The sequence below is a fragment of the Sus scrofa genome, chromosome 18, assembly GCF_000003025.6.
Source record: "Sus scrofa isolate TJ Tabasco breed Duroc chromosome 18, Sscrofa11.1, whole genome shotgun sequence".
Classification (NCBI taxonomy): Eukaryota; Metazoa; Chordata; class Mammalia; order Artiodactyla; family Suidae; genus Sus; species Sus scrofa.
Window position 1 is genome coordinate 18,600,111 of NC_010460.4, and position 63,648 is coordinate 18,663,758.

Sequence of the window (63,648 nt, forward strand, 5' to 3'; positions counted from 1 at the left end):
TCCTGCATCGCCTTGTCTCATCCTTCACAGTTCCTGACAAGAACTGTGATGCTTGATGGAGGTGAACATTGGTGACGCAAAGGTCAGTTCTGAACATTTAGCTGCATGGATGGACCACAGATAGGAGGCAAGCCCAAGAATTCCATGCTTCCCCTCAAGCAAGCTACACAAACAAGTTACAACCTTTTACCATAAAAACCAGGGATGCACAAGTTTATCCCATTCAGCAAGGAAGACTGAAGAAGGCAATGTTACACAGCCCAGGGACCTCACCCTGACAGCTCATACCAAGCTCTGCACAAAATCAACGCCAGGCCTCAACTAGTGTTTGCAGCCCTAGTTTCATGAACTAGCTCCCACTTCATATATTCTATACCTTGCTCATTAATCTACCTCCAATGGACCTGGCCATGATTTTCCTCCTCATCCTACCAAGTCCTTGCCTTATTCCTTTGTCTCTTTTTTTTTTTTTTTTTTCTTTTTTTTGCTATTTCTTGGGCCACTCCCAAGGCATATGGAGGTTCCCAGGCTAGGGGTCTAATCAGAGCTGTAGCCTTCGGCCTACGCCAGAGCCACAGCAACGCGGGATCTGAGCCACGTCTGCAACCTACGCCACAGCTCACGGCAACGCCGGATTGTTAACTCACTGAGCAAGGGCAGGGACCGAACCCGCAACCTCGTGGTTCCTAGTCGGATTCGTTAACCATTGGGCCACGACGGGAACTCCCTTATTCCTTTGATTTAATGTATTTTTCTCCTTGGCTTTGGCTGTCCTCCCAGCTGTGTGTGGTCTTTGTTTTGAAGTTAATGTATTTACAAATTACCGTAGTCAATCCCCTCATATTTATAGCCCCTGGTTTAACTCTATCTGTGATTCCTTCCTCTAAAGGGTAGCTATCTCCCTGCCCCCAACTCTGATCTATTCTAACCCAATGGATGTGGCCATGGATGGAAAGTAGCAGTCTTAGAGTTCCCTTGTGGCTCAGCAGGTTAAGGACCTGGCATTATCAAAGATGTGGCTCACGTCACTGCTGAGGCACAGGTTGGATCCCTGGCCCAGGAACTTCCACATGTTATGGGTACAGCCAAAAAAAAAAAAAAAAAAAAAAAAAAAAAAAAAAAAAAAAAAAGCAGCAGTCTTTGACATAAATGACTTTTCAGATAATAATTCATTGGTTATATGTTAGATCCATAAGCAAAACATTTGGGGCGTGGTCTTTGCTCTGTTATCTGGAAAAGAGTCATTGTCCTCCTTTGCTGATGAAGTTATATCAGCTCAGATATCCTTGGGGCATGGGAGGTGATGACTGACTTACTCTGAAATTAGAATCTTCCACCTTCAGAGACTAATGGCTAAGATCACAGTTTAAGAGCCCAAACTCTGAAGTCAGATGACTTGCAGTACTGCCCCTGCAACTTACTACTTTTGAGCTTGTTGTTTTTTGGTATTTGGGTTTTGGTGCTATTTAAATAAACAAGATAACAAGCATCTCGATCATATCAAATTAGAAATATCAGAATCATTCACTAAATTTTAGCTATTGGTCCCTGCCCTGTTTTCTCCACCTTGGCTTTTCTCAGCAACTCCCTTTTGCATTCATGAATCCCTTTTCATATTGATTCAACTGCATTATTTATCTGTCAGGTTGTCTAGCACTGTGCTGAATCATAGAGATACAAAGATAAGTCATGGACTCTACCTTTGAGTGGATAAAATATACATATATATTTATATATATACAGCGGAGAGACTTGCATTAAAATGTTAAGGGTGCTGAGATAGAGAATGTTTCAAGGTATATCAAAGCATAAGGGAGGATACTGCAAGTTCTGTGAGGACAAGGTGGAGGAGGGTATCAAGAAGTAAATGAATATAAATGTAAATATAAATGCACTTAAAATAGATAACCAACAAGGACCTAGAGTATAACACAGGGAACTCTATTCAATATTTTATAACATCCTATAAGGGAAAATAATCTGAAAAGGAATATATATATATAACTGAATCACTGTGCTGTACATCTGAAACTAACACAACATTGTAAATCAAATAAACTTCAATTTTAAAAAAATTTTAATTAAAAAAATTTAGTAATTATTTTACTATTGAAAAAAAGTAAAAGAAGCCTTCATGGAAAATGTTGATGCCTGGAGTTCCCGTCATGGCGCAGCAGAAACAAATCCGACTAGGAACCATGAGGTTGTAGGTTTGATCCCTGGCCTCGCTCAGTGGGTTAACGATCCGGGCGTTGCCGTGAGCTGTGGTGTAGGTCGAAGACACAGAGACACAGCTCGGATCTGGCGTTGCTGTGGCTGTGGCGTAGGCTCCAATTAGAACCCTAGCCGGGGAACCTCCATATACCGCAGGTACAACCCTCAAAAAGACAAAAGACAAAAAAAAAAAAAAGAAAGGAAATGTTGATGCTTGATTTGAATCTTGAAGTTGTCCTGCTTTTCACTTGGAACCTCAGACCTGTTCTAATCATAAGGAAATCTGAGTAAGACAGTCTCCACAAATAAGTTCGGAAATGTCACCCATGTCCTGGATTCTAGCGGCCTAGTTCCTGGGCTGGGGCTCCCACATTGTCTCCTAGGTCTCTGTTGCCATTCATTAAGGAACTTGAAATTATCAGGAGTAACTCCTGAGCCCAAAGTCATAGCTCCGTGATATCTCTCCCCAAGCCCCATAAAAGGCTCAGTTCTTAGCATTAAGCTGCAGTCTTTATCAAAGTTGTATCCAAGTCCTCCCCAGGACTTAAGCCTGTCTTTGAACTCTGGCCCAGTGACCAGAGTCCCTGACTCTTATCTTGTCCTTCCCAGCCCTCTTTTCTGGGATCTGAGCTTTGTTTTATATCCCAATTGGGGTTTTGCCATCCTTCAGAATGGGCACCCATCTACCTAGGCCTGCTTAAATTCCCCACCGCTGGGGTCCCCACTTAACTGGAAAACCCAGGCCCAACTAAGTCTGTGTTGTAACTAACCTTTATTTTGCTTTTTAGGGCCACGCCTGCAGCATATGGAGGTTCCCAGGCTAGAGGTCGAATTGGAGCTACAGTTGCCAGCCTACAACCACAGCCACAGGAACAAGGGATCCAAGCCATGTCTGTGACCTACACCATAGCTCACAGCAACACCGGATCCTTAACCCACTGAGCAGGCCCAGGGATCCAATTCGCAACCTAATCGATACTAGTCAGGTCGTTACTGCTAAGCCACAACAGGAACTCCCTATGGCTAACTTTCAATAAAGAGTCTTTCTCTGACAAATTTTTGTCAGGCTCCTCTGAGCCCTCTTCTCCAAGAGATCTCAGTCTTGGTGCCCATCCTGTCTCTGGCTGCCCAGCCCAGTTTTAACAACAATCCTGCTAAGTTTAGTGAGAATCCCCCACCCTGACATTGACATGGGATCAAGTTCCTCGTCCTCCATCTTTGATGTAGAAGTTCTTGGTCTGTCTGTAACAAGAATCCTACTAAGTCAGTTTAGCAGAAATTCCCCTACCCTTAATGGCCTTCTTAGTAATTTTCCAGCCACTGCTCACTACCCTCCGTTACCCTACTACTTGTCCTTGTTCGTATTTGGAGCTGAGCTTGCTTTCTCTCCTCAACTGCATTAGATGGGACTGTTACAATAGCCTTAAATAAAGTCTTCCATGCCATTTTCATGTATCAGAATAATTGTTTAACACTTGTCATGCTCTTTGGACAATAACCACAGACAGCCCATGGCCCAGCTGCCCTTCTGGTCTACTCCAGGAGTCAGGTCTCATTCCAGCTCCTCCTCACCAGCCCCAAGCAGACACATGTGCATCAATACAGCTCAGGTGGAGCTACCTGAAAATATGGATCTGGAGAATATGGGCCAGCTGTATTCCAACCAACATTCCCTAATTCATTCAGTCAATCAGATAATCAAAACATATGACTAAATTTAAATGGTTTCTAAACATAAATATATTTTCAAAGAGCTTCCTTATTTGTATTACAGACAAACAAAATACATATGCTCAAGGCATAAAATATTTGACTTGTGCTCTTTTGAATAAAAAATCATAGTGGATGCAGATCTTTGATGTTCCAATGATGCCATAAACAAATTCACCAGTCTTTTTTTTGGACAAAGAATTATCTGAAATTTTACCTCTTGGATTCCAAGTATGTCCTCATTGTTAGTGGAGAGACTTTATTGTAAAAGTCTCCTCACCTAGAACTCTGGCGATTTTTCATGTTTTATTCATCTCTTTCATTTGGCTTCCAGTAGGGTAAGGACTTGATAAAATTCAAAATTTACTGAACTTTGTGTTTATATCAGGTCCGGAATTTTCCTCTTGTATATCTCCCTTCATTGGGATTGTTACTGAAGTGTTTTGAAGGAAATGGCGGGTCAACCATTCGTTGGTTCTCATGGCTTTGCAGTGAAGGCAGGGCCTTTCTCTGACTTGGTAACCTCCCATATTCCTTTGCCTCTGAGCTATTTTTCTCTTTTTAATACTGGCTGGAGATGGGTGATGTTCACTTTCACTCTCTTTCCATGAGGAGGCTCCTGAGTTAGATTCTTCACTGTCACACTCAGTAGTATCACTGTCATGCTGGGTCTGATTCACCTGGCCGAATTCAGAATGGCGCCTTGCTCGTCTTTGTTCAAGATAGGCATTGACCAAGGCCACTTCTGAGTCAGTTACAGCGGTGAGTTGGCTCTGCTTTGGTTTTTTCATCATTTGCAAAGAATCCCAGGCACCATCTTTGCTTTGCCGCTTGTAGGAAGTATCTCTGCTTGCTAACAAAAATGAAACAAATCCACAGGTTAGGCACATTGTTGGTTACTGTAACTTCATCTTACCTAAGGAAGCCTATGGTGTGGATTCACTTTTTGCTGCCATTTGCCAAGCCACCACTTTCCTCTACTCATTTGCAAATGTTGGTGGCTGACTTCATTTTCCAATACCATACCAAAACTCCCAAACACCAAAAGGGTCAAAGAGATGCTGACATATTACTTTTGAAGTTTTGTGGACTCCTGATAGACCCCTTTTCAAGGGAAAATGTCTTCAAACTTTCCCAGAGAAGGACTTTTTTACCTTTGCCTTGACATCCTAAAGATTCAAGTGTACATGTGAATGTGCTTTGGATAGCAGAAAACTAAAAAGGATCTTCTCTTTATACACTGGGTTTATACACTCTGGTATGTTAGAGTTGGTTTATACTAGTCAGCTTGCAAGAACAGATAAACTTTCAGGAATTTTGCAAGGTGGCTGTTAAACACAGCCATTAGTAAAAATTAAATTGTACAGCTTACCACTAAATCAATATGCTACAAGTAAGTGTAATAAATACTCAAAACTCTTCACTTCCTAAATTATTTTACTACATTTTATTATGAGGTATGTTCTTGAAGCTACTATTTATGTCTGCTATCTCTGGATACTGGAAATACTATGTAATCATGTGTTACTGTGCGTTTTGTCCCAACTTCCATGTTCAGTGACATCATGTTGGTAACCTGAAATTAGTTTTGCAAGGGTTAAAAACTATTGGGTTTTTTTTTTTTTTTTTTTGGCAATAAGTAAAAGAAGTCAATAAATAGCTTACATGAAACTCCAAAAAAAAAAAAAAAAAAATCAGCAAGCACCAAGAATCAGATTTTCATTTATAGTTTTGTTGACTGTTTAGACTTAAAGTAATGGAGAACATGTTACTGACATAGATTACATTTAAAGGTGTCATGCCAACAGTCATTCTTTTGGGTGAATAGCGACCAAAAATGAGGAAATATTCTTCCAGAGTATTCTAAAACAATTATCCAACTCAGCAAAGAAATCATTCACATCATTAACAACCAAGTTAGGTTCCAACACCCATCTTCCCGTTTCTTTCATCTTACTCCTTAACTTAAAGGAAAATTCATATTGGAATTATACTTGTTCATAGGTTGAACAAGGAATTATACTTGTTCATAGCCAACTATAGGTTGGCTGAGGATGAAAGGGTCTGGCAAAAATCAAGGAAAGTATTTTGTGAGAATCACTGTTTATATGGAATTTACCATAAAGTGTATTTCTGTACTTTATTATTTATTTGTAAATTGTGTGATATATATCCTTTATATTAGTTAAAAAAAAACTTTAAATGGAATACACACACATTTTTGGAGAGCCAGTTGCGAAATATTATTCAGATTCAGCACAACACTGCTTATAGGTGACTGAAAAAGATGTCATAAACAGTTCAGAGTCCTGTGGTAACATTAACAATAAGTGTGTGAGGGAGTTCCCGTCGTGGCGCAGTGGTTAACGAATCCGACTAGGAACCATGAGCTTGCGGGTTTGATCCCTGCCCTTGCTCAGTGGGTTAACGATCCGGCGTTGCCGTGAGCTGTGGTGTAGGTTGCAGACGCGGCTCGGATCCCGCGTTGCTGTGCCTCTGGCATAGGCCGGTGGCTACAGCTCCGATTCAACCCCTGGCCTGGGAACCTCCATATGCCGCGGGAGCGGCCCAAGAAATAGCAACAACAACAACAACAAAAGACAAAAAGACAAAAAAAAAAAAAAAAAAAAAAAAAACAATAAGTGTGTGTGAAAAGCAAGCTGTCTGACAGGAGAGTGCTAAGGAATGAAAAGAGAGCTTGAGCTGTCTACCGATCAGTAATTTACAGCCTCTAGTAGCTAAGCTGTCCTTCTGCACAAAGCAAGGTGCTCCTCCAATGAGCCACCGCAGGTCTGGGGAGGCTCTATGACACTCTTGGCTGTTTACTTCTCGTTTGCTCTCCACACAGCACATATTTCTCTCATCGTAGTCCAATACCAAACACACACTGGCTCTCACCTTTACCTAGTGAAGTGCTTGTCCCATTGTCTTCATCCTTTTTCTTCTCAGACATCTGTTTCAGAAATACAAATTAGTAAGAGTGATCTCAATTGATTGTTTATTGGTTGTTTTCACTCATATTGACTTGTTAAGAAACAATTCTCAACTAAAAATAGGGATAATGATGAAGATTCAATAAACCAATGTGTGTAAAAACATTTGGCACAGACTTGGGGCTCAATAAATGCTGGTAAAAAGCAAAAAAAAAGAAGAAGAAGAAAAGAAAAAGAAAGAAACACTATTGCCTTAGACCCTTTGACAATGTCTATTTTTCTTTCTTTGGCCGTACCAGTGGCATTAAATTCCCAGGCCAGGGATTTAACCCATGCCACAGCAGTGACCCAAGCCACAGCAGTAGCAATGCTGGACCCTTAACCTGCTGAGCTACCGGGGGTCTAATTTTGTTTCATTATTTATTTATTTATTTATTTATTTGTGTTTTCCAGGGCCTTACCCACAGCCTATGGAAGTTCCCACACCAGGGGGCTAACATGAGCTGCAGCGACCAGCCTACGCCACAGCCACAGCAATTCAGGATCCAAGACACATCTGCAACCTACACCACAGCTCTAGGCAAAGCCAGATCCCTGATGCCCTGGAGGGAGCAGATTCATTCCCCCTGTGCCACAGTGGGAACTCCCAGGGGTCTAATTCTTAAACCATCAGTGCAGGAGTTCCCTGGTGGTGCAGTGGATTAGGGATCTGGCATTGTCACTGATGTGGCATGGGTTTGTTCCCTGGCCTTGGAACTTCCACATGCCACATGCACAGTCAATTCAGTTCAATAAATACTTACTGAGTTCCTATGATAATGATCCTACTTCCAATGCCCATTAAGAAGACCATGCTTGAGTAGCAGGATCTACCAAAATGTTCTGAATCAAGCAAAATGGAACAAAGACTTGAGAGAAAAAAATATTGATGAGAAGCTATAGGTTATAGCATTTTTCCCTGTACTCACTGAAATTATAGAGAAATATCATTTAAATGTCATTTTAAAACAGATGTGATAGTGCTAGGATTGATTCAAAATTACTTTTTAAAGGACATTTTATCAGGTCATGTTATGACAATGCTTTAAGATCTTTATATGAATTCATAGGCTTCCTATGTCCTAAATCTTTCAGAAACATTCCTCCAAAATGCAACCATAATATGTTACCTGTGAATATGGCAGCCAGAAGAAATGGATTTATTTGAATAGTTTAAATTTCAAATATTCTGCCCAACAGTCCATAAATATAGTTATCCCATTTTTTAGATCAGTGTATCACTTTTTTAATTTTTTTATTTTATTTTATTTTATTTTATTTTTGGCTGTGCCCATAGTATGTAAAAGTTCCCGGGCCAGAGATCAAACCCACGCCACAGCAGCAACCCTGCCTGCTGCAGTGACAAAACCAGATCCTTAAACCTCTGCACCACAAGAGAACTCCCACTTTCTGATGCTAAAAATGATTTTGCCAAAAGATACAAATACAAAGCAACTCTTTCACAATGTATCAGATACTTTAGAAATACTCATAACACTTTTGGCACATAGTAATTCTGGGAATCTATCACCAGGAAATAAACTCCAAAAGAGAGAAAGTTTTGTGTATAGAAATAATCATCCCATGAGGCACCACCTCACACAAGTTAGAGTGGCCATCATTAACAAGTCAACAAGTCACAAATGCTGGAGAGGATGTGGAGAAAAGGAACCTTCCTTCACTGCTGGTGGGAATGTCAGCTTGTACAACCACTATGGAAAACAGTATGGAAATACCTCAGAAAACTAAATATAAAACTACCATATGACCCAGCAATCCCACTCCTGGGCATCTATCTGGACAAAACTTTCATTAGAAAAGGATACATGCCACTCATAAGTTCATCGCAGCACTATTCATAATAGCCAAGACATGGAAACAACCTAAGTGCCCATCCACGGATGAATGCATTATGCGGTGCATACATACAATGGAATACTACTCAAGCCATTAAAAAGGACAAAATAATGCCATTTGCAGCAACATGGATGGAACCAGAGATCTCATAATGAATGAAGTAACTCAGAAAGAAAAAAACAGACACCATATGATATCACTTATATGTGGAGTCTAAAATATGGAACATGATCTATCTACAAAACAGAAAAGATCATGGACATGGAGTACAGACTTGTGTTTGCCAGCAGGGAGAGGGAGGGAGTGGAATGGGTTGGGAGTCCTGGGTTAGTAGATGAAAACTGTTGCGTTTGGAGTGGATGGACAATGGGATTCTGCTGTATAGCACAGGGAATTATATATCTAATCACTGTAATGGAACATGATGGAGGATAATGTGAGAAAAAGAATGTATACATATGTATGACTGGGTCACTTTGCTGTACAGAAGAAATTGACGGAACAATGTAAATCAAGTATAATAAAAAGTTTAAGGAAGTTCCTGTCATGGCTCAGCAGTAACAAATCCAACTAGTATCCATGAGGACATGGGTTCGATCCCTGGCCTCGCTCAATGGGTTAAGGATCCGGTGTTGCCATGAGCTGTGGTGTAGACTGCAGACAAGGCTCAGATTCCACGTTGCTGAGGCAGTGGTATAGGCCAGCAACTATAGCTCTGATTTGACCCCTGGCCTGGGAACTTCCATATGCTGTGGGTGTGGCCCTAAAAAGACAAAAAATAAAAATAATAATTAAAATTAAAAATGAAAAAGAAATAATCATCCCAGTGTAATAAAGATAATATAAATACAAAATTCAAAAGCAGACAATAGTCAAATAAATAATGGTACAAACACAAAATATATGTTGTAAAAATTATTATAAAGTATGTCACAAGATGAGGAAAATAAATGCTATAATATTAACAGTCAAGATGGAAATTTGTATATGCAATATGATCAAAGTTAGCTAAAAATATGAAAAGAAAAAAAGACTAAGGAATGTACACAGTGTCAGCAATAGTTGGCTTTGAGTGATGAAACTGATTTTTTTTCCCTTCTAATTCTTCAAATTATCAAATGAATTTATGTAGAAAGTCTAACTGCCTTTGGGTTGAAAAGTACCATACATGGGTATTCATAACTGCAATCTAAGATCTCTGGCCCACTCCTTTCTTAATAACTGATCTCCACACTGATAGGCAAGTTTCTTTAACTCTGGATTTCTTTGCTTTTTAGGTTCCTGAAATCGTTCTCTGAAAACTTTAAGAGTGGGATCCTCTTCCAAGATAACTTTTTTAAACTGTCTTTTGGGGCACCTTATTTTAAATTTAATATGTATAGCAATGATTTTTAAAAGATTAGAAGTTTATAAACCTAAAAAGTGAATAGTAGGTTTTTTTCCTACATAATTTGGAGTGGTTTTTATTTTATTTTTTCTGCTTTCCTATAATGTCCACATTTTCTATAAGGGGTACTTTTGTAATTGAGGGGGAGAAGTATCTTAAAACACTTATTAGGTTTATTTATTTTTCATAGAAAGCTTCCATATTTGACTTGATGTCAAATCAAAATATAATCACAAATCAAAAGAAAGATTTTACATCAAGTTAAGTGGAATCATATGAACTGTGGTTCCCAAAAGCATTTTATTAACTGTCTTTGTGTGTGACTCAGTTGAATGAAAACAGCAGTACTGCCTGCTCTGAAGGGCAGGGTAGGAGAGATCTTGGCTATGGCTCTGCCTTTCTGCCACTAAGCAACTTCGTGATTTTACCAAGCCACTTAACACCTCCTAAACTCAGTTTCCATATATGAAAAAATGGAGCTTGGACTGGTATTGTTTGAAAAAATTCCAGCCCTTGCAGTCTGAATAAATACTAAGCAAACACATAAACTAAATATAGCAAATATATTTTTCTCTGAAAGCAAAAGGGCAAAGGCATCTTAAAAAGTGGCAAATCCAGAGATCAGTGTGCTTCATGTTTGAGGATAATTACCACCACATTTCCATCACACTTTCACCATTACTTCAAGGTTTGTAAATAGAAGCTCATAGTTTAGCAGAGAAAATGAAGTTCAAAGTAAAGGAAAAATTCCATTCTTTTTGACTAGCTCTCATGTGGTTCTCAGATTTCAAATCTGGGACCTTTCAGAAGAAGCAGTTGAGTAGATTATAGCTGCCATAAGGGTACAAAGTGAAAGGCGAAACCTCTAAGATAATTAAGGTTTTAATCAGCACTGAATAGATATAATTCAACATTTCAACTACACTGTGAAGCAAACAATTGATTGTGTCAGGAAACCTGGATCTATTCTCTCTGTCATAACCATTCACGTGATATTGGACAAGTCACTTAATTTCTTTGGGCTTTATCAGCAAAAAAACGGGGGGATGGAGAGGGGGAATACTGCTATCTTACTCGCCTACAGATAGGCCAGTCCATATGCTCTTTAAGGTCCTTGAAGCTCAAGGTTCTATGACTCTGAAGAGCTGATGCAAGCAAGGGAGCAGAGAAATAGCTTAGACTTTTTAGTGGTCTTCATGATGAAATTGCCAAGAATCAATTTCAATTTTTTTGTTAATTTTCTAAAGTAGATTTTCTTGCCAGGCTAGACAAATTCAATGTACTTAGCTAGGGAGTCTAAGACGGGTATACTATCACTATTCTAAATAGCCTTTTGGCAATACATCTACCTTAAATATTTAGACTTTAGATGAAACTTCTTAGGGGGAGGAGGTGATGAGGGGAAGAGTCTTGATTATTATAATGGAATCCAGCTGGCAAAGACATAACACACCTCCTTCTCTCCATCCAGAGCTGATACAGCACTCAGCCTAGCTGACCGTTGCCAGCCCAGTGCTCTGGATGTAATGCTAAGTGGCAGTGGTTTTATTAATCATCAGCCTGGTATTAATAGCCAGCAAGGATTCCATGTCAGCAGTTTATAAGATCTTGGTTACTTGTAATATGTTGGAGCATCACAGCCCTCATTAAGTGGGCTATCTCATTCCTTTGAGGATAGCATTTTCTTCTGCCAGTAGGTGGTCTAGAGTGGTAACTTTAGCTCTGTTTAGTTCTGTTTCTTATTCTACGCAGAGAATGTATCGCCTCATTCTAAAAACCCCAAATCCTACAACTTGTATCCTTATAAATACAACAATTCTGTATCTTGATTAGAATTTGATGGCTACAAAAGGAATTTGGAGGTCATTAACCAGTAGGAAGTTTACCCCACCATTACACAGCATATGGGCAAACTGCAAACAACCTAAAAGGTTTCCAAATTGCAGATTTGTTATGTTGCAACCGCAAGACAAAACTATACCATCATTAAGAGTGCTGTTGTGTGAATATAATTTGAAGAAATATTACAATATAATATTAAGCTTAAAAAAGCGAGACATTAAAATATGTACAATATTTGCTGTAAATCTTAAGTGAATACTGTAAATCAACTACACCCCAATATTTTTTTAAAAAAAGAGGAACCAAAAAAAAATAATAACCATCCAAAAATATATATATACAATATAATGCCAATCACCTAAGATCAAAGATAGAGACATCTCTAGAGAGATAGACTGTAATACAGAAAAAGAAAAAAAAAAAACAGAAGAACATATTCCAAATGTTAACAGCATTTATCTCTAGGAAATAGAATTACAGTAGTCTAAATTTTCTTCTTCATCCTTTTCTGCATTCTTGGATTCCTTAGACTGTAACTGCATTATTTTTAAAACTAGGAAACAAACTTTTCAAAAGTAGTTTCTTCCAAGTAAAGTGAATTTATTTCATGGAATATCCCTTAGTATAAACACATTATTTACTTCTTGAGAGAGTGTGTGTGTGTGTGTGTGTGTCTTTTTGCCATTTCTTGGGCCACTCCCACAGCATATGGAGGTTCCCAGGCTAGGGGTCTAATCGGAGCTGTAGCTGCCAGCCTATGCCAGAGCCACAGCAACGTGGGATCCGAGCCGCGTCTGCGACCTACACCACAGTTCACGGCAACGCCGGATCCTTAACCCACTGAGCAAGACCAAGGATCAAACCTGCAACCTCATGGTTCCTAGTCAGATTCGTTAACCACTGAGCCACGACGGAAACTCCTAAACATATTATTTAAATGAAAAAGGATATCCTACCCAGAGAGAAGCCCGAGAGAAGAACATCAGGACCAATATAATGACAAAATACCAAAGCAGGAAGTTCCCTATTGCCCCACAAGAGTCATCCTTCCGGCATTCATAATCCTGATTTGGAATAGTAAAACTTATAGGTATGGGGGGAGGGTCCACCTCCCAAAATAAAGAAAAAAGATCTCCCATGATGTCTTGTTGCTTTGAAAATAAAACATGCTCAAAGGGATGAAGATGACTGAGAAGTACTTCACTCCATGTGTATGACAACTTCCTTGGCAACCTATTATGACATACACTTCAGTAACTGAGACGGGAGCTGACAAACATTTCTTAGATTTCTATGTTTTGGGAAGATTTATCTAAATTACTTCTATGAATGTTTAAGGTACCTTCCTCATACCTCAATATGGCACATTCTGACTTAGTCTTTTTTTTGTCCTTTTATATACTGTATTTTCTTTAAATACAGTATTTCAATGTCTATAAAATCTAAGTCTCTGAGATATCCATTCATTTATTCTTTGATATAATCAGTGTAAATTAACACAGACAGTTCCAAAGTGTTATAGACCAAATTGTGTTCCACAAAATGTATATATTGAAGCACAAAGACCCATTTGACAATAGCTGGAGATGGGGCCTTAAAGAGGTAATGAAGGTTAAATGAACTGATAAGGATGGGGCCCTAATCCAATAGGACTAGTGTCCTTATGAGAAGAGAAAGAGACATCAGGGAGGTGCCATGTGAGGACACAGAATGAAGGAGGTCATTTGCAAGCCAAAGAGACAAGGCTCAGGAGAAACCAATCCTGCTGGCACCTTGATCTTAGACTTCCAAACTTCACAACTGTGAAAAAATTAATTTCTGTTGTTTAAGGCATCCAGTCTGTGGTATTTTGCTATGGCAACCCTAGTAAACTAATACAGAATGTCAACAATATATCTAATTTAGGCAGTGTTCCTTTTTAAGCCTTGAATAAATGCATAGAACAGAGATGTGTCTGTTGCGAATTACATCAAATACATACAATTTCTTCTTAGGGAAGAGCCAACATGGGTTGGGGAGGAACCTGGTATTCTAATTTTCACGGTACTGTAACAATTTTCAAGTTAGCTCATCTTTACAACTAGAGCAAAACATCATTGTTGCTAAGATACTCTAAAAATTATTTTTAGAAATCCACTTAAAAATCGGTTTTAAGATCTTTAAGAGCATAGCATACCTGCAGATTTTCGTTAATATGCTGTACCAGGAGGAAACTTCTTTTTCTTTTATTGGAGCTTACTTAGGAGCATTTCAGGAAAAATTTTGGCAGTTGGGACCTATATGATGCAACAATCTACTAGCTTATTATGACAGAGAGTGATGTTTTTATTAGAAGCATACTTCTCTGCATCGCCAAGAGTAAGTTCCCGGACGTTGCCCGTCTGCTTTAGGCCCGCTTTGTCTCCTTCAGGAAGTTCTCTTGGATTCAGGGCTGGGCCCCTCACGTCTCCTTGGGGTTCACCGCGCCCCACCTCACCTGCCTTTCTTAGTGCACATGTCCTCCCCGCCAGGCTGAGCTTCTTCAGTGAGTAACCACCGAAGCTTTTACTTTTACATTCCCGCGTGTGGTTCAGCGGCACACAGTAGGCGTTTGTATTTCTTCAATAAAACCAAACTGAACTCCCTGATGAAACTTTTCCTCAGAATTAGTTCTTCTAAATAATATGCAAGAAAAGTAAAAGTTTGGGGGTTTAAAAAAAAAACCTCAAAACCACCAACTTTTAACAAAAACACATTTTGGCTTTTCTTGTTGCACCCTCATTACAAGGATATTTAAGAATTTACATCGGATCAGAACACTTAATTTTTTTTTTTTTTTTTTTTTTTTTTTTTTTAGCATAGAGGTGTGAGAAATGCTTTGTCATTGCTGGTGGTGTATGGACACATTATCCAATACTCTGCATCCTACAATTAGCCACCCAGCTTAATCAAATCTGCTTTAAAATGTGAGTCCACAAATGCTGTAAGGAAGCTAAAACTATATTAATCTATAGAAATTCCGCTTGTTATAGTTACTACTTTTTACTGCGGGTTTAGAACCTGGTCTGAGTTTTTGCTGCTCAGTTTTCTCCCGGCACCTGAGTGGGAGCCACAAATCCGGGAGCTGTTTCCCTGGTAACGCTGTTAGCCCCGTCCCTCCTCCCCCCCAAACTCTTCTCTTCTCGCGAGAAGAAACAGTTCCGTTCTTCCGGTATCTGCAGTTCCACAAGCTGGTAGCCTTCACCTTAGCACTGGCTTCGCGCATGTGCAGTAGGGAGTGGCGCGAGTCCACTGCTTCCGGCCGGAGAACACGGTGCGTTTTCAGGGTCATCTTTGTGCTTCCTGGATTTAGAGTCCACGCGGGTCGTGGGAGTTCCGCGCCTGCGGACCTGGCGAGGGTTGAACCAAAAGGGACTGTGGCCGGATCTCCCACTACCTGTAGTGGAAAGAAGCTGTAGGGGGTGCGAAAGTTCCTACTGTGAGAGCCAGGGAGGGTAGCTCCCCACACTGGGGCGTTTTGACTCTGGGACAGGGAGGAGGGGAGGGTGCTGCTCCATGTAGCGGGAACTAGTGTTACACTTGTCTGCAGGAGATGAAGCCTAGCAAAGTGAAGGAAATGTAAATCCCAGTGTGGACCAAAACTGTACACTCTCCCCCACCACCCTTACCCCCTTAACATCTTGGGTACTCGCCCTTCCAAAACTTAAATCCTGATAGTTTATCAGCAACACAAAAACGGAGATCTCTGGCGTGTGCAGAGTTTTGTTTTTTTTTTTTAAATCGTAGGCAGTTAATGGCTTATATCTTACTTGGAATATTTTATCTCGTAATTTGGTATTTTGAATTTCTTAACAGCTTTTGGCCTAGTCTTTGTGACATATTCCAAAAACACAACACAGTGTAATTGCAAAGATAACCATTAACCCTTATGTTACAAAATACTTTCATTTATTGGAAATGTTAAATTATTCTCTGAAGCGACCAGCCAGTTCTCTGTTGATTACAGTGTGGTGCCAGTGAAGCTGTAATTTAGGGTTCCCTTTTCTTATACTAATATTAAAATGTAAAAAAAGTTTAGAACTTTGAAAGCTGAAAGTTATGTGCAATTTTTAGTTACCGTTATAGTGGACACAAGTTTGATTTCTTAAATGGAGAAGTAGTTTCTTTTAATTAATTTTCATGCTTTTTGATTTTGAACAGATGCAAGGGGAGCCAAACCCTAGTGCTTCCCTTATTGACAGAACCATCAAGATGAGAAAAGAAACAGAAGCTAGGAAAGTGGTTTTAGCCTGGGGACTCCTAAATGTATCTATGGCTGGAATGATATATACTGAAATGTAAGTTAATTAACAAAAAAAGGAGGGGAGTGAAAATTTAAATAAGAGACCAATGGTTGGTTCCACAGGTTTTGTGTTTATTTTGATTTGTGGTGTGTTTCTGTTTTTGTTTTTTTAAGTATTGAAAAGGCTTTTAATTTTTTCAGGACTGGAAAATTGATTAGCTCATATTATAATGTGACATACTGGCCCCTGTGGTATATTGGTAAGTAATTAATTTTCACTGCACTTTAGAGTTACTTCCAATGAAAAACAGTGTTCATGTTTAATTCAAGTTAGTATTCATTCCTTCATTCAACAAATATCTGCTATGTTCCCAAAACTGGGAATACATCAGAAAGTGAATACGGTCCCTGCCCTCATGGAAGAAATATTCCAAAGTTTAATACACACATTAATCTAAAGTCTTTAGGGAAGTGATGTGGAAAGTGGAGAGCAAGAGTTTTGGAATCTGCATCCCTGTGTTAGATTCATGGCTTCAGTAGCTAGCTGTGTGCTATTGGCAAAAGTCATTTGACTTCTCTACAACTGTTGGTTGATCTTTAAAGTGAAGGTGAAAATATTCATTGTAAAGATTACATACAACTCACTAGTAAGTGCCCTACACATAGTAGAAATTAATTAATTAATTTACTTGTTTTTGTTTTTCTAGGGCTGTTTCCACGGCATATGGAGGTTCCCAGGCTATGGGTCTAATCCAAGCTGTAGCTGCTGGGCTACGCCAGGGCCAGAGCAACGCCAGATCAGAGCTGAGTCTGAGACCCACACCACAGCTCACAGCAACGCCGGATCCTTAACCCACTGAGCGAGGCTAGGGATTGAACCCATAACCTCTTGGTTCCTAGTTGAATTCGTTAACCACTGAGCCACGATGGGAACTCCTAGACATTAATTTTACTGTTACGAGGAATAAGATAGTTTTCAATTTTATTATTGTTAATTTGCTGAAGTATGAATGGTTTTATTTCCCCCCTTTAAATGTTCCACCTCCCTTATAAAAAAATTGTTCTCTTCCAGAGCTTGCCCTTGCATCTCTCTTCAGCCTAAACGCTTTATTTGACTTTTGGAGATATTTCAAATATACTGTGGCACCAACAAGTCTGGTTGTCAGCCCTGGACAGCAAACACTTTTAGGGCTGAAAACAGCTGGTAAGTGTTTTATATCTTTTGCAAAGGTGGGGAAAAGGTTGGCAATAAATCTTTCTCAATTTAATTTTCCCCTTTCATAGACTCAGCTGGAAGGGACTTCTAAGGCCACCTGGTTCAACTGTATTAAACAGTTCAACACTAAATTGTCTTAAGACCAATGATCGTCATTCCATTTATATAAATTGAATGGAACTAACATTCGACAGGCTTATGGAAGTTTGTTTTGTTGTTTGATTACTGTTCAAATTAAATGACTAACTTTTGCTGCATGGAAGTTCATTTCTTATTTTGAACTCTATAGAAGTGGTAAACGACCATTTGTGTCCTTTGGTAATAATACTTTATGTAATTTAACAACTAAGACACTCTAAGCCTTTTCCTGAAAAAGATTCAGTCATTAAATCCACTTTTGCGGAAATTTTATTTATACTTACAATTGTTTGTTTCTTCCTTCTAGTTGTACAGACTACTCCTCCACGTGATCTGGCAGCAACACAAATTCCTTCCTCTCCACCTCCTTCAATTCAGGGTCAGAGTGTGTTAAGTTATAGCCCATCTCGCTCACCCAGTACCAGCCCCAAGTTCACCACCAGCTGTATAACTGGATATAGCCCTCAGCTGCAAGGTCTGTCATCAGGTGGCAGTGGTTCTTATAGCCCCGGAGTGACCTTCTCACCTGTCAGTGGTTATAACAAGGTAATGACCCTTTTTTCTGGCCAATCACGTTACTATTTTAGAATTGGGAGGTTTGAATTGAAAAACACCTAGTGAGTTAAAACTCCTTGTTTTATCTATCAATGTAGAAACTCAGGAACAGTGGGTAATTGACTTGCCCAGATTGCCTATTTAAGAGCCAAGAATAGAACCCACACCATAGCAGTGACAACATGGATCCTTAATCCATTGCACTACCAGGGAACTCCAAGAGTAGGTTTAGTTTTGTAAGAAACTGCCAAACTGTCTTCCACAGTGTCTGTACTGTTTTGCATTCCCATCAAGTAAGTTCCTGTTACTCTGTATCCTCACCAGCATTTGGTATTGGTGGTGTTCTGGATTGGGGCCATTCTCATTGGTGTGTTACTTTTTGAAAATAAAAAACCAAAACAAATAGGAATTTCAATTAAAGAGAAATAAAATAAAGTTCTTTGTTTTGTACAGTTGGCAAGCTATAGTCCCTCTCCTTCTTCTTCATACCCTACCACTGTTGGCCCAGTGGAGAGCAGTGGATTGAGATCTCGCTACCGTTCTTCACCCACCATCTATAACTCCCCTACGGACAAAGAAGACTACATGACAGACCTACGAACTTTGGATACTTTTCTTAGAAACGAAGAAGAGAAACAACATAGAGTCAAGCTGGGTACATATATATTTTATTTTGATCTAATGTATCTGTATTTTTAATATAAATCTAATGTAATGTATATTTTTGGTGTCATTTTGTGTACTACTTTGAATCCCATATGTAAATATTTAAGTCTTTCTCTGCTCAGGAGGGAAATATATTTTGTTTTTATATTTTATGAGCTTAGAATTAAGTTCACTGTGGAGTTCCCGTTGTGGCTCAGCAGAAACAAACATGACTAATAACCATGAGGATGTGGGTTCGATCCCTGGGCTCGCTCAGTGGGTTAAGGATCTGGCATTTTTGTGAGCTGTGGTGTGGTGGCAGACTCAGCTCAGATCTGACATTGCTGTGGCTGTGGTGTAGGCCAGCAGCTGCAGCTCCGATTCAACCCCTAGCCTGGGAACTTCTTGCAGATGCTGTAAGTGCAGCCCTTTAAAAAAAAAAAAAAAAAAGGAAGAAAGAAAGAACTCACCACAATTTAAGATGTAAAATATAGCTGAGCTAACAGAAATCTTGAACCTTTCATCTGCATTATGATTGACAGCTTTTTCATAAAATGAAAGTTACAATTTCTGTTTAAAAGTTGCGGTTTTAGGATGTTTTCTGAAGTGGTACATACACAGCAGAGCTTATTGAAGTAATAGTTATCTCCTTTCAGGTAGTCCTTGGGAAGGTGAGACAGCAGGATGGAGAGAGCATGGTTTTCACCACAAGTGCTGCTGTTTTTCAGAACATTTTTTAACTTGTCTTCAGTTTACCTTGGGAAAGTGTTAGCAAATCTTAATCTGTTTGGGGTGGATTTGATTATTACAAAGTCAGTTATTTGAAACCAAATTAAGTTATTGAGCCGAGTAATGATTTTTCCCCCTCAGGAACTTTCGCAGAAGCGCATTAGGTGCTAAAGCATGGCCCCAGTGAGGAAGCCAGTTATTGGACTATGGCTCTTCGTGTCACTTGAAATCTCGCTATTGATTTTCAATTTAATTTTGCCTGAAAGTGCCACACATGTTAAACAAATCAATATTACCTTGTTATTTGGTGATACGTGCTTTTTCTTCTTTTTAAATTTTGACATAGTTCAAGAATACTGAAAATTATAGAGTAGGATACAAAGAACACTGTGTATCCTGTACATATCTTTGTCATATCCGGATATTTTCTGACTTCTTCTTCTTTGATCTATAGGAGTTACTTAGAAATATTGTTCGGAATTATTATTGGTGACTGCTGTTGCTTTTAATTTCCAGATATATGAAGTGAAAGCCTTCGTTATCTTTTTTTTTTCCCTTAAGTTAATTGTACTGTGGCTGGAAATGCTGCTCTGTACACTATTAATTTTTCTTATATCTTTTGAGGCTTGCATTTAGGCCTATTATGTATATGACCACATTTTGTAAGTGGTTCTTGGTATACTGAAAAGAATGCATAATCTCTAACTGTTAGGCTCCATATTTGTTCACTGAGTCAAGCTTCTTGACTGCGTTCTTAAATTCTTTAATTTATTATCTGCTTGATCTACTAGTTACTAAGAAAGTGTGTTAAATGCTCCCACTGATTGTTTCCCATTAAATGTCTCCTCATAATTCTGTCAGATTTGCTGAATGTATATGAGATTATGTTAAGTGCATGTAAATTCAGAATATCCGTCTAGTCAATTATTCCTTTGATCTTTCTTTCTTAGGCTTTTTGCCTTCAAGTCTGTTTTGTCTGCCGTTAATACAGCTATACTAATTTTCTTTCAGTTCATATTTGCCTCGTATGTCTGTGTCCATCGTATACTTTTAACCCTTCTGTGCCCATAGATTTTAGGTAGTTAAGAATTGTGTACAAATTAATTTGTACATAATTAATAGCATTTTATGGGGAACTGCTTTGAGTCTATAAATAGCCTATTCCTCATCAAATTTTCACTTAAGAGTTTTAATACCTCTTTAAGATTCTTTTCAAAGTTAATTATTACTATGTTGATTATCACAGTGGCTTTTCTAATTCCATTTTTCCTTCTTTATTTATCCCTTTTATGTTTTTTATACCTTTTGTTTGTTTGTTTTTGCTTTTTTTTAGGGCCACACTGGCAGCATATGGAGGTTCCCAGGCTAGGGGTCAAATTGGAGCTGTAGCCGCCAGCCTATGCCATAGCAAATCTGAGCTGGGTCTGTAACCTACACCACAGCTCATGGCAATGCCAGATCCTTAACCCTCTGAGTGAGGCCAGGGATCGAACCCGCAACATCATAGTTACTAGTCAGATTCATTTCCACTGCACCACAACACCACAACAGGAACTCCATTTTTAACCATTTTTAAGTGTATCATTTAATGGTATTAAGTACATTTGCTGTTGTGCAACCACCTTTTACATTTATTTGTTGACATTCTGCTGTAACCTAGAGCTTTTTCTTCTCTCCAGTTAAGTCATTGATTTTGATGGTTAAATTGTCTCAGATTTGGCTAGTGCAATCATCTGGCTTCTGTGTTCTTTCGACTTAGCAGTATCATACTTTGAACCATCCCACCGCATCCCCAGAGATTCCAGGCTCCTCTTGTCCTTTCCCTAGCCAACTAGCTACCTCCGGAGTCAGTCTGTTTCTCCAGGGATCCATTAGTGCTTTTAGTGGAGAAAGATATTTAGAAAAAAAGAGCTCCCGTTGTGGCTCAGTGGACATGAACCCAGCTAGTATCCCTGAGGACACAGGTCTGATCTCTGGCCCTACTCAGTGGGTAAAGGATCTGGTGTGGCTGTGAGCTGCGGTATAGGTCACAGATCCCTCAGATCCCTCGTTGCTGCGGCTGTGGTGTAGGCTGGCAGCTGTAGCTCCGATTCAACCCCTAGCCTGAACTTCCATATGCTGCTGGTGTGGTCCTAAAAAGCAAAAAAAAAAAGAAAGAAAAGAAAAAACAGTTCGCTGTTCATTCCAGTACTGTGCCAGATGCTAGGGAAAAAGCTACTCCCTGCCCTCAAGGAGTTCAAATATTATTTGGGAGAAGATACAGACGATAGCCTTAAAGTGTGCTAAGTACTCTGGTAGGGGCCTCTATGGTATTAAGTCCCTAAATGTGACTGTTTACATTTCCTGAAAGTGAACTTACACATTTAGAAGTGTGATCAGCAGATGGTCTCTTTTAATACAACACAAGAATTACTGCAGACTGTAAATAAAACACAGTGTAGTGCAGGGAAGTGTGAGTTTAGCTGCTAGCCAAAGACTAGTTTCTTAATAGGCTGTAATTATTCCATTCAGGAAGATCTAAAAATTCAAGCAAGAACTCCTTAGCCTCTTTATTTCCTAAAGAAATTTGTCTTCTGCTTCTCACTTAATCATTTGAAAGTCTTAGAGAATGAAACAAGCTTAATTTTTTTTTTACTACGCCCACGGCATGTATAAGTTCCCAGACCAGGGATCAAACCCAAGCCACAGCACTGACAACACCGGATCCTTATTCTCCTGAGCCACCAGGGAATTCCCTAAACAAGCTTAATTTTACAACAAAAATAAATAGACACTTTCAACCACTTAGAGATCTATGGCTCTTAAGTTGATACCACTCAGAAAATGTTCTTTTTAATTTTTAGCACAAGCAGTCTCTTTCTCTGAAGAAATAATGTTGAGAGGAGAGAAAGCATTGCCTTCCTTGCTTGCCATTGCCTCGGTTCCTAGATACCCAGAGTTCACGTACCAATGTCAGGCATCATAGTTACTACAACACACTGACGCTCTGCAAATTATCATTGTAGGAAGCCCAGATTCTACGTCGCCTTCCACCAGTCCTACTTTCTGGAACTACAGTCGTTCTGTGGGGGATTATGCACAAACTTTAAAGAAGTTTCAGTATCAGCTTGCCTGTAGGTCTCAGGCCCCATGTGCTAACAAAGATGAAGCCGATCTCAGTTCTAAACAAGCTGCAGAGGAGGTAAATGGAAAATAAAAACGACTTGATATTTATGATTTGCAGATAGTTAGCAGGTCTTCTTCTAGAACTTATTTTTTCTATAATCTTCCTGGCTAGAAATATAAATCTGGCACACACTGAACAATAGAAAGACTTCTGTCTGACTTTGTGTACCTAAAACCGAATTGTGTGTTTTACCCTTTATGACACGTGGTTGATACTGTCCTGCCCAAGACATTTTTATGCTCTCATTTATACAGATCTCATGCATCCGTTTGTACCTAACATATGCAAGATTCTTGCTCTTGAAATACATTTGGATTAGAGCATTTGACATTCTCGAACTTCATCAGCTTAATAGAAAATAAAGGATTTTAATTTTTTCTTAAAAGCAGAATATTCTTTAAACATACCAGTGTAAGGACTTTTTAAAATATATATGTGCATGAATAGCAACTAAGTGGACAATAAGAAAATTACTGCATATTAATTAGATCAGTATTGATGTTTATGAAGTTTGTTCCAAAATATTCCAAATATATCTGAGGGTGGAGGAAGGAATAACTGATACCTGGCAAGGTTTTTCCTCATTGATTGTTCATTTAAAAAATGTTTTTAATAGGTTTGGGCAAGAGTGACTATGAATAGACAACTTCTTGATCATATGGATTCTTGGACAGCTAAATTCAGAAATGTAAGTTCTTTGGATAATATAGTGCCTCTTAATATACAAAATATGTTATTGGAATATCAATTAGAGATGTTAATTATTAGAATGTCAGATTAATTATTAAAAGTGCAGTGTGTGTGGCACATAATATATAAGGATAAACATGGCATTTACCTTATGGTGTCTGTATTCATGGGATTTTTTTTTCTCTGTCATATTTAGTAAATCAGTATACTTTGAGATGATCAAAGAACAGTGTATTTAGTTGTTAAGATCTTCCCTTTCCCAACATCTCAATTTTACTTTTTAAAAAGCTTTCCTGGGAGTTCCCGTCATGGCGCAGTGGTTAACGAATCCAACTAGGAACCATGAGGTTGTGGGTTCGGTCCCTGGCCTTGCTCAGTGGGTTAACGATCCGGCATTGCCGTGAGCTGTGGTGTTGGTCGCAGATGCGGCTTGGATCCTGCGTTGCGGTGGCTCTAGCGTAGGCCAGTGGCTACAGCTCTGATTGGACCCCTAGCCTGGGAACCGCCATGTGCCTTGGGAGCGGCCCTAGAAAAGGCAAAAAGACAAAAAAAAAAAAAAAAAAAAAACACCTTTCCTGTCAGAGCCTGTTGTGTCTAGAAATGTGAGGGAAACAGAAATGTCCTTGCCCTCAGAAAACTTCATTCAGGGAAGGTAACACATGCTTGAAGCTACTTCAGAATGTATCAGTTTCTTCGATTTTTCTAGAGAAGAACCTTCTAATCTTTGGCCTGAAGGTTGGCAAGGTCAGCTCTTCCACATAGAGTTAGTTCTCTTGTTTTAACCCTGCTTCTTTCTCTCACTCTCTGTAGTACCCATTTGTCCTGGGTTCAGGGGGCCCATTGGCCCCTCCTCCACTGCAGACAGCTCATCTTGGATTCTGTAGAGGCTCTCTGTTGGCCTTTTTTTTTTTTTTTTTTTTTTTTTTTAGGGCTGCACCCACATCATATGGAAGTTCCCAGGCTAGGGGCTGAATCAGAGCTGTGGCCACTGGCCTACACCACAGCCACAGCAACGTGAGCTCCAAGCCATGTCTGTGACCTCTGTAGCTCACTGCGACACCAGATCCTTAACCCACTGAGCAGGGCCAGGGATTGAACCCATACCCTCATGGATACTAGTTGGGTTCATTACTGCTGAGCCATAGCAGGAACTCCCTGGTTGGCTTTTTTAAGTAAAAATTCCTTAAAAAAGACAAAAAAAAAAGAAAAGAAAATGGAGTTCCCATCGTGGTGCATCAGAAACAAATCCAACTAGTTACCATGAGGTTGTAGGTTTGATCCCTAGCCTCACTCAGTGTTGCTGTGGCTGTGGTGTAGGCCAGTGACTACAGCTCCAATTAGACCCCTAGCCTGGGAGCCTCCATATGCCGTGGGTATGGCCCTGAAAGGACAAAAAAGATACACACACAAAAAAAAAAATTCCTGAGCCAGACCTGGAGCTTCTCCATCAGACTTTCTTAGTATGAGGCTTGGATCTCTCCTGAACTCCGTAGATAATTCCATTTATCTAAGAGTGGCTGACTAGTAGGTTAAATTTAATAAATGTGGGAAGAAAGAACAAATGAAATGGTGTCCCAGAACTTCACTTTCTTATATTTCCACTTAGAGGCTTATCTAAAAATGCTGCTATATTTAAAATGTAGGGTTTCTCATTGTGGCGCAGTGGGTTATGAACCCGACTAGTACGCACGAGGACATGGGTTCAGTCCCTGGCCTCAATCGGTGGATTAGGGATCCGGCATTGCTGTGAGCTTCAGTGTAAGTTAACAGACACAGCTTGGATCCTGTATTGCTGTGACTGTGGCATAGGCTGGTGGCTGCAGCTTTGATTCAACCCCTAGCCTGAGAACTTCCACATGCCGCAGGTTCGGCACTAAAAAAATAAAATAAAATAAAATATAAAGTCTTGGTCAGGAGTATTAGCTTCCAAGAATTACAAACACAATCTGTTACTAAATTCCTTAGGCTGAAGTGTTCTGAAATTTAGAGTGTTTTTGATTTTTTTAAAAAAGCGGTATGCACGTACCATATATCTTGTAACACACTAGCAGAATCTGGTTAGCACTCCGTGATCAATCACGTTAATGTTTCTGCAGCAAAGCATAGGAGCAGTCACACTAAGTAGGATAAAGTCTATAAATAGCTTCATGGGAATTCAGTTCAGGTCTTGCCAATATATAAAATTTTCTTGGTAAATGAATTATTAACACTTTCCATTTTCAGAGGTTTTTTAATTCAAAAAATTTTATAAGGAATCGTGTAGACTTGTATTTGATCTGAAACTTTTTTTCATCCTTCTACTTTATGGTTAAATAGAAGCAAGGAAACAGAAGCGGTGTTTGAAGTTGCTGTGAACACAAACACGAAACACATAACACACAAACCAGATGGAGTGTTTCCTTGGGCAGTCTTTTCGCATCCCAGAATTAGTTTGATATTAACCATGCAAGGTGGCATTTGAAATTGCTAGTCCTGAAGTGAATATTGAAATATTCACAAACTAGTTTGAAATACAATAAAATCTGTTTTCTACATGGTTAGTGAATTGAGTGAGCCTGCTGAGAGATAATCAGTTATGTTAGTTTTAAAAACTATTTTACGGAGTTCCCATCGTGGCGCAGTGGTTAACGAATCCGACTAGGAACCATGAGGTCGCGGGTTCGGTCCCTGCCCTTGCTCAGTGGGTTAACGATCCGGCGTTGCCGTGAGCTGTGGTGTAGGTTGCAGACACGGCTCGGATCCCGAGTTGCTGTGGCTCTGGTGTAGGCCGGTGGCTACAGCTCCGATTAGACCCCTAGCCTGGGAACCTCCATATGCCGCGGGAGCGGCCCAAGAAATAGCAACAACAACAACAAAAAAGACAAAAGACCAAAAAAAAAAAAAACTATTTTACTAACCACAAACCGATATAAATGCTTCATGCATAAATCTGTAAATAATTATCCTAGAAATGCAAACTGAACATGATCCTTTTAGCTCAGTATAATCATAGAAAGAAGAATTTTAGTAAAGCAACATACAACTGAAAGTTTTATATCTTCTTCAGAAAAAAAACAGGCATATGTGATTAAAGAATATAACTTTATAGTCTAATAACATATTTATATAACTCTCTCTCTAGACTTTAGGGAACTGCTACTTCCATTCTATTTAACTATATTCTGATGATATTCAGGTACAAGACAGTAGAAAAAGTTCCTTGAAAATAATTTTTGAGAAGTACTTTAGAATTAGGTGTCTAAAATCTTTGCCTCGTTTCTTCGTAGTGGATCAATGAGACGATATTAGTGCCACTTGTGCAAGAGATTGAGTCTGTCAGCACACAGATGAGGCGAATGGGTTGTCCAGAGCTGCAGATAGGAGGTATGTGAAAATAGAGCCCAGCATTTGATTTCATTCAGTGAATCTGCCCAGTGGAAAATTTCTTGTAATGGGCTTATTTAACATCATTTATTATCTTGAGGTAAAGCAAAAACTAAATGTCTCTAATATTGCTTTTTTAAAAAATCTAACAGTTTTATTGAGATACTGCAGTTCACCTATTTAAAGTCTACAATTAGAAGTTCCCTAGTGGTTCAGTGGGTTGAGGACCTGGTGTTGTTACTGCTATGACTCACAGCTGTTGCACTGGTTTTATCCCTTTTTATCCCTGGCCTGGGAATTTCTGCATGCCATGGGTACAGCCAAAAAAACAAATCAATTAAAAAATAAAGTCTACAATTGAAAGGGTTTGAGTTGTGCAGGCATTACCATAATCAAGTTTAGAAGATTTCATCACCCAAAAAAGAAACCCCAGGTACCAGTTTACCACCACCACCCATTTCCTAGCCCTAGGCCACTACTGGTCGGTTTTAGATATTTCATCTAAATGGGATCATGCAATATGTTGTCCTTTGTTGCTAGCTTCTCTCACTTAACATAATGTTTTCAGTCATCCATGTTTGTCAGTACTTCCTTTTTTTGTGTGTCTTTTTGCGGCATATGGAGGTTCCCAGGCTAGGCGTCCAATCAGAGCTGTAGCCTACACCTGAGCCACAGCAACACAGGGTCTGAGCCGCATCTGCAACCTACACCACAGCTCATGGCAACGCTGGATCCTTAACCCACTGAGTGAGGCCAGGGATCGAACTCGCAACCTCATGACTACCAGTCGGGTTCATTAACCGCTGAGCCACGACTGGAACTCCCAGTACTTTGGGTTTTTTTATTGCCAGATAATATCCCATTGTTTGGATTTACCACATTGTGTTTACCCATTCATCCGTTGATAGACATTTGGATTGTTTTCCCTTTTTGGTTGTTATGAATAATGCTGCTGTGAAGGGTTGTCTACATGTGTTTCTGTGAATATGTTTTAATTTCTCTCGGGTATTACTCAGGAGTGGGATCGCTAAGCCATTTGATAACTCCACGTTTCACCTTTTGAGAAATTGCCAGACTTTTTCTCAAACAGCTGCACCATTTTGACATTCCCACCTGCAGTGTTTGAGGGTTCCAGTTTCTCACATCCTTGCCTATACTTGTTATCGTTTGTTTCTTTTATTATCATTATCCTAATGCATGCGAAGTGGTATCACATTGTGGTTTTAGTTTGCATTTCCCTGATGGCTAATTATGTTGAGTATCTTTTCATGTGCTGGGCCATTTGTATATCTTTTCAGATCCTTTACCCAATTTTCCCCCTTTACACGTGTTTAAATTGGGGTGTTTGTCTTTTTATTATTGAGTTGTAGATGTTCTTTATATATTCAAGAGATACAAGTCTCTTTTTAGATATTAATTACAAAGTTGTACAAAGCGTGAGAAATGTATAACAGTGTTAATTTAAAACCACGTTTTCAACTTTCTTATCTGCTAAAAATAAAACTGTTAAGGTTTTATGTAATATAATTTTCCTGAAATACATATATTGCAACTTAATGAGTGTTGTGTAACTAGGTTTCAAAACAAAGAATATTTAGTCAACCAGCTCTTTCTAGAGAATAAATTTTTCCTGAAATATGTAAGTGCTTCAGATTGCACATTAACACTTTCCACTTTACTTGAGGTATCTTTTGGTCAGTCTGTCCTCTGGACTAAGGATGGAATTGTACATCACTAAAGTATCTATTTATTGAGTACCCAAATGTTTTATATATAATATAACACAACACTCACGTTAACCTTGAAAGCTAGCTGTTAATGTCCCATTCTGTGGATCAGGCTGTTAAGACTCAGAGAGGTTAAGTAACCTGCCCAGTGTCACAGAGGAGTGATTTTGAGGCCAAAGCTCTCTGACTCCAAAGTCAGAATGGTTATCTTCTAGGTCTTAGTGATGTTATTTGAAACTGTGCTTAGTCTTTCTGACCTGTTTATAAGCCATAAAAATATGTATCTTTCACAACATTTTACCACTGTAAAATGCTTTTTTTAAAAAAGAATAGCATTGTTTTATCACTACAGAAGCAATGTGCATATGTTCATTGTAGATACTTCAGAAAGTACAGAAATAAAGAATATTACCCATGATTCTGCTTGCAAAGATAACCGCAGTCAATCAGTTTTAAATCACAATTACTTGTTTTGGAGAAAAATACTATGATACTAACTAGAACATTAAAATATGAAAAGTGTGTTTCTAGGAGTTGAGGAAATCATACATATGTGTGTATATATTTTTATTTAAATTTGTCTCACACTGTTTTATAAACTGCTTTTTCCCCCTCCACTTCTTCTATTTTGTTAAATATTCTCCAGTGCTAATTTTATGGCTGGTCTTTATTTCTTTTTTATATATGGGATATATTGTATTTAATCAATCTTTATCATTTAAAATTTAGAGGATTTTCCCTTTACTGTTATTAATAATACTGTGAGTAAATGTCCTTTTATTTAAATATTTGTGTACCTTCATAATTATTTCTTTGGGATAATTTCTTAGGGGTAAAATTGTTAGTTCATTAGGTATAAATGTGTTAAAGCTTTTAATGTACATAATCCTTCAGAAAGCTTATACCAGTTTATTCTAGCAACAGTGTCACATGTAAGACTGCCTTTTTCCCAACTTTGAGTATTACTAGGAAGGTTGGACATTTTGAAACCTTCTGTTGGTTTGTTAGTTTCTTTGGATAGTTGTTTTTCACGATATGATGAAAGAAATCACTGTCATAAAAAGTTTTCACTTGTCACTGGCATAATGGATAACTTTCATTTCAGCCTGATTTTGAAAGCTGTCATGTATCTTTTTTTATATACCCCACAAAAAATCTACATGTTAGTTGTTTATAGATGTGCCAAAATGGATTTGGCTGTTTTTTGGACTCTGTGCGTGCGTGTGTTTGTATGTGGCAATCTGGCCACCTTGCCAGAAATGATAAAATAAATTGTAGGTAAAGTAGATAATGCAGATTAAGACAAAACTGTTGTTGCTTTTATTTATTCCTTCAGCATCTGTTGAGGGAAGAGCATTTGAAGTTTTTTCAGAGATCCACATGAGGAATAATCTGTGTTCTGTGTGTTTTAATTTTAACAGAGGCTAGTATTACTAGCTTGAAACAGGCTGCTCTGGTCAAAGCTCCACTCATTCCAACTCTAAATACGATCGTGCAGTATCTAGACCTCACGCCAAATCAGGAGTACTTGTTTGAAAGGATCAAAGGTAATTATTGATTTGAAGAAGGAAAAAAATAAGAGCTTTTTCACTACTTTGAGATTTTATAAATTACAAAGATAACATGGAAAATTTTTTTGAAAAAAGTATAAATATCACTGAATATGATCTTATTTTATAAATATGTGTTTAATTTATGGCTTCATTAAGGCTAACACTGGAACACCTTCAGAGTTTTTTTATATGCTTAAGAATTATACACAACTGTATAAGTCAACTGTATTCCAATAAAATTTTTTTAAAAAGAGTTATCAGAATAATATAGTTAGCCTTGAATACATTAATTAATAATTTTATTCTGTGTAGGAAAAGTTAAAAATAGCTAAATGGGCTCACATGAATATTTCATTCGTTTTCTGTCCTTAAACTACCAAGAATGGATGCCACAAGACATTCTTTATAATTTCAGCATGCTGACCCTTATTTCTTTCAGTTTTTATAACTCATCTGTAATATATTGCTTCTTTATATTTCTGTTACATTTTGATTATTTGGGGGAATGTGGTCTTCTGAGGAGACTGACTTGAGAATCAGGAAATGTAGCCTCCCTCATACTCCTACATACACTATGCCTCTGTACATTCATTTATTTGGATAAACTCTGTAGAATGTTCTTATCACTAAAATGAGTTTTAGAAATAGTATTTCACTCTTAAGATTTATTGTAAATCTTAATTTGAAAATGTTATGGTGGCCTTCCTCTCTTCTAGGTTTGGACTGGGCTTCTGGAGTAAGCATTTATCATGACTTTTAAGAAACTTTTCATATAAGAAGAATTCAAATCTACTTGAGATTAGAATTCAAATCTACTTAAGATTATGGTCAACCTTTCTGTGCACAGCACCCAGTCCCAACAACCATCAGTCCCTGGGCAACCCCTGCTTTATCCATATCCCCGTTCACCTCTTCCCTTCCTGTATTCTTTGAAGCCAGTCCTGCATATCATTATCACTTCATCTGCAGATATCTTCCTATGTATCTGTAGAAGATAAGGCCTTTTTAAAAGATAACCACAAAACAGTTATCACGCCTATTTTTGTATCATGAAATATATAGCTTATGTACTTATTGCCAACCATTTCATAAAATGTCTGATTACTGCTTTTGGTAATGTTTGTTTGAATTGGGATTAAAATATTATCACGTGTTGTGGTTGATTAATATATTTTAAGTTTTTTTTAAGCTTAATGTATTTTAAGTTTCTTTTTTTCCATGCATAATTTTTTTTCTTTGCAACTTACTGTTTGTTTGTTTGTTTGTTTGTTTGTTTTCTTTTTCCTTTTTTGACCATACTGTGGCATATGGAAGTTCCTGGGCCAGGGATCAGATCGGACCTGCAGCTGCGACCTACGATGCCCTCAGCTGTGGCAATGCCAGATCCTTTAACCCACTGTGCTGGGTTGGGGAATCCAGCCTGCCTCCTGGTGCTGCAAAGATGCCACCAATCCCGTTGCACCACAGCAGGAACTCCTCTTTGCAACTTACTATTGAAGGAACTGAATTGTCTGTCTTGTAAAGGTTCCATGGTGTGAATGCTGAATGCATCCCCATGGTGTATTTCTCCATGATCCTCTGTTCTTTGTATTTCCTGTTTGCAGTTTTTGGCAAGAGTGCCCCATATATACCAGCATATTTATACATCCAAAACAAAGTATGTGTGTGTGCACATATATAAAACTGTATATATATATATAAAGTTTTGTATTTTATATCAAATATGCAAACAAGTTTAAAAAACACGGTGACCCCTATATGGGCCTTCTCGATTGAACAGTTACCATCATTTTGCCATATTTGATACTCTTTTCTCCATATATACATACATACATACATGCATTTTACATACACACACAAACATTTTTTGCTCTACCATTGTGGATAGCATTACTTTTCGGCACGTGAGTTCCTAAAAACAACATTTTCCTAAATAACTAAAATATAATTATCAGACCTTGGGATAAATATTTCTATATTATTATTTGATATTAAAGTTCGTATTCAAATTTTCCAATTGTCCAAAGAATGTTATATACTCATTTTTTTCCTAACCAGGGTAGAGGTTTATGTTCATACATTACATTGTGTTGTTTTATCTTTTTTTGTCATTGTTGTTCTCTTTGTCTAGAAAAGTTCTACAGTCTTTTTTTTCCCCCACATAACATTGACTTTTTAAAGAATCCAGAAAGTGTTCTTGTCTCACACTTCAGATTTATCTAATTTTTTTTCTTCATGGTGCTATTTAAATTAACCTTCTATGTCTTGTATTTCTTTATTTGCATGTTTGGGTATGCTTTCCTTATTATGACCTCCTAGCCTGCTTTTTTGTTTTTGTTCTTATATATTCTTAGCTTTTTTAATCTCACCTTTGTTGCTACAGAACTTTCTCAAGGAGGTTGCATGAGCTCCTTCCGATGGAATAGAGGTGGAGACTTCAAAGGCCGCAAGTGGGATACAGACCTGCCCACCGATTCTGCTGTAAGTCCTCAGTTTTATTTTGTTTTTTTCAGTTTAATATTTTTGTTATTAGGTTTATTTCTCCATTATAAAAATAAATATTAAAAAGAACTTAAAAACTAAGTAGAAATAAAAAATTAAAATTGTATCAGCATCTTAACGCAATCACTGTTAATATTTTAGGATTTTTCTTTCCATACTTATATCATGCATTTTTTAATGTTCTTATCCTAGGTATAATTATCCCATATGTAAAATTTTTCACCTTTTTTTTTTCACTTTTCATTGTTTAAGTGTTTGTATTATTGTACACTGTCATTCAGCTGTTCTCCTATATTTGAACCTAAAAGTTTGGGAACCACGTAGTAGGAGGAAGGTTTTTGTTATTCTATTACTTTTCTTTTTTTTTTAGGGCCACACCTGTGGCATATGGAGGTTCCCAGGCTAGGGGTCTAATTGGAGCTGCAGCTGCCAGCCTACGCCATAGCCACAGCAACATGAGATCTGAGCTGCATCTACATCCTACAGCACAGCTCACAGCAATGCCAGATCCTTAACCCACTGAGCAAGGCCAGGGATGGAACTTGTATCCTCATGGATACCAGTTGGGTATGTAACCCACTGAGCCTCAATGGGAACTCCCTGTTATTCTGTCTTAAATAATTACTGCCAGGAATAACATGATGCATGTTTCTTTCTTATTTGAGATTATGACTTTAAGAAAGATTCCTAGAATTAGATTTATGAGATCAAAGAGTATAAAGTTTTTGAGCCTTTAAGAGTCTTTCAAAATTAAATCTTTTTAATAATAATTGTTATGTGTGAAAATGAAGTTTTAAAGGTTGATACTCAAATTGAGAATTGAATGTATGTGTATTTTACCTTGATTTTGCTATTAATTAACTGTATGGGTGTGAATGATACACTTAACAGAAAACTAGGAATGTCTTGCTTTTATCTTTTCATTTTATAGATTTCATCTTAAAAGTATAATCCCTTGAAAGCATTTTTGCTAATTCTTTCTTTGGAAAAAATTTAAAAATTGGAGTCATTATAAATAGATGTTTAAATGCTACATACTTTATAGAGTTTCATGCTGACTTTAAAAAATTGTTTCCTCATCTTCAGATCATCATGCATGTATTTTGCACCTACCTTGATTCCAGATTACCTCCACATCCCAAATATCCTGATGGAAAAACATTTACTTCTCAGCACTTTGTTCAAACACCAAATAAACCAGGTATCAACCTCTCCTCTAAAGGAATGTTGAGCTTTTCGCATGAAATCCATATTGCAGTCTGGCTTTGTTTTTTAACATATCATACTTCCTTTACAGATGTGACAAATGAGAATGTTTTTTGTGTTTATCAGAGTGCTATCAACCCTCCCCACTATGAGCTCATCTACCAGCGTCATGTCTATAATCTTCCAAAGGTATTTCTGAAATGTAGCCATTGCTATTGCAAATGTCAGGGATGACTTGCTTTGATAAGATTTTTAGAATTAGATTCTCTTGTTTATGAAGTAGGTGAACTTTTTAAATTAGGGAAAATATGCTACTTTTATATCCCTTTCTGAAAAACTATAAAAGTAATATGTACTTAATTTGGAAGAGTATGAAGAAAAGGAAGAAAAGTCACTCACTATTTAGAGGAAGCTATTATTAACATTTTTTCCTCTGTTCAGGCTGTGCCCGTGACCTGCAAAGGTTCCCAGGCCAAGGATCAAACCCGAGCCACAGGAGTGACAAAGCCTGATCTTTAACCCACGGCACCACCAGGGAATTCCTATTGTTAACATTTTAATGGGTTGTTCAGGGTGGGGGGCTTGGAGGGGCTTGTTTTTTTGTTTTGTTTTATTTTGTTTTGGTAAATTTCATTTTGATCTTTCTGTGTACTTTTATGGGTCGAAATTATATTATTTATGTAGTTTTATATCCTTTTAAAAATTAACTTTATAACATAACTTTCCATGCCTTTAAAAGTCTCCATAAAAACATTTTATGGGAGTTCTCATTTTGGCTCAGTGGGTTGTGACTCTGACTAGTATCCATGAGGACATGGGTTTAGTCCTTGGCTTTGCTTAATGGGTTAAGGATCTGACATTGCCATGAGCTGTGGTATAGGTTGCAGATGCAGCTTAGATCCCACGTTGCTGTGGCTGTGGTGTAGGCCTGCAGCTGCAGCTCCAATTCCACCCCTAGCCTAGGAACTTACATATGCTGAGGGTGTGGCCCTAAAAAGCAAAAACAAAGAACAACAACAACAACAAAACCACTTTATGGCTTTTTTTTTTTTTTTTTTTTTTTTTTAATGAGGGGAGTTCCCAGGTGGCTCAATGGGTTAAGGATCCAGTGTTGTCACTGCAGTGACTTGGGTTTCATCCCTGGCCGGGGAACTTTCACATGCCACAGGCACAGCTAAAAAAGAAAAAAACTTCATCATAAGATTGTAATTTGTCAACCACTTCCCTACAGTTGGACATTTTGGATGTTTCTAATTCTTCATTATCAAAAATACTGCTGAGTATGTATCTTTATACATATAGCTATCAGCATTTTGGATAATTTTTTAGCCCAACATCCACAAGTAGGTTTCTAGGTTATGGAATATTTTCAAGGCTATTAAAAATAGATTATCAAATCACCTTATTAAAAAGGTCATTTGTACCAGTTTACACTTCTATCCAGGTATTTTACTCTTGCTTACAGACATCAGTTCTGTTGATGACCTTTCCAGTTATTTTTGTTGTTAGCATCTTAACTGAGAAATTTTACATTGACTGAAATTCCAAATTATATTCTTGGAATTCTCACTGTGGTGCAGTGGGTTAAGAATCCCACTGCAGTGGCTCAGGTCACCACAGAAGTATGGGTTCAACCCCCAGCCTGGTGCAGTAGGTTAAAGGATCACTAGATCCTGGCCAGGAACTTCCATTGCTGCAGGTATGGACATAAAAAAAAATAAATATTCTGGAGTTCCCGTCGTGGCGCAGTGGTTAACGAATCCGACTAGGAACCATGAGGTTGCGGGTTCGGTCCCTGCCCTTGCTCAGTGGGTTAACGATCCGGCGTTGCCGTGAGCTGTGGTGTAGGTTGCAGACGTGGCTCGGATCCCGCGTTGCTGTGGCTCTGGCGTAGGCCGGTGGCTACAGCTCCGATTCGACCCCTAGCCTGGGAACCTCCATATGCTGCGGGAGCGGCCCAAGAAATAGCAACAATAACAACAACAACAACCAAAAAGACAAAAGACCAAAAAAAAAATAAATAAATAAATAAATAAATAAATAAATAAATAAATATTCTTCACTCCATCAAATATCCAGGAGAGGAGTTCCCTGGTGGGTTAGCAGTTAAAGGATCCAGCATCGGCACTGTTGTAGCTTGGGTTCCATCTCTAGCCAAGGAACTTCTGAGTGATACAAGACTGGCCAAAAAATAATAATAATAATTTTTTTAAAAATACCCCAGAGAGAATATTTATTTCATTTTTTTTTGAAGTTTAGTATTTTAACTCTGTAAATATTTTGAGCCATTTAAATTCTTTGCAAATCCTTATTCACTTATTTATTTATTTTAAGAAATACTGTCTTTTTTTTTTTTTTTTTTTTTTGGCTGCCCTAAGGCATAATGGAGTTCCAAGGCCAGGGATCAAATCCAGCCACAGTTGGCAGCCTACACCACAGCTTCGGCAATGCCAGATCCTTAACCCACTGTCCCAGACCAGGGGTCAAACCTGTGTCCCAGCTCTGCAGAGATGCCGCTGATTGCTGATTCCATTGCACCATAGTGGGAACTCCTAAGAAACCCTGTCTTTTAAAAAATCATTTATCCTGATTTTTTTTTTTTTTAGTATAAACAGTAAATCAGAGTAAGCAGGTATAAGTTAGTAAGTTAAAAATATAAATTAAGAGCTATTGCACAGACCAGAAGTTACATATAATAGTTTGACTTTAGTGCTAACAAAATGCTGCCTCGGAGTTCCTGTTGTGGCTCAGTAATGAACCCAGCTAGGATCCATGCGGATGTGGGTTTGATCCCTGGCCTCACTCAGTGGGTTAAGGATCCAGCGTTGCTCTGATCTGTGGTGTAGGTCACAGGCGCAGCTTGGATCACGAGTTGGTGTGGCTCTGGCATAGGCCGGTGGCTACAGCTCCAATTAGACCCCCAGCCTGGGAACCTCCACATGCTCCAGGTGTGGCCCTAAAAAAAAGCCAAAAAACAAAACAACAACAACAACAAAAAAATGCTACCTTACAGTCCCTTGATAGATAAAATAAATTTACATTTAACATGTTATTTACACTGATATTAACATATATTGTAATGTATTTTGAAGTGTGATAAAAGGTTTTTTAGTCCCAACACTTGTTTTTGCTGTTAATTTGGTAGATAGAGCATTTTTTGTGTGTAGAATACAGGGATGCCAGCCTCAGAATAGCTCCCTTCCATATCTTCATAAATGTTGTTCCCCATGTGTGTGAACTTCACAGTGTGTCTATTTCTGCTCATCTTGTAGGTCTTAACTTAAAAAAATCTCTGCCTGCCTCACCAGTCTGGGTTTAATGTGTGTGTGTTCCCACAGCACCTCACACTTCCTCCTCTCTCATAACCTTCATCACACTTTATTGTAATCCTGAGTTTACTATCTGCCTTTCCTATAAGACTTTAAACTCTTTGATGACATGGATCCACTCTCTCTGATTTACCACGATTTACCACTTCCTAGCACAAAAGTAGGCATTTTATTTAACAAATGAATGAAAGTCTGAATTTCATGGAATCCTAAATTAGTAGAATGTAAGTTGATAGGATCTGCATTTACCTATCAGGCTGAATCTTTGGTTTGGTTTAAATCTTGCTTTATTTTTTGTCTTTGTTCCAGGGCCGAAATAATATGTTTCATACATTGTTAATGTTCCTCTACATCATAAAGACTAAAGAGTCAGGAATGCTTGGGTAAGTGTTTATGCTTCACAAACATGAGTACTTAATTTATGTACTATTTTTCTTCTTATGTTCACATTCTGCACAAGTCAGCATCATCCACTGAAAAGATTTGTAGACTGAACAGTAAAAGATATGGAATTCCTGTTGTGGCTCAGCAGAAACAAATCCAACTAGGAACCATGAGGATGCAGATTCAGTCCCTGTCCTTGCTCAGTGGGTTAAGGATCCAGCGTTGCTGTGAGCTGTGGTGTAGGTCACAGATGCGGCTTGGACCCCATGTGGCTGTGGCTGTGGTGTAGGCCAGCAGCTGTAGCTCCAATTCAACCCCTAGCCTGGGAACTTCCATATGCTGCAGGTGCAGCCCTAAAAAGCAAGAAAAAAGAGAGAGAGAGAGAGAGATGGCTTCTAGCACTAACTCACCCTGTCACTGACCAGCTCTGTCATGTTGCACAAGTCCATTAATTCCTTAGAACCTCCATTTCCCTATTGATAAAAAGACAGTCGGAGCACATCATTAGCTTTACAGTTGTGTTCCCCAGAGGAACAACTCTGATACATCAGGCTCTTGCCACCTTAAATTAAAAAAAAAAAAAAAAAAGCAACTGGAGTCCTATTTTTCTTCAAGCCATCCCAATTCAGACATAAAGCCTTCTGCACAATGTTTACACTTCCAGAGAGACTGAATCAGCACCGTTCCATAATATTGTTAATTGGGATGGAAAAATGGTCAGTTGAAACTGTCTACTTTGTTTATTCTAAATACTTAGTAATGATGCTCACATACTGTTACAATAAACTCAAAATTGCTGTCATGTAATTTTGGTGATTTGAAATGTTAGTGCTTCAAATAATATTTGAAGTAAGTGGACCCCAGCTAGTGCTGGGAAATCTGATAACACAAGGCCTGGAAGTCTGAATATCTGGATTCTGGGTCCTGTTCTGCCTGTACCAGGTAACCCGAGGCTAAACAAATGTAAAGGGAAGGGCTGAGTAGAAAACATCAGGGATCTGTTCCAGTTCTGATATGCATGCCTCGTCTCAGTTTTATTTAGGTGTCCTGTTTTATACAGGTTCTAGAACTGGACTGTGCAACACAGAAGCCACCAGCCACATGTGGCATTGAGCATCTGAAACATGACTAGATCAAACTGAGATGGGTTCGCAGTGTCAAAATTACATAGACTAGAACTTGAAGTCCTAGTACCAAAAAAAAAATCTCAATAATTTTGTATATTGTTTACATGTTAATACATTGGATATATTGAGTTAAATGAAATACATTAAAAATTATTTTCACCTTTTTAAAATTTTTAACTTTTTGTGTATATGTATATATAATATATACATAATATATATACATTATATTTCTGTTGGATAGCAGTGCTATAGAGAAAGCAAAATTCCTGTCCTCAAACAAATTAGATGCAAAGATCTTTAAGATATTAACATAAATTAATAAACATTTATAAACATTTGTCAGCTTTTATCATATTTTTTAATATAAGAAAGATTAAATAGGAAACTTTTGTCACGCATCTATGTTAACATGGCTGTTTTTTCTTTCTTTCTTTTTTTTTTTTTTTTGTTTTTGTCTTTTTGCCATTTCTAGGGCCACTCCCATATCAGATGGAGGTTCCCAGGCTAGGGGTCCAATCAGAGCTGTAGCCACTGGCCTATGCCACAGCCACAGCAATGCCGGATCCAAGCCTTATCTGCAACCTACACCACAGCTCACAGCAATGCCGGATCCTTAACCCACTGAGCAAGGCCAGGGATTGAACCCAAAACCTCATGGTTCCTAGTCGGATTCGTTAACCACTGAGCCATGACAGGAACTCCCTTTATTTCTTTAATTGCAAAAATAATGCATGATCAATATAGAGATATTTAAACAACATAGCAGTGTATAAACTGGAAGTTGAAAATTTCCCTCTGATCAGCTCTTTCTCAGTCCCACTACCTTGAAGTATCCCATGTGTTAACAGTTTCAGGTGTATGTTTCCAGACTACTTTTGGGGGAAAGCTAATTTTGTTTTTTTCATTTTGTTTAAAAATATATTGTCCTCAGGCATTACTCTGTGACCTGTCTTTTAATCTTATGGTATATCTTGGCCATTCTTCTATGTCAATCAATACAGGTTTTTTTCCCCCTAAATTTTCTAGCAGTATTTAGTTATACACATATTAGAAAGATGGAAAATGCTCTAAATATATTGTTTTGTAATTCTGCACTTATCAGTGTTTCTGGAAGGCTGTTTTTGTAGTGAAGAATGAATTTGGAAATATTTTAAATAAATACTGAATTTTGGTTTTAATTGAAAATTTATCCTTTCCTCTAAAAATCCAAATTGATACTTGATATGTAAGTGATTTGTCATGATAGTATGAAGCTCATGTTGAATGCCACATATAGTCTTATTATATGTGTAATGTAAAATCTTTCTAAGTACTTAGTGGAGCAGTAATTTATTCAAGAGGCCCAAAACAATTGGTATAAATTTGGGGATTTTTTGGAGTTCCCATCATGGCTCAGCAGAAACGAATCTGACTAGCATCTCTTGAGGACGCAGGTTCAATTCCTGGCCTTGCTTTGTGGGTTAAGGATCCAGTGTTGCTGTGAGCTGTTGTGTAGGTTGCAGACACAGCTTGGATCTCACATTGCTGTCACTGTGGTGTAGGCTGGCAGCTGTAGCTCCAATTTGACCCCTAGCCTGGGAACCTTCATATGCTTTGGGTGCAGCCCTCAAAAGACAAAAAAAAAAAAAAATTGGTTGTTTTTTTTTCCCCTGCTTTTTTTAAATGATTTTTATTTTTTCCATTATAATTGATTTACAGTGTTCTGTCAATTTCTACTGTACAGCAAAGTGACCCAGTCATAGATATACATATATAATTTTTAAAGTCCTTATTTCTGAATGAGCAACTTATATGTGGAAAATGAAACATTTTAGACTAAAACTAATTTGTGTTCTATTTATTCATTCATTCATTCACTCATGAATTCTTTGTACCCAGGCCACAGCAGTGAAAGGACCAAATCCTACCCACTGAGACCACCAGGGAACTCCCTATTTGGGATTTTTTAGGGAAAATACTTTGAAATTACTAACTTTTAAAATATGACTGATTTGGGGTTCCCATCATGGCTCAGTGGTTAATGAATCCGACTAGAAACCATGAGGTTGCGGGTTTGATCCCTGGCCTTGCTCAGTGAGTTAAGGATCCGGCATTGCCATGAGCTGTGGTGTAGGTTGCAGACTCGGCTCGGATCTGGTGTTGCTATGACTCTGGCGTAGTGAGCTGTGGTGTAGGTTGCAGACGTGGCTCGAATCTGGTGTTGCTATGACTCTGGCGTAGGCCAGCAGCAACAGCTCCGATTAGACCCCTAGCCTGGGAACCTCTATATGCTTGAGAGCGGCCCTAGAAAAGGCAAAAAGACAAAAAAAAAAAAAAAAAAAAAAAAAGACTGGTTAAACCTTTTAATACATTTTGGAACTATCAAGTGGTTAAAACTTTTTTCTGTATCTTAAAGGAAATAAGCAAGTGGCTCAAATATAGTCCATTTGGAATCGTGTCCATAATGCAGCAGATTGATCCAAATACATTTATCAGTGCCACATTATTTGTGCAATTACTGGAATGAGATGAATGTTTTACTTCCAAAAGGGAAAAAAAAATCTAGACAGTATTGACTGCATAGTAATTTAAATGTCCTGTTTAGCAAAAGACAACATAAATAAGCCAAATGGCAAACTGAGACAAAGCTTCTTAGTTGCAACACATAGAGCAAATCCAAGTTAATATCCATCATATATAAAGAGCATATATAAGTTTATTAGAAAAGAAAAATAACTTTTCATAGAAAAGTATTTTGCAAATGGTTAATAAACTTGAAAATATGCTTGGCCTCATATACAAGCAAGCCAAAATTAAAACATTTTTTTTCCTATCAGATTTGATATTTAACACTTGGAGTATTGGTGAGGGTATGAAGAAATGGGAAAACACAGTCAAGGAAATGATCTTTTTTGAAGGTCATTTTTTGGTAACATTTTTAATTTTTTTATCAAAGTTGATACATACTTATAATTTGTTGTTGTTATCTTTTGTCTTTTTAGGGCCGCACTCGAGGCATATGGAGGATCCCAGGCTAGGGGTCCAGTCAGAGCTGTAGCTGCTGGCCTATACCAGAGCCACAGCAACTCCAGATCCTTAACCCACTGAGCAAAGCCAGGGATCAAACCTGCAACCTTGTGGTTACTATTCGGGTTCATTAACCACTAAGCCACAACAAGAACTCCCCATACTTATAATTTTTTTTTTTTTTTTTTTTTGCTATTTCTTTGGGCCACTTCTGCAGCATATGGAGGTTCCCAGGCTAGGGGTCTAATCGGAGCTGTAGCCACTGGCCTACACCAGAGCCACAGCAACGCAGGATCCGAGCCGCGTCTGCAACCTACACCACAGCTCACGGCAACGCCGGATCGTTAACCCACTGAGCAAGGGCAGGGACCGAACCCACAACCTCATGGTTCTTAGTCGGATTCGTTAACCACTGCGCCACAACGGGAACTCCCCGTACTTATAATTTTAAAAGTCATATTGTACTAAAATTTCATGACAGAAATAAGTAGTTCCCAGAGTCTCCTTGTGGCACAGCAGGTTAAGGGTTGGGCATTGTCACTGTGGCAGCACCAGTCACTGTTATGTGCAGGTTCATTCCTGGTCCAGTTACTTCCACATGCTGCAGACACAGCCAAGAAAAAAAAAAGCAGCAGCCCTTCCCAGTATTCCCTAAGCCTATTTTCCAAAAGCAACCACTTGAAACTCTTGTGGCTTTCTCTTCTGATATTATTCCCATAATTCCAGATAATAGAAGTATCCAGCTCTTCTTTGATTCTTCACTGTTGGACATTACAGCCTGATTTCTTATTTTGTTAGATGAGTCATTTATCTCTTATGGCCCTCTTCTCCTCCCTTTATTCTTTGAATACAATTGCATTACTCTCTGGAGTAGAAGTAGGTTTTTCTTTTTATTATATGCAATATAGTTTACTTCAAGCTATGTTAATAATACCCATAAGCAAATTTATTAAAGCATCCCTAATAATTAGAAAACTCCTAATTCAAATCAAATAAGTAAAATCCTGGAGTTCCCATTGTGGCTCAGCAGAAACAAACCTGACTAGTATCCAGGAAGACACAGGTTCAATCCCTGGCCCCGATAGGTGGGTTAAGGATCCAGTGTTGCCATGAGCTGTGGGGTAGGCAAGCATCTGTAGCTCCAATTTGAACCCTAAACTGGGAACTTCCATGTGCCAGCCTAAAAAGCAGGGAAAAAAAAAAAAAAAAAGATGAAAGTCTCTAAGAGGCCTAGCATTCCTCAGTCGTCCATTTTTTTTATTTAGTTGACACTTTTACTTAAATCTTACTTGCTAAAATTGTCCTACTATCTCTGTTTGTTGTAATAATTCTTGAGGTCCACTGAAAAATTAATTTTCAACACTCCATAAATCCATTTATTCTAAATTTGGGTTTTAAACACAGTTAAGGAAACAATTGCGGTTACAAGAATTTACCTAATAAACCATGTGTAACGTAACTAATTACAGAAAAGCACTAAATGTCAGTTAAACATGAATTCCTTCTAAAGACTTGTTTTAGTTATTTGATAAATCAATTCCACTAAAAAAAAAATTTTTTTTTTTCTCTTTTTAGGAGAGTTAATCTTGGTCTATCCGGTGTGAATATTTTGTGGATTTTTGGCGAGTAGTAGGTCATTTAATTCCAAACATTTGGACTTTATTTGACTGAATCTGAAGTTGAATCTAAGCATCTCTGAGTCACTGCCCCTTCTGAAATAAGATGCATGTGTGTATGTTACAGACTCTTTATAGATTTCACAAAAAATTAGCTATTATGAAACTTCTTTGTGAAAGTATACTCTATGTCTTATACATCAAGAAACATTACCTTCAGTTTTTTATCATTTCAGAAAAAACTGTAACTCTTCAGATTTGTGTTGACACAAAACAGTGCAGTTCCCCCTTAGCGTCGTTTTTCATTGTAACCCCCAAAGGAGAACCATCCACCTGATCCTTCCCCACAAAATTTTTTTTCAGTTGAGTTATATAGTATAAATACTTAAAAAGAAGCAAGTTGCTTGTTTTTTTTTTTTTTTTAATCTCAATTTTCCCAGTGCTCTGCGAATCAGCCCAAGGCCTATGTTTAAAGAAATGAGGTCAATTTCTAATAATGTATTAGTTAATGTGTATTTTTAAAATATTATTTAAAGAAGTTTGACAGTATTAGTGTTTTAAAAGTCAACACTTGGATTAAATGTAGTGAATAGAATTAAAACTATTTGCATCTTAATTAAGAGGCTGAAGATGTCAAGAAAACTCTCGTTTTAATTACTCCATTTTACTATTCCATAATATTGAGTTCCCCTTCTTTAAGATCATATGACATCTTACCTCCTTAAACTTTTTAGATATGTTCAGAATATCTGGAGAATACGAAATTACCCGGTTTGTAAGTTTTGCTTGACTCATCTTTATTTTCTTACATGTATATGTAGTATTTCTTAAGGCTAGCTAGTAATTGTATATGTTTTGCGGATTGACTGTTATTAGAGACTGGAAACATCTAAAACCAGTATCTTCTCAATAACTGCACATCAGTATTACATACGAGCTCATTTGTATGATTTGTAAATCCCATTCCTGTTTTTTAAAAGTCTGATGTCCAAAGAGAAGGAGGCTTCTATCTTCTAACTGCTGTTGATATATGCTGAGTTTGTTTGTTATGGTATTTTAGAAGAAACACCAGTTAAATATAATAACATGTTAAAATCTAAGAGTACTATTTCAAAAGTTGATAAGCATCCAAAAAAATGCAATATACCGTGAATATTTCATGTAAAAAGACTAGAGATACACATTAAAAAAGAAAGCTGTTGTGGGTGACGATACTGTGGGTAACTTTCATATATTAACTTGTCTTCACAAATGTTTGAGCCAGCATATACGCTAATAGAGCTTTTATTTAAAAATATTTTGATGAATTAAGGAACACAGTGCACTGCAAATATGGTAGGTTTTTTTGGTCCTTGTGTTAAAATGAGTATCTACTTTTCTCTAATTAAATGTTATTTATACTATGTTTCTTTTTTTTTTTTTTTTTTTTTGGTCTTTTTTTGTTGTTGTTGTTGTTGTTGTTGTTGCTATTTCTTGGGCCGCTCCCGTGGCATATGGAGGTTCCCAGGCTAGGGGTCCAATCGGAGCTGTAGCCACCGGCCTACGCCAGAGCCACAGCAACGCGGGATCCGAGCCGCATCTGCAACCTACACCACAGCTCACGGCAATGCCGGATCGTTAACCCACTGAGCAAGGGCAGGGACCAAACCCGCAACCTCATGGTTCCTAGTCGGATTCGTTAACCACTGCGCCACGACGGGAACTCCTATACTATGTTTCTTACAAGGTTTTCTTTTCTTTGCTGGACTCACCCATGTGGGGTCACATCCACTAATCTAGATGGTGTTCACTGTATCACCTACTCTTTTTTTCTCTGTAAATATCAGTCTTTACTTTAGCCAAATTTGTTTTAAGAGCATGTTTAGATGTTTATAATTTAATTCTGGGGTTCCCTTTGTGGCTCAGGGGGTTAAGAACCTGACTAGTATCCATGAGGACGTGGGTTCGATCCCTGGCCTTGCTCATTGAGTTAAGGATCTGGCATCACATGAGCTGTGGTATAGGTCACAGACAGCTCAGATCTATGTTGCTGAGACTGTGGTGTAGACCGGTAGCTGCAGCTCTCATTCGACTTCTAGCCTGGGGATTTCCATATGCCACAGATGTGCCCCCCCCAAAAAAAATAATAGTAATAGTATTTTAGTTCCTACTGAGACATAAAAATGCTGTGCTGCTTGGCTTTCTCACACTGACCTACACTTTAAACTGATATCTTAGGGACAAAGACATGCGGCATGTAGGTGGCACTTCTAAACTCACCTTTGTAACATAAATCCTTTGAATGCAGGCATTCCTCAAAGGTCAGGCTTTGGTCTTTTGTCACACTGTGTATGCTTTTCCTGAGAGATCCCATTCATTCTGTGACTTCTTTTATCACCTCTCTGCATTTGATTCCCAAGTTCATACCAAGCGTACTGCCTCTCCTGAGCTCTAGTGTTAAATTTCCTGTGACCTGTCAGACATTTCCGCTTGGATATCCTGTGCACTATCCATGTGTGGAGCTGAATTCACATCTGCTGAAACAGCTCCCTCTTCTAACATCCCTTTCTTCTCTTCATTGTAGTACCGGTCACCCACGCTCAAAGCTCTGCTGTCATCTTGATTCCTTGAGCTCCCTGGGTCCCCAGTCCAATCAGGCAGCAATCTCATCCATTCTTTCTTAACAATGTCTCTTGCAGCTGTCCCTTTCCATTTCTGCTGCCACTATGCTCATTTACACCCTTATCAACTCACACAGGACTACTACAACAGCCTAATTAATCTCGCAGCTTCCTAATTGTTACCATGCTTCCAGATTTTCCAATTCATCCTGCACATTCTCTTCAAATTCATCTTCCTGAAACACCTGTTTGATCATCTCATTCTCCTGATAAATTCCTTGGCCTGACATGTAAAGCCTCCACAGTCTGGCCCCAGGCTAGCCTTATCCACCTGGGTCCTTGGCTTCAGGCAGTGTAGCAGCTCCTTGCTGGGGTCTCTGAATGCCCATCCTCATCACTCTCTGGGGATGCCCCCTCCCCCTCTGCAGTCTACTCCTGCCTTGAGACTTGGCTCTAATTAAACCTGCTGTCTTTTGGAGCTGGTCCTGACCGCTGCAGCTGGCAGTCATTTCTCCCCCAGGGTGATTTGATCTGTATCCCTTTTTTGGCCCTCAGCAAGCCATATGACTGAAGTGTTTTTTTTTGTTTTTTTTTTTTGAAGGACAATCAGAGGAATTATATGAATGAATTTAGAAGTGACGTTTAGTCTAACGGTGGGTCTTCATAGTTTGCCTCATCTTCATAAAAGACCTGGCTTTTTTACTAGTCAAATCTGTGCTGCCATTCAGGAGGACTTTGACAATGGTTGACCTACCTTTTGCAAAAGGCTTGAGTTCTCTTCGAAGGACACCTTTTGAGCAGCCAGGCAGATTGGCTTTCCTTTTGTGTCCAGGCCTAAGGGGGAGGGAATGCTGCCTAAAGAGTATGGCATTAGGAAAATACACAGCTAAATTCCATGTACTCTTGGGGTCTCCCTCAGTGACCTGGGATGAGGTTTTTGTGCTTTGCAGCTCATTTGTCCCAGATGCTACCAGATTCCTGTGAGGGCTGGGGAGAGGCTAGCTGGCCCATGCATCCCTCCAGGTGGCTTCAGTCACAGCTGTCCCCAGATTGTAGGCAGGGCCAAAAGTACGTGAAGATGAGCAGCAGAGGGCTGGGATCTCTGGCAAGAAGGCTTTGGGAAGAATCCACGGGGGCGGCGACTCTGCCCACCTAGAGTGAGAGTGGTTTATTTGTATCTGTGCTTCTTAGTTCCCAGTGGCACATCTCACTTTGTGTGCCAGTGGCTTTCTGCAAGATTATTAGGCATTAGCTCTGAGGCACATCTCTAATTTGATGCCTGGATGGCCATCACTAATTGCACAGCCACACTGAACTGTGTTGACCTGAGGAACAGGTTCTGGATTCTACAGAGGTTCTGGCACCTCAGACGGGGCCAGGGAGGAGAGCCCAATACAGCAGGATGGGTGTGGAGAGCAGCCTTAAGTGTGCTTATGTGAACCCCGTCCGCCTAGGACAGCAGCGATCCCAAAGATATCCCGTAGCCAAAATCACAGGCAGACAGTCCCAGGCACTGCTGTAGATGAAATGTAAACCTATACCCAAATCCTTTCATGCCCCCAAACAAACAATATTCCACAGTCAGTCTGGCTAGAAGAGCGACTGGCCTGAAAGGGCTGAGACTTGGGAAGACAGCTGTCACTATTGGAGCAAAGCAATTAACCTTTTACACTGTGATTTCTGACTGTAAGAAAGATAGTCTTCATCCTTCAGAGATCATTGAGAAGCTGAATGAAAATAATAGATGGCAGTGCTTTTGGATAAGGAAAAAATGGCTCCTAAAAGTCTTTCAGAATAATATTCATGTAAAACTAGGAAATGCCCTTTTGGCATTGTAAAGCAGCTCTCACTCTTAGATCATGCTGAGCTGCATACAGATCTTCATGCCTGACACACTCACACCCACCCCAACCCTCCTAGCCCATCTGTATCTGCCTCCTGCTCCCTCTTTCCTTCCCCAACCCCAGACCTGGCCATTCCCCAGTCAGAGACAGTACCACCCTTGTATCTTGAAGGCTGGGCCTTCTGGTCTACCAAGAAAACACGATCTCTTTGCCCTCTCATTTCTAAACTGGAAGGAAAAAATAACAACCCTGAATCAGACTCTGCTTTCATGAATTGCGTCCCATAGGAGGAAAGTCAGAAGGTGGTGATCTGCTCTGTTGGGGGCAAAACTTGTTTTTTCAGGAGCCGCAGCCAGGCATGATTCTTCCTCAAACACATGGTGTGTAGACTGGAGTCAGGCAGCTCTGTGATGGTTTTGGCCCAGAATACAGGCATTAGCTTACTGAGCTCCAACTCCAAAGAAAGGCCCCTTGTGTTCCAAATGGGGAGGGTATCATCCACTGAACAGCCTGCGGGGCAGAGGAGTAGTCCCACTAACTCGTGAAAGCGAGACTTGGCAGAAGGAAGTCTGAACTAAAGCCATCAGCCTCAAAACCGGGTGGTTTGAAAGGGTGTTATATGGCCTCCATCTCAAGTTAGTTAACCACCTTTAAAAATAAATTCAGTACAATGCTCTGCTTCCAGTTAAATATTCTGCATGCATGCTTTAAATTTTTTTTTTTTAAGCCGTCTTGAAAATTCCTGGCGTTAACTACCTTAAAGTGGTGGTTAGACTCTACTTAGACCAAGTGCCCTGGGTAGAACCCGGAGGCAAAATCCACATCCTCGGATATAGCGTCTCTTAAATAAAACACTAGATATTTTTTCTGTGTAGCCAGAGAAATGATCTTTCCTTTAAACTACTGCATCTCTCAGGAACTTGGTATTTTTCCCATCCCACAACTTTCCCACACATACCCCCCTCTACATCAACCACTTCCAGGCTGACTTGCCCTCCTGACCCTCTCCCAGCAGGTGTAATAGTGTGACCATGCTAGAACAAATACCCAAAGAAAACTGCAGGTCTCTATAGGAACTCCTATAAATGATGGCGCTTCTATTAGCCTGCAGCTTCCTTAAAGTCCTCGAGGGCAGGTGCATGTGAGGTGTTCAGTAAATATTTGTTGAATTAATAATTGGGTTAAGTAGACAGAATTCACTTAAAAAACAGTCCTTTTCATTTTTTTGGACTGGAAGTTTCAGTGAAAGTGCTTTCCATGCTGAAGACCAAGGAGCGCTCTGGCTGGTGAGTGTAAGCATGGCAGAGAAGAAAGCGAGCAGGGGGCTAACAACTGGCAGTGGATCTAAATGAGCAGAAGGGAAGTCCAGAGGACCTGCTCTGCATTTCCATGCATTCCTCTTTGTTGGGCTGTATGACAGTTGATTCAATAGTAAAGAATATGTACATGGCTGAGGCAGAAAAGCCATCTAGATAAGTATCCTCCAGTAGTGTCTCAGTAGAATGCAAAATTGGTGGCATCTACAAGTCCTCACAACTGGAGCTGTATTTGTTTTTTGGGGTTTTTTGTCTCTTGAGGGCCACACCCACGGCATATGGAGGTTCCCAGGCTAGGGGTCCAATTGGAGCTGTAGCTGCCGGCCTACACCAGAGCCACAGCAACGCCAGATCCTTAACCTGTTGAGCGAGGCCAGGGATCAAACCCACATCCTCATGGATGCCAGTTGGGTTCTCTAACCACTGAGCCACGACAGGAACGCCTGGAGCTGTATTTGGGGTGGATGCAAGGTACCAGGGCTGGTAACTCTCTGATCCAGTTACAGGATGTCTTTATCCTGCTGCCTGAACCGCTTGCGGAGTTTCTTTCTAGTTGGTGTAATTGGATGTGTTTTCTGAGCAGCTTCTCTAATCTGCTTTCTCTGATGAAGAAACCAAGATAGCTTCAGTCTGCACCAGTCAGGCCATGCTTCCTGGCCAGGACCATGCATACCCTAGTTATGTATACTTGTAACAAATGTACAAATGCACAAGCATTACCAAGTGCCTGCTAAAAGCTAAACAAAACTGCAGTGATGGGAGTTCCCATCATGGATCAGGGGTTAACAAACCCAACTAGCATCCATGAGGATGCGAGTTCAATCCCTGGCCTCACTCAGCGGGTTAAGGATCTGGCATTGCTGTGAGCTGTGGTGCAGGTCACAGACGAGGCTCGGTTCCCGTGTGCTGTGGCGTAGGCCGGTGGCTACAACTCTGACTGGACCCCTAGCTTGGGACTCTCCATATGCCGTGAGTATGGCCCTAAAAAGACAAAAAAAAAAAAAAGAAAAAGTGAATGCAGTGATGTATTCCCCTCAAGGAGCTTACAGTTGAGAAGTGGAGATGAGATTTTCAGAGTTTGGAGTAAATAAGTGCCCACAAAAAGGCCACACTCCAGGGCTCATGAAGTTGTGGTGAATCTGCCACACCCCTCCACTGCTGGTGGCACTGCAAATTGGTACAACCATACAGAATACAACCTGGGACTGACTATATGCTTGTTTTGGTCACTCCTACTGCGTAACAAATTGTCTCAAAACAATAATCATTTAGTATCTCTCTCCATGGGTCAGGAATTCAGATAGGGCACAAGGATGGCTTCCTCTGTCCCACAACGTATGGAGTTGGATGACTGAATCACCTTAAGGCTCTTCATTCCCATGTCTAGTGGCTGATGCTGGCTATTGACTGTGAGCCTAACTGGGAATGTGGGCAGAAGGCCCATATGTGGCCCGGGTTTCCTCATAAGGAAGTGGCTGAATCCCAAGGGCAGTATCTTGAGAAAAAGGAGGAGGTGGAGACAGAGTATATTACCTTTTATAACCTGGGCTTGAAAGTTCCATGTGTCTTCTGCTGCATCCTGTTGATCAAGACAACTATAAGGAGGAGTTCCCCAGTGGCCTAGAGGGTTAAGGACTGTGGCTTGGATCACTGCTGTGGTGTGAATTTGATCCCTGGCTCTGGAACTTTTACATGCCATAGGCACAGCAGCCCCACTCCATCCCCGCTGAAAAAGACAACTGTGAAGACCTCACCAATTTCAAAGGGAGAGAACACAGACCCCATCTCTCAGTAGAGGGATGTCCCACATCACAACATGCGATGGGACATATATCGATGTGGCCACTTTTGAAAAAATCCACCACAACGTGCAAAGCCCCTAAAATATTGATTTTATATTAAAATATTAATATTCCAATATAAAATATTAATGCTTTGTAGTTCTCTGGCTAGGAAAATATTCAACAGAAAACTTATGTCTAAGGATGTTCATTGTGTGTGTTTGTTCACTTATTCATCCGTCCAAAAGGATTGATTGAAGTAGTTTGCTAGGTGCTAGGAATACAGAGAAGGCTTAGGATATCCTTTTTTCTCTCAAACAACTTCTAGTTATTAGCTGGACTATCACAAAACTCATCAAATGTTCAATGATAGATGGTCTGATAAACTATAGTACATGAACTCCGTGAGTTATATCCTTGAATGAGACACTTAGAGACTTACTTTGACCTCTTTTTAAAACTATAATTTTGAAAAGACTATATGGAAAGATGGGGAAAATGTTGGATGGAGATGAAAACAAATCAAAGGTATGTGTCTACTCTGATTACAATTATGTAAAAATATGCATGCAGATTGCCAAGGACTAGAAAAAAATAGCCAAATGTGAACTCATTTGTTGAAATAGGAAAATGGATGATTGCTTTTCCATTTTCAACTTTTTTCAATGTTAAAATCCTCTAATGATTGAAAAGTTCCAGAAACAAAAAAAAAAAGATGCAAATAGGATTTTATAGGTCAAAGGATGAGAAAACTCTGCTGAAGGAGTAGTCGAATTTCAGTAAGAGAAGGAAGCAGCAGGAATCAAGGCATGAAGACAGGAGAGGAAGAGCTGTCATTGGAAAACTGCAAAGAATCCAAACCGGGATGTATTTAGAAGAACATGGGAAGATGGGACCAGAAGGAAAGGTGGACCTTAGCTACTGAGCTGAGGGTTGCAGACTTCATTTAACGAGACTCTAAAGCTTTTTGAGCAGGAAAAAATCCAAGCGGAGCTTGATGACTCTGACCACAGCCCTGAAGATGGACAGAAGCTGGAGCAGGGGCAGCCAGGGAGACCCATGAGGAGACTGCTGCGTGATCCAGGGCTTGGCAGAGGAGACTGGAGAGCCTCTGTAGAAGAAAAATGGTCACAACTGGTAACTTGGTGCACACAACTCTAATATTTCAATTTTGGCCATTATGAAGATATGAAGCTAGTGGCACTGATAACAGAAGAGGAAAAGGAACTGGTTTGGAGCAGAAAGAAATTTTTAAAACACATTGAGTTTGAGCTGCTGTTGGGACATCCAGATGGAGATGACAACACATAGTCTGAATCTTGAGTAAGAGATCCACACTTTTGGCAAAACAATTTGACTGTCTCCCTCTTCGCTGGATGTTCTTCCCCCAGCTCTCCGTAACAGCTCCTTGCTGTCTTCACTAAGCCCTCTGCTCAAACATTGCCTCCTCGGAGCTTTTCGTGCCACCCTTCAAACAACACCCCTGTCACTCACTCGCCAACCCCCATCCCTCAGTTGCTTCTTCATTACACCTACCTATCATTTTACTGCTCCCCCCAACAGTATCCCTTTTGGAGATGGGATGCTATTTGCAGCTTCCTGTTTGAAGAACTAAACATTAAAGGGTACCTATGTGCCAATTCACTCTTAAATTTCTATTATGAAATGATAACAACTAAGCATATATTTTTCTCTTTCAGATCCTATTCTAAAGGTGTAAAACTTCTACTATGTTATGGATCAAAAATCCAACTCAGAAAAAAGGGCACACACCAACTGAGTGGTAGCAAACACTTGCAGGTATAGCCCATTGGCCAGCTCTTCATCACATGATGACACAGACACAACTAACTGCAAAGGAATCTGGGGAAAGTTGTCTTGGGGGCCATGACCAGCTAATAATCCTAGCACTACAGGGAGAAGCAGAGGATGGAGATTAGGTGACAGGAGTCATCTTCCCCTGCAGTAGATGTCTGAACCAATTGCAGAGCCCTGGCTTGTGCCTGACTCCAAGGACAGTACTGTGGATATGGGACTCCAAGTCGCCTTGAACGATTTAACTCTCACCAAGTACTTCCTTAATCGGCTCACCCTCTTCCCCTTCCCCAGGCACTCAAAAATGAGGGTGTGTTCAACATTTCTGTATTCTAGATGCCAAAATTCTATAGAGCAAAGGCCAGACACAACCATGCTGCTGCTTCTTGACCAACATTCTGGGTATTTTTAGCCAGCACCAGCTTCATATTTGCAGGATGCAGTACAAAATGAAAATGTGGGTCCCTAGTTCAAAAATTATCAAGACCTCTCCGGTCACTGCTGTGGCAGGGCTTTGATCCCTGGCCCAGGAACTTCCACATGCCACAGGCAAGGTCAAAAAAAAATTATCAAGACTTTTGTTTGTTGGTTGGTTTTTTGTTTTTGTTTGTTTGTTTGTTTGTTTAATAGCCCCACACCCAGAACACATGGAAGTTCTCAGGCCAGGGATTGAATCCAAGCTACAGCTTCGGCAAAGCCGGGCACTTTAATCCACTGCTCCACAGCAGGAACTCCTATCAAGATTTTTAAGACAGCCACAGCAGATCATTAAACCCAGCCCAGGCCCCTTCTAGGCATGGGGTTCTGTATGATTGTCCAGGTCACAGGCCTATGAGGCCGATTCCATATTTAGCCTGAAAATAAAAAAGAAGGAAGCTGTTACATATTGTGAAACCCACAGGCAAGTAATGTTGACTTTTCAACCTACTTCAGCTTTTAGGTGAGATTTTTTTCCTTGTCAGGCTCAGAAAATGTGGATGTGTCTTGGGGATCAAACAGATGGATTGTCTCATTTTACAGAAGACACAGAAGCCCAGAAAGGGTCTGTGAGTACCCAGAGTCCAGCTTGGTGCTGTGTACCAGAACCCACTCTAGAGGTCTGGCCTGGGGACTGTGTCCCCAGGGAGCCCTAGCAGCACTACAGGACAGGGTCATTTTCCCCATCAGGCTGGCTCTGTGGTGCCAGGTCACCAGTATCCTGGACAGTCTCAGGACCTCCCACTGCCTACTCGGGCTGGACTCTTCCTCTGGTCTCTGGGCAAAGCAGAGACAAAACCAGAAGTCACCCTGTTCTTGGCTCCCTTTAGGAAAAGTGCCACTGGTCATGGAAAAGCTGAGTGGTGGCCTGAGAAAGAAGGGCTTGGCCCCTGAGCTTTGATGCTCCCTTCTCAGACTCCTCCAGGCAGTGGGTGTGTGCCATTTGCGGTAGAGGTAAGCAGAGAGGTTACAGGTGGGCTGCTGGACACAGCCTGCCTGCCAGGTGCAGACGCTGGCCCGGGTGGGGGATGGACACACCCACAGTCATCCTGGCAGAGGTTGGAGCAGGAGGCAGCAGGCAGGAGAGGGCGGCGTGGGGGCTGCACGGAGCAGAGGCAGTGGCAAGGACAGATGAATGTGTCATGGTTAGCAGGCAGGCAGAGGTGTCAGATGGGCACGCTTTTCTCCAGGGGAAAGAAGCCCGTGTGAGACACCATGCCAGACGGCGGAGAGGGGAGTGATTAGCAAGCACGGAGTGAGTCAGGCATCCAGTCCCTTGGGCAGAGCGCCGGCTGCGGGCTCTCCTGGGTGCAGACTTGGTGCCAGGCTACACAGCTGGCGCCGGGAAAGGTGCCAGGCTTCCTGCAGGGGCCTCAAGGGGTGGGACGGGAAGCCTGGGGTCTGATGGCCACCTGCTCCTGGCTGGAGTCCAGAATCCGCTGGTGTCTCTGCCCCTGGCCCCGCTGGCCTCAGCTACCTTCGGAGCAGGCCCGATACCCTCCAGCCCTCAGTCCCTCGCCTTTCCCGTCCCTCTTCCTCTCCCGCACCGCACACTGAGGACCTGGGGCTTCTGAAGAGCCTGAGGGAAGCAGACTTACTTCCAGCCCCCGCAGCCCCGCCCTCGCGGAAGACCAAGCCTGTGCCCTTCCGGGAAGGAAAGGACACCCCTGCGTGACGCGCCCTGAGGCTCTGGTGGTCACGGCCACAGCACCACGGGCTGTCCTGCCTGCCCACGACTCCTAGGCTGGTGACCACGAGTTTTCTGGTGCCCTGGCGAGTGTGGGCAAAAGAAACCCATCTGTTTTGCCTCCCCTACCATAAGCTGGAGACCTGCCAGTGGCTTCCCAAGCCGTCGGGCCCCTCATCCCGCAGGCTCCTGGGTCCCCACAGACCTGGAAGACTAACATTCTGTGGCCCCATTTCTAGAAGATCCCATTCAGAGCCGACAGCCCCTCCCTGCTGCCCCCAGGCCCCGGTGGTCCCGGAGCTCCTCGGAGCGGAGGGGGAGGGGGAAGGGGAGGCGGAGCGGGGAGGCCCCAGGCTGGGGTCAGAAACTCAGCCGCGCTCCTCTGCAGCTGCAGGAGGCCCAGCTCGGCCCGGGGAGCCTCTGTGCCCAAATTCTACCCCTAGGCGGGCTGTCGCTCTGCCTGGTCCGGGCAGGGGGAGCGAGGAAGGGCAGCCATGGCCTCTAACCTGCCCTCCCGGCCAGGCGTTAATCAAGCACCAGCTCCTCCCGGGATCCAGGAGGTTACTCGGGGGCCACACGCCAGATGTTAGCGTTTCCACAGCTGTGCCCGCGACTCCCGAGGACGAGGGAGCTTTTCATACTCCGTGGTGGTCCCCCCTGCTTGTCTTTCTCCTGCCAGAAATTTCTCTGCCCCAGCTGAGGAGGGGGATGGAGGGCGGGGGCAGGCGCCCTCTTCAGCCCTGGGACCGGCCAGGGGCAGGCCCGTGCCGGGCCTCTGTCCCCCGCCTGACCCTGCACAGGGCCTTCAGGGTCCTCTCGCCCCCCCGCGTCCCTCCGCGGAGCTATGGGCACTTCCGAGACCCAGGGCCTCGCTGCGTCCACCTTCCCAGCGCTTTCCGCCCCCGTCTCCATGTTCTGCGTCTGCGAATGAGATCAGCACAGCCGCGCTGAGGTAAGAGGCTCTTCAGCGGCCGAGCTGGGGAGGGAACAGCAGCCGCCGGGCCTCACCTGCCCGCGCAGCCCCGGCTCGGCTCGTCGTGAGGCGGTGACGCACGTTGTCTCTAAAGGCCAAAGCCAGCAGAGCGAGCCTGTCACCTGCGTCACCGCGCGGGCGGCCAGCTCACCCTGCCGTGCGTCACAGATTATAGGCCTGAGACAGGGGTGAATGGCCCCTCGTATCTTTGTGGGCTGGGCGAGCGAGTGCAGGGTGGAGGGTGGGGTGTGTTTTTTGTGAGGTGGATGGCTCGGGTGTTGGGTGGGCTGTGTTGGGTGCGGATTACGTGACTGTGCGTTGTGTGCGGTGTGGGGGCAGCCGTGGGGTGACGGTGCCCCCCGGGGAGGAGGCTTACACCGTAGAACCCTAACCCCCCCCAGTTAACGTTCCCTCCCAGAGACTGTTACCGGGAAGGGCCTCGGTTTGTGTTCCTTATAGAGTGATTCTCGAAGTGTGCTTTGGGAGTTCCCACGGCGGGGCGTCTCTGCAGAGCCAGGACGCGGGTTCCATCCTGGCGGAGCAGGGTGGATTAAAGGATCTGGAGTTATGGCAGTTGCGGCTTGGATCTGATCCCTGGCCTGGAACTCCGTGTGCCTGGGGGCTGGCCTAAAAGGAGGAGGAAAAAAAGCGTGGTTCACAGCAGATACGGCAGAACCTTTTCCATTTTGCTTTTTAGGGCCGCACCAGGGGCATATGGAGGCTTCCAGGCCAGGGGTCTGCTAGGAGCTACACCACACCCACAGCAACTCAAGATCTGAGCCTTGTCTGCGACCTACACCACAGCTCAAGGCAACGCGGGATCCTTAACCCCACTGAGTGAGGCCAGGGATGAACCTGTCACCTCATGGTTCCTAGTTGGATTCATTTCCGTTGAGCCATAAAGGGAACTTCTGTTCTTCAACTTTTAATGTTACCTCTTACTAGCTTCTTGGGCTTCATTTTTCGAAAGCCTCCTGGTGTCATAAATGAAGAAGCTCTTACTAGCTTCTTAGACTTCATTTTTTGACACCTCCCAGTGTCATAAATGAAGCCATGCCCCTGGGTTGGTTGTGTTCTCAATTCCTTTGGTGGGTAGATTTGTTTCTTGACCATTTTAGAATATTCCTGAGCACAGACACTTTGCTGTCTCTTTTGTTTCCTTTTTCCTCTCCGGGGTCTAATGTGGGGTTCTCTACACAGCTGGTGCTAAACCGTTTGTGATATAAAATGGTGACAGCTTAGAACTAGAGACTCTAGAGGCCACTGGGAGTTACTGGAGTTGGCAGACCCTTCCCTGCAAAGTCCTCTTCCCTGCGCAGCCTCCTCAGCAGCCACACCTGGCCTGCCCCACCCCCATCCCCACCCCCACCCCCATCTCTTCATTAGATGAACGAGGGAATGAGGCAACTCCTGACAGCCCCAGAGCAGATGTGGTGCAGCTGAGGCAGCACAGCAGGTGCCTGTCCTGTGTCAGGCATCAATTCAGTTGAGAACTGTGTTGGGTGGACACAGGACTGGGAGTGCCCTGCTGCTGGTGGGCTGCTTGAGACTCTTCTGTGGGGAGCAGGACCTGAAGCTGGACCCCACCATTAGTCCCCAGGGAGCACATCCTCAATGGCCCCCTCTATGCTTATATGCCAAGCAGCCCCCAGGTGGAGCAAGAGGAATTAGAGGCTTTCAGGTTCAAATGTCTTGACAGACCTCTTAGCTTCCCACTCCCCAAGCTGAGTCGAACTTTAATTGAAGCCTGTGAAGCACAAATTCTATAGAAACCATTATGAGAGCTTTCTAGAAAAGAAGGATTGACAACACTCCCTGCAGGGAAGAGGATGAAAGTAATTCATGGCTCACCAAGCTCTCTGGGTGAAGAGCCCCAGGGCACCCAGCAGTGGCTTCTCCATCTCTGTCCAGTCCCGGTTCTCTTCCAATCCTGATCTCATTAAAAAGAAACCAAAAGGCTATATTACTTGGCTTCCATCTGGTCTCTTGAGATGTAAGGACTTTAATCAGGAGAACGCTAAAGAATAAAATAACTCTACAATAACAAGAAAGCTGCCAGCTGGCCCTTCCCGTGACCTTGCCAGAGTGCATGGGAAACGGAGCGCACCATCTGGGCTTGACTTCCCTCCTGGGGAAGAGTGAGTGATTGCAACACTGTAGGATCCAAGTTTACCCAAATCAAAAAAAAGCTGTGCCCCGAAACAGCCTATATCTAAAATATCATCGGCTTCCTGCATCCCACTGCCAGCACCTCAAACCAGCCCTTCTCTGTACCCTGTTCTGGGTCCCAGATTCCAACATGGCATCTTCAGGAAAGGAAAGATGGACAGCATCATGGAGGGATCGCAGGGGAAAAATGTGCAAAAGTCTTAAAAAGCAGGAAATAAATGACTCTGGTTGAAAAGACAAAAAAGGGGGTGGAAGTCTAGCATTTCCCAGTCCTCTGCCCAAGGCCCTCCTGTTCTCGTGAGGAGAATTTACACCTAAGTCTGTGAAGGAAAGTCTGAGAAGGCAAACTGCCCAGCGGTGACCCGTTGAGGAGGGAGGCGAGCAGAGCACCGATGGTTCATGTTGACTTTCCTTTTTTTCGAGGAGCCAGGAGAAGAAGCCTGAGTTTCTGGACCTGAGGGCAGCCCCTAAATTCCCTCCTCTGGCAATGCTGACTAGGCCCTGACCCTGCTGATGTGACCCCGGGGAAGGCGGGGCGACGGGAGCAGGAAAACTCAGATAGGAGGCAGGATCGCAGGATGGGGACTGGAGCTGAGGCTCAGGCTCTGCTCTCTGAAGCGCCGCTTGAGGAAAGGGCTGGGCTCTTCTTCCCTGAAAGGAATGTAGAGGAAGTCATCTCCCCACTGAAGGACACACTTGCAGCCTTGAGCCTCCTGGCCCGCTCCCTGTCTCACCTCCATGCCCCGCAGACTCCTTTTCCATAGCCCTGCAAGCTTTGCCCCCTTTGACTGGTTGGGCATCACCAGCAGGCCCTGGAGGTCATTGGGGTCTTGGCCATGGGTGCCCTTCCTGAAGGAATCAGCCTTCAGTCATCTTCCAAGGGAGTATCCTGGGCTACAAAGGTTGGGGTGGCCAGACCATGGTGGAAAGAAGTGGTGATGAGGAAGAGCTCAATCCCTGAAGCATGAGAAGCAGACCTCGGAGAGACCCTCATGAGATCAAAAAGTGCTTGAGCTGTGAGTAGCCAGGTCACCTGTCTGGGTGATGCGGGCTCCCAAGGCTGGGACCAGAGCTTCTCCTGGGCTGTAAAGTGTGGCATCAGTCAGCCAGGAACCAGACACCTCCAGCGTTCTGGCACTCTCCAGTCACTGTTTTTCTTCTTATGCTTGATCCTTACACCTTTTGAGGGCAGCTTCTCATTTTAGAGAGGAGGAAACGAGGCCCAGAAGATCACATCCTAAATGGAGTCACTGAGACCCAAGCCCTGTATCATTTAAAGCTGGTGTAACTTGAATTAAGTTACCCTCTCCACCCCCCCACCCCACCTGGCCAGCTGGGTCCAGGGGCACACAAGGCATTAGAACCCACTTGCCCACTGGCTTACCCACTTCAGGGTAGGCGCTCCCAGGCAGAGGCCACATAGCCTTTCAGGTCCAGGCTCAGAGCCATCAAGGCCAGTAAAGAGAAGCTGAGTCTTTTTTTTTTTTTTTAATGGCCTCACCTGTGGTATATAGAAATTCCTAGGCCAAGGATTGAATCTAAGCCACAGCTTTGGCAACGCTGGATCCTTTAACCCACGGTGCCAGGCAAAGGATTGAACCTGCACCTCTGCAGTGACCCACGCTGCTGCAGTCAGATGCTTAAGCCACTGGGCCACAGTGAGAACTCTGAAAGAAGCTGAGTCTTTTTTTTTTTTTTTAATTGTTTAAGAGAAAGTATATAGAGCACTTAATCTTGAAAAAAACAAAGTATAAACTTACTACTCAGATATGTCATTCTTTAATTTTACCCTGAGATGGTATTTAAACAAAAATTTTTAAGAAGAAAAAAGGAATAGACAAACTGTAGTATATCCAGACAATGGAATATTATTCATCACTTAAAAGAAATGAGCTATCAAACCATGAAAATCTGTGGAGGAAACTAAGTGAAAGAAGCCAATCTGAAAAGGCTACGTACTGTATGATCCCAACTATGACATTCTGGAAAAGGCAAAACCATGTAGAGAGAAAAAGATCAGTGGTTGCCGGGGGTTGAGGGGAGGAGAGGTGAATAGGCAAAGCATAAAGAATTTTTTAAGGCAGTGAAATTACTCTATGACACCGGAAATATGCGTCATTATACATTGTCCAAACACACAGAATGTACAAAAGTGAACCCTAATGGACCTGATGGATTCTGCGTGCTTACGATGTGCCATCCATTTTAAGACATGTATCCCTCTGGGGGGGTCGTTGATAGTGGGAGAGGCTGGGTTCATGTTGGGGAGGGAGTATATGGAAAATCTCTGAGCCTTTCTCTCAATTTTTCTGTGTAACTTGCTTTAAAAAAGATAATCTTGGAGTTCCCGTCATGGCTCAGTGGTTAATGAATTCAACTAGGAACCATGAGGTTGCAGATTTGATCCCTGGCCTTGCTCTGTGGGTTAAGGATCCGGTGTTGCCGTGATTGGTGGTATAGGTTGCAGACGCAGCTTGGATCCTTCGTTGCTGTGGCTCTGGCATAGGCTGGTGCTCACAGCTCCAATTCGACCCCTAGCCTGGGAACCTCCATATGCCGCAGGAGCAGCCTTAAAAAAGGCAAAAGGACAAAAAAAGAAAAAGAAAAAAAAAAGATAATCTTTAAAAACAAACAATACAGGAACAGTAAGAAAAATGACACTCGTCTTGATGACACACGTCTCCATGATGCCCCCACTGAAGTAGTTCCGTAGGTCAGTCATAACAAACTAGGTGACTTAAACAACATAAATTTATCATCACACAGCTCGGGAGGCTGGAAGTTGGAGATGGAGGTGCTGACAGTGTTGCATGCCTCTCTCCCAGCTCTGGTGGTTGGCTGGCAATCCTCAGTGCTCCTTAGCTTGCAGATGCATCGCCCATCTTCAGGTTCGCCTGCTGTTCTGTGTGTGCACACACATGCACAGGTTCACTCAGATTTCCAAATCCAACCCTCCCTTTTTTCATTTTTTGGCTACCCTGTGGCATGTGGAGTTCCCAGGCCTAGGATCAAATCTGAGCTGGAGTTGCAACCTACGCCACAACTGCAGTAACACAGGATCCTTAATCCACTGCGCTGGGCCAGGGATCTAACCCATGTCCCTGCTGCTGCAGAGACAGTCAACCCCGTTGCGCCACAGTGGGAAATCCTCAAATTTCTCCTTTTTATAAGCACACCCATCATACCGGATTGGATAGGACCCATCCTAATGTACCTCTGCAAAGGCCTGATCTCTGAGTGAGGTCACATTCTGAGGTACTAGAGATTAGAAGTGCAACTTATCTTTTTTTTGTGGGGACACAGTGCAACCCATAATGCCTGCTGAGAACACAGCTTTGCCCCAACATACAGCAGCTGACTGAGTGCTATGTTGCTACGGAATCCTTGAGACTGTGTTTATAACCAGCCTGGCCGAGTTGATTTTATTCCATCTTGGAGTCTCATAGGCAATTTCACAAGCAGGCTGCAGCTCACTCCTGGCTCTCCCATTAGAGCAGCCTGCCGATCCGCAGCGTGGTTAGACACATTTTCCAGGTGTCAGGGGACAATTCAACACGTGGCAGGTCAGCCTGCACTCAGCGGGTGCAGACAAGCCTCCAAAAGGCACATCCACAGGGTCTCAGGGAGACAGACCTGAGCGCTCCCAGAGCTTTTCACTTTATTTGTCTCTAGGCCACAGAACCCAGGCCAGACATTCCACCAGCGAGAATTTTCTCCAGATCTATTGCCCAAAACATACTTACTGTCTGACACAGTCATTTTTATATCTTTTAGAGTCCCTTTTCACACTGCTGACTGCAAGGAAGCTAATTAATTATTTTAGACACCGCTATTAAATTGACACAGCGATTAATCTGATAATCCTTTTTTATGAAATTACCTCTGAAATGCTAACTTCTCATCTTCTGAACCTCACTGTATAAATTACTCTGACGATTACATTGTACCAGCTTTTGGCTCTGTAAATCTTAATGGCTTTTTTTTTTTTTTTTTTGCCAAAAGCAGTAAAAGCTGTTCTGAATGTATCAGGTCAATCAGGAAAGAGGCAGGCAGGCAGGAAATTGAAGGTGACTCATACTACAAGTGGAGGTTTGACTGACAGATTGTTAGAACCTGCTGTTGCCAGTTAGCTATAGGGGACTGTGTCAGCCAGCGATACAGTGGTGACCTCGTGAAGCAGAGGAGCACTCGGAGTCCGAGGGTGCAGGTATCAGGGCTCCCCGTCTGAGTGAAGGACCGGTGTGGTTCTAAGAGTGGCCCTTCCCCCTCCCCCTTCCTTTCTCACCTCTCCTCCCAAAGCACCGACTGTGTCTCCTGGTGGCAGAGACCACCCAGCATGGCTCAAAGCCCGCAGAGAACTGCCTCATGGCTGCCCACCCCAGCAGTCCCCCAAAGTCCTTGGCATGTGGTAGGAGGGGGGAGCACACCTTGGCTATTGCCCTTCACCATGCTTTACCCCACCCAGTGGGGTAAAGCTGCTAGACTCCCGTCTCCAGACTCCAATCCTGCTTTCAACGCTGTCCTATCGAAGGAAGCTTAGAGCCTGCAGAGACTACTGGGCCTGGTAGAAATAGCAGAGTCCATCTTCCTTTTTTTTTTTTTTTTTTTTTTAAAGCTCATCTTCTTTTTCTTTTTAACAGTAAGTCCTATACACCCTATGTGTGCCTTACCAGGAGAGTGTTAAGTCACTTTGCCAACTTCTTCTCAGGCTGCATGCAGAACACCACTTGTTTTGAGAACAGGTGAAAGACAAAACAAAACCTGTTGAACCTGCAACTTCATTTATCCATCCATCAGCCCATCCATCTATCCCTCCATGTATCCACCTATCCACCCATCCATTCAGCAGTGTAGACTGAGCAACCTACTGCATGCCGGGCTCTGTTCTAGGCTCTGGGAGGTTCGAAAAGGAACAGAGATGATTCCTGCCCTCATGGCACTTCCATTCTGATAGAGAACTCAGACAATAAATAAGACAAATACTAAATGAGACGGTGCTGCATGCTTTGGGAATGGGGGGTGGCAGTATACTATTTTAAATAGGGGGATCAGAAAGGCTGGGTTGCCTCACTCACTTCACCCTAGCCCTGGCTCTGCCTTATGGAGAAGATGACACTTGAATAAAAAACTGAAGGAGGTTCCTATCGTGGCTCAGTAGAAATGAATCTAACTAGGAACCATGAAGTTTTGGTTCAATCCCTGGCCTCGCTCAGTGGGTTAAGGATCCAGCCTTGCTGTGACTGTGGTGTAGGCCAGCAGCTGTAGCTTTGATTAGACCCCTAGCCTGGGAACCTCCATATGCTGCGAGTACGGCCCTAAAAAGCAAAATAATAATAATCAATGAATAAAGAACTGCAAGAGTTGAGAGACTTAGCCATGTGGATACTGGAGGAAGAGCCTTCCAGGCAGAGGGGGTACCAGCCAGTGCCAAGGCCCTGACATGGGAGTGTGTCCTCCTGGTCCAGGAACTGGGAGGAGGTCCTGCGGCAGGGGAGGGTGGCAGGTGTTCAGGTCAGAGACATTTGAACTCCATGGGCCATGGAAAGGGCTGAGTCCACTTGACACTTCTGGGTGTTTTGCCAGGGAAGAGAGTGTCTCTGTGCCTTGTCCCTGTGCTCCCCTGGCATTCCTCCCACCCCAGCTCTGTCCTTGAAGGCACCATCCCCCAGGCAGACCACAGCCTGGGGCCCAGGCTAAGAGAGGAGTGTGGACTGGAGAGCGTGTGGGTGAGCATTTCTCAGGCTCCGCAGCCCCCTGCTGGGGTTCTCCAGGCAGCCTGGGGAAACCACAG

General features: G+C 41.4%; 2 protein-coding genes across 3 annotated transcripts; one reads left to right on the forward strand and one right to left on the reverse strand.

Moving 5' to 3' along the window:
- On the reverse strand, nt 3,944-13,175 carry SSMEM1 (serine rich single-pass membrane protein 1). Its single transcript, XM_003484018.4, has 3 exons — nt 12,939-13,175; nt 6,823-6,877; nt 3,944-4,777 (listed from the first exon to the last, which is right to left on the reverse strand). The coding sequence occupies exons 1-3, from the start codon at nt 13,119-13,121 to the stop codon at nt 4,281-4,283; spliced, it is 735 nt and encodes a 244-aa protein (XP_003484066.1). The 5' UTR covers nt 13,122-13,175; the 3' UTR covers nt 3,944-4,280.
- On the forward strand, nt 15,148-44,598 carry TMEM209 (transmembrane protein 209). Of its 2 annotated transcripts, none has more exons than XM_003134688.6 (15): nt 15,148-15,274; nt 16,162-16,298; nt 16,445-16,503; nt 17,316-17,447; nt 17,905-18,143; nt 18,606-18,807; nt 22,532-22,707; nt 23,309-23,380; nt 26,649-26,745; nt 29,894-30,019; nt 32,409-32,506; nt 33,614-33,728; nt 33,825-33,922; nt 37,372-37,445; nt 43,155-44,598. In XM_003134688.6, exons 2-15 carry the CDS (start codon nt 16,162-16,164, stop codon nt 43,207-43,209), a joined length of 1,680 nt encoding a protein of 559 aa, XP_003134736.2. In that variant the 5' UTR covers nt 15,148-15,274; the 3' UTR covers nt 43,210-44,598. The 2 variants fall into 2 exon arrangements, with proteins under 2 accessions (XP_003134736.2, XP_005673233.1); XM_005673176.3 differs by lacking the exon at nt 15,148-15,274 and adding an exon at nt 15,291-15,439 and having other exon boundaries at nt 43,155-44,204.

Coding starts and splice junctions, on each gene's coding strand:
- TMEM209 (XM_003134688.6), top strand. CDS start 16,162: ATGCAAGGGGAGCCAAACCCTAGTGCTTCCCTTATTGACAGAACCATC. Junction 17,448..17,904: donor TTTAGGGCTGAAAACAGCTG/GTAAGTGTTTTA, acceptor TCTTCCTTCTAG/TTGTACAGACTACTCCTCCA. Junction 26,746..29,893: donor TCCAGAGCTGCAGATAGGAG/GTATGTGAAAAT, acceptor TAATTTTAACAG/AGGCTAGTATTACTAGCTTG.
- SSMEM1 (XM_003484018.4), bottom strand. CDS start 13,121: ATGGGAGATCTTTTTTCTTTATTTTGGGAGGTGGACCCTCCCCCCATA. Junction 6,878..12,938: donor TCTCTCGGGCTTCTCTCTGG/GTAGGATATCCT, acceptor TTTCTGAAACAG/ATGTCTGAGAAGAAAAAGGA. Junction 4,778..6,822: donor AAGCACTTCACTAGGTAAAG/GTGAGAGCCAGT, acceptor CATTTTTGTTAG/CAAGCAGAGATACTTCCTAC.